The sequence below is a fragment of the Oncorhynchus gorbuscha genome, unplaced genomic scaffold, assembly GCF_021184085.1.
Source record: "Oncorhynchus gorbuscha isolate QuinsamMale2020 ecotype Even-year unplaced genomic scaffold, OgorEven_v1.0 Un_scaffold_1356, whole genome shotgun sequence".
NCBI lineage: Eukaryota > Metazoa > Chordata > Actinopteri > Salmoniformes > Salmonidae > Oncorhynchus > Oncorhynchus gorbuscha.
In genome coordinates, this window is record NW_025746154.1 from 105,001 (window position 1) to 157,904 (window position 52,904).

The 52,904-nt window shown below is 48.1% G+C and overlaps 2 protein-coding genes and 1 long non-coding RNA gene across 3 annotated transcripts in view; 1 reads left to right on the forward strand and 2 right to left on the reverse strand.

Moving 5' to 3' along the window:
• The window catches only part of LOC124022356 (gremlin-2-like), a 32,432-nt gene extending 25,691 nt beyond the window's left edge, over positions 1-6,741 (forward strand). The window contains exon 2 of the mRNA XM_046337281.1: positions 5,935-6,741. Within this exon, the coding sequence (XP_046193237.1) occupies positions 5,936-6,439 (504 nt within the window). The 5' untranslated portion in view covers position 5,935 and the 3' untranslated portion in view covers positions 6,440-6,741. The remainder of the gene's footprint in view (positions 1-5,934) is intronic.
• An 8,011-nt stretch (positions 6,742-14,752) lies between these two features.
• Positions 14,753-24,753, reverse strand: LOC124022355. The gene is made up of 3 exons (XR_006836368.1): positions 24,665-24,753; positions 15,101-15,182; positions 14,753-14,974 (listed from the first exon to the last, which is right to left on the reverse strand). It is a non-coding gene; the product is annotated as an uncharacterized LOC124022355 (long non-coding RNA).
• Positions 24,754-25,249: 496 nt separating this feature from the next.
• LOC124022352 (formin-2-like) lies at positions 25,250-50,861 on the reverse strand (the record flags this gene model as incomplete). Its single annotated transcript, XM_046337278.1, has 5 exons — positions 25,250-25,305; positions 31,469-31,561; positions 45,273-45,393; positions 49,492-49,551; positions 50,686-50,861. Coding segments are annotated over 5 exons (506 nt in total), but the record flags the coding sequence as incomplete, so codon positions are not given.
• Between the last annotated feature and the right edge of the window lie 2,043 nt (positions 50,862-52,904).

Consider the following 52,904-nt stretch of genomic DNA (forward strand, 5'->3'; position numbering starts at 1 on the left):
TACAGAAAAGTTCCCCCACCGCCCCATGGTGCATCAGGGTTCTTCTCAGCTCCTAACCTTCATCACGTAGCTATGCTCTGACTCGGCACCAACTCCTACAAGGCTACAGTTAACCTTCAGAGCTCATCACGTAGCTTTGCTCTGACTCGGCACCAACTCCTACAAGGCTACAGTTAACCTTCAGAGCTCATCACGTAGCTTTGCTCTGACTCGGCACCAACTCCTGCAAGGCTACAGTTAACCTTCAGAGCTCATCACGTAGCTTTGCTCTGACTCGGCACCAACTCCAACAAGGCTACAGTTGACGAGTGGCAAGAGGCAGAACAAACATGCCTTCTCAATCAGAAGTTTGTGTATTCGTCAAATAGACTGATATCTAAATATAAATAGTTATATACAGCATCCACCTTCACATCCAAAGTGTTTGCTTTTGTAGACAGGATCATTACAACTCTAACTCATATCTCAAGGATCAGACATACAAACGGACTGACGAGGCAAATCAGTTAAGAACCAATTCTTATTTACAATGACCGTCTACTGGGGTCTACTGGGGAACAGTGGGTTAATAACTGCCTTGGGGCAGAACGACAGATTTACCTCGTCAGCTCAGGGATTCAATCCAGCAACCTTTCGGTTACTGGCCCAACGCTCTAACCGCTAGGCTACCTGCCGCCCCTCCACTCTAACCACTAGGCTACCTGCCGCCCTCCACTCTAACCACTAGGCTACCTGCCGCCCCTCCACTCTAACCACTAGGATACCTGCCTCCCCTCCACTCTAACCACTAGACTACCTGCCGCCCCTCCACTCTAACCACTAGACTACCTGCCTCCCCTCCACTCTAACCGCTAGACTACCTGCCGCCCCTCCACTCTAACCACTAGACTACCTGCCTCCCCTCCACTCTAACCACTAGACTACCTGCCGCCCTCCACTCTAACCACTAGACTACCTGCCGCCCTCCACTCTAACCGCTAGGCTACCTGCCGCCCTCCACTCTAACCGCTAGGCTACCCTGCCGCCCTCCACTCTAACCGCTAGGCTACCCTGCCGCCCCTCCACTCTAACCGCTAGGCTACCCTGCCGCCCTCCACTCTAACCGCTAGGCTACCTACCGCCCCTCCACTCTAACCGCTAGGCTACCTGCCGCCCCTCCACTCTAACCGCTAGGCTACCTGCCGCCCTCCACTCTAACCGCTAGGCTACCTGCCGCCCCTCCACTCTAACCGCTAGGCTACCCTGCCGCCCTCCACTCTAACCGCTAGGCTACCTGCCGCCCCTCCACTCTAACCACTAGGATACCTGCCTCCCCTCCACTCTAACCGCTAGGCTACCTGCCGCCCCTCCACTCTAACCGCTAGGCTACCCTGCCGCCCCTCCACTCTAACCGCTAGGCTACCCTGCCTCCCCTCCACTCTAACCACTAGGCTACCTGCCGTCCCTCCACTCTAACCACTAGGCTACCTGCCGTCCCTCCACTCTAACCACTAGGCTACCTGCCGCCCCTCCATTCTAACCACTAGACTACCTGCCGCCCCTCCATTCTAACCACTAGGCTACCTGCCGCCCCTCCACTCTAACCGCTAGGCTACCTGCCGCCCCTCCACTCTAACCACTAGGCTACCTGCCCCCCTCCACTCTAACCACTAGACTACCTGCCGCCCCTCCATTCTAACCACTAGGCTACCTGCCGCCCCTCCACTCTAACCACTTCATATCTGCTGGTTCAGTTGTTGATAATGGTGGGAACCAGGCCTCTAATGTCAGCTCTGTTACAGTAAACTATGATATAGACCCGGATAAGAGCGTCTGCTAAATGACTTAAATGTAAATGTAAATGCATGTGAACCATTTTAACTTTGAGCCCGTTTCTTATACTGAGGTCTATAAAGAACTAAAGGCAATAGACACTAAAAAGTCTACAGGTCCAGACAACCTGGACAACCCTACCTCTTAAAGACAGCAGCTGGTATTATTACTGAACCTGTAGCTCACATTTTCAACTTGAGTCTTGACCAATTCCATACCCTGCATTTTGGAAATCAGCTTATGTCCTCCCACTGCTAAAGGGTGGAGATCCCTCAGACGCCAGGACAGCGGAGTCAATCACCACCTTCCGGAGACACCTGAAACCCCACCTCTTTAAGGAATACCTAGGATAGGATAAGTAATCCTTCTCACCCCCCCCCCTCCCCCTTTAAGATTTAGATGCACTATTGTAAAGTGACTGTTCCACTGGATGTCATAAGGTGAATGCACCAATTTGTAAGTCGCTCTGGATAAGAGCATCTGCTAAATGACTTAAATGTAAATGTAAATGTAATGCCAATAACTATTGTCCTCTCTCTAAACTCCCTATCCTGGCCGAAGTCTATGAACCCCTAGTGAACTCCCTATCCTGGCCGAAGTCTATGAATCCCTAGTGAACTCCCTGTCCTGGTCAAAGTCTATGAACCCCTAGTGAACTCACAGTTAAAAAACATCTTAATTGAATAGCACATACTGAGTGGGGTTCAGTCTGGCTTTAGATCGGGACAAAGCACCACAACTGCAGCTACGACTTGTAATAATGGATAAAAAGCAACATTGTGTGGATTTATCAAAAGGTCTTTGATTCAGTTGACCATGAATTATTGCTAGCTAGACTCAGAAACATTGGTCTCAGCGGCAGTAGATTGTGTTCTGTCATTAATGCTCCTAAACCAATGTGTATAAACTGACAATCACACGTTTGTTCTAACCTCTCCTCTCTCTGTCAGGATGTACAGGTAGTTTGTTCTAACCTCTCCTCTCTGTCAGGATGTACAGGTAGTTTGTTCTAACCTCTCTGTCAGGATGTACAGGTAGTTTGTTCTAACCTCTCCTCTCTCTGTCAGGATGTACAGGTAGTTTGTTCTAACCTCTCCTCTCTCTGTCAGGATGTACAGGTAGTTTGTTCTAACCTCTCCTCTCTGTCAGGATGTACAGGTAGTTTGTTCTAACCTCTCCTCTCTGTCAGGATGTACAGGTAGTTTGTTCTAACCTCTCCTCTGTCAGGATGTACAGGTAGTTTGTTCTAACCTCTCCTCTCCTCTCTCTGTCAGGATGTACAGGTAGTTTGTTCTAACCTCTCCTCTCCTCTCTCTGTCAGGATGTACAGGTAGTTTGTTCTAACCTCTCCTCTCTGTCAGGATGTACATGTAGTTTGTTCTAACCTCTCCTCTCTGTCAGGATGTACAGGTAGTTTGTTCTAACCTCTCCTCTCTGTCAGGATGTACAGGTAGTTTGTTCTAACCTCTCCTCTCTGTCAGGATGTACAGGTAGTTTGTTCTAACCTCTCCTCTCTCTGTCAGGATGTACAGGTAGTTTGTTCTAACCTCTCCTCTCTGTCAGGATGTACAGGTAGTTTGTTCTAACCTCTCCTCTCTCTGTCAGGATGTACAGGTAGTTTGTTCTAACCTCTCCTCTCCTCTCTCTGTCAGGATGTACAGGTAGTTTGTTCTAACCTCTCCTCTCTCTGTCAGGATGTACAGGTAGTTTGTTCTAACCTCTCCTCTCCTCTCTGTCAGGATGTACATGTAGTTTGTTCTAACCTCTCCTCTCTGTCAGGATGTACAGGTAGTTTGTTCTAACCTCTCCTCTCTGTCAGGATGTACAGGTAGTTTGTTCTAACCTCTCCTCTCTCTGTCAGGATGTTCAGGTAGTTTGTTCTAACCTCTCTGTCAGGATGTACAGGTAGTTTGTTCTAATCTCTCTGTCAGGATGTACAGGTAGTTTGTTCTAACCTCTCCTCTCTCTGTCAGGATGTACAGGTAGTTTGTTCTAACCTCTGTCAGGATGTACAGGTAGTTTGTTCTAACCTCTCCTCTCTGTCAGGATGTACAGGTAGTTTGTTCTAACCTCTCCTCTCTGTCAGGATGTACAGGTAGTTTGTTCTAACCTCTCCTCTCTGTCAGGATGTACAGGTAGTTTGTTCTAACCTCTCCTCTCTGTCAGGATGTACAGGTAGTTTGTTCTAACCTCTCCTCTCTCTGTCAGGATGTACAGGTAGTTTGTTCTAACCTCTCCTCTCCTCTCTCTGTCAGGATGTACAGGTAGTTTGTTCTAACCTCTCCTCTCCTCTGTCAGGATGTACAGGTAGTTTGTTCTAACCTCTCTGTCAGGATGTACAGGTAGTTTGTTCTAACCTCTCCTCTCTCTGTCAGGATGTACAGGTAGTTTGTTCTAACCTCTCTGTCAGGATGTACAGGTAGTTTGTTCTAATCTCTCTGTCAGGATGTACAGGTAGTTTGTTCTAACCTCTCCTCTCTCTGTCAGGATGTACAGGTAGTTTGTTCTAACCTCTGTCAGGATGTACAGGTAGTTTGTTCTAACCTCTCCTCTCTGTCAGGATGTACAGGTAGTTTGTTCTAACCTCTCCTCTGTCAGGATGTACAGGTAGTTTGTTCTAACCTCTCCTCTCTGTCAGGATGTACAGGTAGTTTGTTCTAACCTCTCCTCTCTGTCAGGATGTACAGGTAGTTTGTTCTAACCTCTCCTCTCTGTCAGGATGTACAGGTAGTTTGTTCTAACCTCTCCTCTCTCTGTCAGGATGTACAGGTAGTTTGTTCTAACCTCTCCTCTCTCTGTCAGGATGTACAGGTAGTTTGTTCTAACCTCTCTGTCAGGATGTACAGGTAGTTTGTTCTAACCTCTCCTCTCTCTGTCAGGATGTACAGGTAGTTTGTTCTAACCTCTCCTCTCTCTGTCAGGATGTACAGGTAGTTTGTTCTAACCTCTCTGTCAGGATGTACAGGCAGTTTGTTCTAACCTCTCCTCTCCTCTGTCAGGATGTACAGGTAGTTTGTTCTAACCTCTCCTCTCCTCTGTCAGGATGTACAGGTAGTTTGTTCTAACCTCTCCTCTCCTCTGTCAGGATGTACAGGTAGTTTGTTCTAACCTCTCTGTCAGGATGTTCAGGTAGTTTGTTCTAACCTCTGCCAGGATGTACAGGTAGTTTGTTCTAACCTCTGTCAGGATGTACAGGTAGTTTGTTCTAACCTCTCCTCTCTCTGTCAGGATGTACAGGTAGTTTGTTCTAACCTCTCCTCTCCTCTGTCAGGATGTACAGGTAGTTTGTTCTAACCTCTCCGCTCTCTGTCAGGATGTACAGGTAGTTTGTTCTAACCTCTCCTCTCCTCTCTCTGTCAGGATGTACAGGTAGTTTGTTCTAACCTCTCCTCTCTCTGTCAGGATGTACAGGTAGTTTGTTCTAACCTCTCCTCTCTCTGTCAGGATGTACAGGTAGTTTGTTCTAACCTCTCTGTCAGGATGTACAGGTAGTTTGTTCTAACCTCTCCTCTCTCTGTCAGGATGTACAGGTAGTTTGTTCTAACCTCTCGTCTCTCTGTCAGGATGTACAGGTAGTTTGTTCTAACCTCTCTGCCAGGATGTACAGGTAGTTTGTTCTAACCTCTCCTCTCTCTGCCAGGATGTACAGGTAGTTTGTTCTAACCTCTCTGCCAGGATGTACAGGTAGTTTGTTCTAACCTCTCCTCTCTCTGTCAGGATGTACAGGTAGTTTGTTCTAACCTCTCCTCTCCTCTGTCAGGATGTACAGGTAGTTTGTTCTAACCTCTCCGCTCTCTGTCAGGATGTACAGGTAGTTTGTTCTAACCTCTCCTCTCTCTGTCAGGATGTACAGGTAGTTTGTTCTAACCTCTCCTCTCCTCTCTCTGTGAGGATGTACAGGTAGTTTGTTCTAACCTCTCCTCTCCTCTCTCTGTCAGGATGTACAGGTAGTTTGTTCTAACCTCTCCTCTCCTCTCTCTGTCAGGATGTACAGGCAGTTTGTTCTAACCTCTCCTCTCCTCTGTCAGGATGTCCAGGTAGTTTGTTCTAACCTCTCCTCTCCTCTCTCTGTCAGGATGTCCAGGTAGTTTGTTCTAACCTCTCCTCTCCTCTCTCTGTCAGGATGTACAGACAGTTTGTTCTGTCAATCCTGCTTGCAGGCGTCCTGTGCCTGGTGGGCGGTGACACCCGCAAGACCCGCCTCCAAGGCTCCATCCCCAACCCTTTCAAAGGGAACGGCAACACCTCTGACAAACGCACCCGTAAACAGGAAATACTTGCCTCCAGCCAGGAAGCGCTGGTCGTCACAGAGAGGAAGTACCTGAAGAGTGACTGGTGCAAGACCCAGCCGCTGCGTCAGACGGTGAGCGAGGAGGGCTGTCTGAGTCGTACCGTCATCAACAGGTTCTGCTACGGACAGTGTAACTCCTTCTATATCCCACGACACGTTAAGACGGAGCAGGAGTCTTTCCGGTCCTGTGCTTTCTGCCGGCCGCAGCGTTTCACCACGCTGACCGTAGAGCTGGACTGTCCCGACCTCCAGCCGCCCTTCCGGCACCGCAAGATCCAGAGAGTCAAACAGTGTCGCTGTATATCGGTCTCCGTCGGTGACCCTGGGAAGCGGTGATACTCGTCTCTCTCTCTCTCTCTCTCTCTCTCTTATCATCTTGGACAATCCCTAGATACTGTCCAGATTGTCCGCTCACCTCACAGGAGACAGTTTGTACAAGACTCGAGTACATGGAGGCTCAGGACATGTATTTCTACTGAAGGCACACAGAATGAATACATAAAAGCTGAAGGGGCCCCACTTTCTCCAGAGTGAGACATCTCACTTCCTCTACCGTCTCTGCAGAAAACAGACTCTCTCTCTAGAAGTACTGAGCGTGACAGATGTTTCTATGGAGCAGCTCTGTGTTGATCATACCAAGCACTCTATATATATACACGAGACAAAACGGACATTTTCTACAATCCAGACCGATTAAACCCATACACTCTGTAGTTCAAAGATGGTGGATAAATGAAGATGTCTTACTCAGGCGGGTTTACCGTTAAAAACAAAAAATGGTCACAATTCCAGACTGCTTAAGGAAGTGCCTTTCCAATAGACAACAATGTGATAGCAGCTGGGTCTGGTCTACTTAGTTCATTAACTGTATATGAACCTGGGGGGGAAAAAGCAGAGTGAGACATCTCACTTCCTCTACCGTCTCTGCAGAAACAGACTTACCTGGACCACAGGTCTCCTCAGCCTGTCGGAGAGGGGGGGGGGGGGGTCATATTCAAATGGGAGAAAACTGACTGAAAAAAAGGGACTTGTCCAATACAAAATGCTAAATTTCAACTACAAAATGTGTTCAATGTGTTTCTAATGTGTGTCCTAATGGATATGACCATATTCCAGAGGGACTCTGGTAGAGAGGTTGTTGGAGAGACTGACTGGGTTAGTAGTAGACCTACTGCAGTAACAGCCTACCTGGGGTTTCACAGAGGGTAGGAGGGTGTTGGAGAGACTGACTGGGTTAGTAGTAGACCTACTGCAGTAACAGCTGACCGGGGGTTTCAGAGGGTAGGAGGGTGTTGAATAGAGACTGACTGGGTTAGTAGTAGACCTACTGCAGTAACAGCTGACCGGGGGTTTCAGAGGGTAGGAGGGTGTTGAATAGAGACTGACTGGGTTAGTAGTAGACCTACTGCAGTAACAGCTGACCTGGGGTTTCACAGAGGGTAGGAGGGTGTTGAATAGAGATGACTGGGTTAGTAGTAGACCTACTGCAGTAACAGCTGACCTGGGGTTTCACAGAGGGTAGGAGGGTGTTGATTAGAGACTACTGGGTTAGTAGTAGACCTACTGCAGTAACAGCTGACCTGGGGTTTCACAGAGGGTAGGAGGGTGTTGATTAGAGACTACTGGGTTAGTAGTAGACCTACTGCAGTAACAGCTGACCTGGGGTTTCACAGAGGGTAGGAGGGTGTTGAATAGAGACTACTGGGTTAGTAGTAGACCTACTGCAGTAACAGCTGACCTGGGGTTTCACAGAGGGTAGGAGGGTGTTGGAGAGACTGACTGGGTTAGTAGTAGACCTACTGCAGTAACAGCTGACCTGGGGTTTCACAGAGGGTAGGAGGGTGTTGATTAGAGACTACTGGGTTAGTAGTAGACCTACTGCAGTAACAGCTGACCTGGGGTTTCACAGAGGGTAGGAGGTTGTTGGAGAGACTGACTGGGTTAGTAGTAGACCTACTGCAGCAACAGCCGACCTGGGGTTTCACAGAGGGTAGGAGGGTGTTGATTAGAGACTACTGGGTTAGTAGTAGACCTACTGCAGTAACAGCTGACCGGGGGTTTCAGAGCGTAGGAGGGTGTTGAATAGAGACTGACTGGGTTAGTAGTAGACCTACTGCAGTAACAGCTGACCTGGGGTTTCACAGAGGGTAGGAGGGTGTTGAATAGAGATGACTGGGTTAGTAGTAGACCTACTGCAGTAACAGCTGACCTGGGGTTTCACAGAGGGTAGGAGGGTGTTGATTAGAGACTACTGGGTTAGTAGTAGACCTACTGCAGTAACAGCTGACCTGGGGTTTCACAGAGGGTAGGAGGTTGTTGGAGAGACTGACTGGGTTAGTAGTAGACCTACTGCAGCAACAGCCGACCGGGGGTTTCACAGAGGGTAGGAGGGTGTTGGAGAGACTACTGGGTTAGTAGTAGACCTACTGCAGTAACAGCCTACCTGGGGTTTCACAGAGGGTAGGAGGGTGTTGAATAGAGACTACTGGGTTAGTAGTAGACCTACTGCAGCAACAGCCTACCTGGGGTTTCACAGGCATTATATCATTCTGTACAAATAAATATCACATTATTATTAGATTTAGAGAATTTATATCAATACAATGTTACATTACAATAGCATTTATATTTACAAAAATGAATAAATGATATACTAAATCTGTACCAAAGTTAAACTTGTTTCATCTTGGTGTTTTCAGTGTTTTGTTTAAACTTCGTCAGTATTGTAAAAAGTTCAGATGAAAGTTGCTGCAAACAACAACAACAACTCAGTCTGAAGATTCATATTCTCACACATCTTCTTTCACGTTTCTGAGTAGAACGTTGGCCTTCAAAAGAGAATCAAAATCGACCAACCACAGAAAGGCTGGTCCTTCTGTAGCTCAGTTGGTAGAGCATGGCGCTTGTAACGCCAGGGTAGTGGGTTCGATCCCCGGGACCACCCACACGTAGAATGTATGCACACATGACTGTAAGTTGCTTTGGATAAAAGCGTCTGCTAAATGGCATATATTATTATATATTATTAGAAGAGAATCAAAATCGACCAACCACAGAAAGGCTGTTCTCAACAGAAGAGAATCAAAATCGACCAACCACAGAAAGGCTGTTCTCAACAGAAGAGAATCAAAATCGACCAACCACAGAAAGGCTGTTCTCAGAAGAGAATCAAAATCGACCAACCACAGAAAGGCTGTTCTCAACAGAAGAGAATCAAAATCGACCAACCACAGAAAGGCTGTTCTCAACAGAAGAGAATCAAAATCGACCAACCACAGAAAGGCTGTTCTCAACAGAAGAGAATCAAAATCGACCAACCACAGAAAGGCTGTTCTCAACAGAAGAGAATCAAAATCGACCAACCACAGAAAGGCTGTTCTCAACAGAAGAGAATCAAAATCGACCAACCACAGAAAGGCTGTTCTCAACAAAAGAGAATCAAAAATCGACCAACCACAGAAAGGCTGAATTTATTCCTTTTTATTGTAGATAAATGACATTGCTGCTCCCAGAAACAAGCAGAGATCCAGTAACATACTAACAACATTTGACAATAATAAACCGTTATCCAACAACTCCAGGATGATGATTTAACATGCTGCTGCGGGGGACAGAAAATAAAAATCTTTACAATATGTTACACAAAGAATACAATACTACCTTACATTGATAAAAGCATTTTAAATATATTATTTTTTAATAATCAAGTCAATAATTTCAATGCACTTTTCAATGTAAATGAACAATTCCTTTAGGACTGTTCACTATATTACATTAACAAAATGTTTGTCAAACCAACAGACTACATTTCCCATGACCCTCTCTGTCCTCACATACATTAGAAATGTCTTCCTACAGAGTCACATGGACGTCACTTCAGATAAAGGAAACAGGAATAAGTTATACATTTACAGGTTTTTTACACAAAAAAAAAAATCGGCATTTATATTTTTCCTCGATAAAGAGTAGAAATATGTCTTTGAAGTGATGTTTTCATTGTTAAGTGAGTAAAACATGCCAGAAGTCTATTCTACAGCTGGTCGTCTAGACTGAGTGAACAGTGATCAGATAAGAGCTGCTGTGGGTAAACCGCTCTACTGGTCAGGAAGGACACAGAGAGCTCTTCTCTGTCGGACACAATCTAGTTGAGCTCAACGTTGGACATCATGTCTGTATGCCAAACGGCTCCCTATTCCCTATATAGACCACTACTATGGGCCCTAATCCAAAGTAAGGTACTAAATAGAGAATAGGGAGCAGTTTGGGACACAGACCAAGGTTATTATGTTGCTGTAAGAACACCCAGCTAAGCTGATCCATTATTGACTTGGACTAAAGAACATGGGTAACGCTCTTTCGGTTTTGAACCCCCCTCCCTCCCCCTAATACCACGTTTCATTTCAAATGCATGTTGAGAACATTCAGGCGACTGGTTGCTGCCATCCATTTGGGATTAAGAAGGGTGAATTACTCTCTAAGGGATCAACGGCTTAAAACCAACAACACCGAACATCACCATGTTGACGGTGACCTGCCAGAGTCTGCATCCCAAATGGAACACTATATAGTGCAGAGGTCCTGGTCAACAGTAGTGTACTATATAGGTAATAGGGTGCATGGGCCCTGTTCAACAGTAGTGCACTATATAGGAAATAGGGTGCATGGGCCCTGGTAAAAAGTAGTGTACTATATAGGGAATAGGGCCCTGGTCAACAGTAGTGTTCTATATAGGGAATAGGGCTCTGGTCAACAGTAGTGTTCTATATAGGGAATAGGGCTCTGGTCAACAGTAGTGTTCTCTATAGGGAATAGGGCTCTGGTCAACAGTAGTGTTCTATATAGGGAATAGGGTGCATGGGCCCTGTTCAACAGTAGTGCACTATATAGGAAATAGGGTGCATGGGCCCTGGTAAAAAGTAGTGTACTATATAGGGAATAGGGCCCTGGTCAACAGTAGTGTTCTATATAGGGAATAGGGCTCTGGTCAACAGTAGTGTTCTATATAGGGAATAGGGCTCTGGTCAACAGTAGTGTTCTATATAGGGAATAGGGTTCATGGGCCCTGGTCAACAGTAGTGTTCTATATAGGGAATAGGGTGCCTGGGCCCTGGTCAACAGTAGTGTTCTATATAGGGAATAGGGCTCTGGTCAACAGTAGTGTACTATATAGGGAATAGGGCTCTGTTCAACAGTAGTGTACTATATAGGGAATAGGGCTCTGGTCAACTGTAGTGTTCTATATAGGGAATAGGGCTCTGGTCAACAGTAGTGTTCTATATAGGGAATAGGGTGCCTGGGTCCTGGTCAACAGTAGTGTACTATATAGGGAATAGGGTGCCTGGGCCCTGGTCAACAGTAGTGTACTATATAGGGAATAGGGTGCCTGGGCCCTGGTCAACAGTAGTGTTCTATATAGGGAATAGGGTGCTATTTGGGATGTATCCTGGACAACGGCTGTGTTCGTTTTCCTTCTTCACATTCTGCTGTGTTTCTCTTCACACGTCTCCTCTCTCACGTCCAATGAGGTTGTGTTTTAATATGTCCACTATCACCGTTCCAGTGAGCCTAATACACGTTTATATTGGAAAACACATCTCGTCATGGTATACAGTAAGCTGGAATAGGTAACATGTTTGGCATTTCAGATCAGTACTGTAGGGGGTAAGACTGGAGAAGATGGCTCCAGGTATCCCAACAGTAGGGGGTATGACTGGAGAAGATGGCTCCAGGTATCCCAACAGTAGGGGGTATGACTGGAGAAGATGGCTCCAGGTATCCCAACAGTAGGGGGTAAGACTGGAGAAGATGGCTCCAGGTATCCCAACAGTAGGGGGTAAGACTGGAGAAGATGGCTCCAGGTATCCCAACAGTAGGGGTATGACTGGAGAAGATGGCTCCAGGTATCCCTACAGTAGGGGTAGGACTGGAGAAGATGGCTCCAGGTACCTCTACAGTAGGGGGTAGGACTGGAGAAGATGGCTCCAGGTACCTCTACAGTAGGGGGTAGGACTGGAGAAGATGGCTCCAGGTACCTCTACAGTAGGGGGTAGGACTGGAGAAGATGGCTCCAGGTACCTCAACAGTAGGGGGTAGGACTGGAGAAGATGGCTCCAGGTACCTCTACAGTAGGGGTAGGACTGGAGAAGATGGCTCCAGGTATCCCAACAGTAGGGGGTAAGACTGGAGAAGATGGCTCCAGGTATCCCAACAGTAGGGGGTAAGACTGGAGAAGATGGCTCCAGGTATCCCAACAGTAGGGGGTATGACTGGAGAAGATGGCTCCAGGTACCTCTACAGTAGGGGGTAGGACTGGAGAAGATGGCTCCAGGTACCTCTACAGTAGGGGGTAGGACTGGAGAAGATGGCTCCAGGTACCTCTACAGTAGGGGGTAGGACTGGAGAAGATGGCTCGAGGGACATCTACAGTAGGGGGTATGACTGGAGAAGATGGCTCCAGGTATCCCAACAGTAGGGGATAGGACTGGAGAAGATGGCTCCAGGGACCTCTACAGTAGGGGGTAGGACTGGAGAAGATGGCTCGAGGGACCTCTACAGTAGGGGGTATGACTGGAGAAGATGGCCCAGGTATCCCAAAAGTATAGTTAGGACTGGAGAAGATGGCTCCAGGTACCTCTACAGTAGGGGGTATGACTGGAGAAGATGGCTCCAGGTACCTCTACAGTAGGGGGTAGGACTGAGAAGATGGCTCCAGGTACCTCTACAGTAGGGGTAGGACTGGAGAAGATGGCTCAGGTACCTCTACAGTAGGGGGTAGGACTGGAGAAGATGGCTCCAGGTACCTGACAGTAGGGGTAGGACTAAAAAGATGGCTCCAGGTACCTCTACAGTAGGGGGTAGGACTGGAGAAGATGGCTCCAGGTATCCCAACAGTAGGGGGTAAGACTGGAGAAGATGGCTCCAGGTATCCCAACAGTAGGGGGTAAGACTGGAGAAGATGGCTCCAGGTATCCCAACAGTAGGGGGTATGACTGGAGAAGATGGCTCCAGGTACCTCTACAGTATGGGGGTAGGACTGGAGAAGATGGCTCCAGGTACCTCTACAGTAGGGGTAGGACTGGAGAAGATGGCTCCAGGTACCTCTACAGTAGGGGGTAGGACTGGAGAAGATGGCTCGAGGGACATCTACAGTAGGGGGTATGACTGGAGAAGATGGCTCCAGGTATCCCAACAGTAGGGGATAGGACTGGAGAAGATGGCTCCAGGGACCTCTACAGTAGGGGGTAGGACTGGAGAAGATGGCTCGAGGGACCTCTACAGTAGGGGGTATGACTGGAGAAGATGGCTCCAGGTATCCCAACAGTAGGGGGTAGGACTGGAGAAGATGGCTCCAGGTACCTCTACAGTAGGGGGTATGACTGGAGAAGATGGCTCCAGGTACCTCTACAGTAGGGGGTAGGACTGGAGAAGATGGCTCCAGGTACCTCTACAGTAGGGGGTAGGACTGGAGAAGATGGCTCCAGGTACCTCTTCAGTCTGGGGGTAGGACTGGAGAAGATGGCACAGCAGGTACCTCTACAGTAGGGGGTAGGACTGGAGAAGATGGCTCCAGGTACCTCTACAGTAGGGGGTAGGACTGGAGAAGATGGCTCGAGGGACATCTACAGTAGGGGGTATGACTGGAGAAGATGGCTCCAGGTATCCCAACAGTAGGGGGTAGGACTGGAGAAGATGGCTCCAGGGACCTCTACAGTAGGGGGTAGGACTGGAGAAGATGGCTCCAGGGACATCTACAGTAGGGGGTAGGACTGGAGAAGATGGCTCCAGGGACATCTACAGTAGGGGGTAGGACTGGAGAAGATGGCTCCAGGTACCTCTACAGTAGGGGGTAGGACTGTGGAGAAGATGGCTCCAGGGACCTCTACAGTAGGAAGTAGGACTGTGGAGAAGATGGCTCCAGGGACCTCTACAATAGGAAGTAGGACTGTGGAGAAGATGGCTCCAGGGACCTCTACAGTAGGGAGTAGGACTGTGGAGAAGATGGCTCCAGGTACCTCTACAGTAGGGAGTAGGACTGTGGAGAAGATGGCTCCAGGTACCTCTACAGTAGGGAGTAGGACTGTGGAGAAGATGGCTCCTGGTACCTCTACAGTAGGGAGTAGGACTGTGGAGAAGATGGCTCCAGGTACCTCTACAGTAGGGGGTAGGACTGTGGAGAAGATGGCTCCAGGTACCTCTACAGTAGAGGGTAGGACTGTGGAGAAGATGGCTCCAGGTACCTCTACAGTAGGTATGCTTTAGTATGTCCCTGTGGAAGTCGTCCTATAAATATAGTTCTGGTATAATGACATCCTGTGACCTCTGATCCCATGGTGCTTCCCTCTTCTTTCTGATTGGATGTTGAAGTTTGTGTGTCTGATGAACTAATAACAGAAGCCTGCATAGTCGGTCCCATAGAGCAGGCAGGAGGACCGGGAGACGGACAGACTGACAGCTGCTTGGAGTCAAAAAAAAGAAGTTGTATCTTATGTCCCAAACAGCACCCTAATCCCTATGTAGTGCCCTACTTTAGACTAGAGCCCTATGGGACCCTATTCCCTATGTAGTGCCCTACTTTAGACTAGAGCCCTATGGGACCCTAATCCCTATGTAGTGCCCTACTTTAGACTAGAGCCCTATGGGACCCTATTCCCTATGTAGTGCCCTACTTTAGACTAGAGCCCTATGGGACCCTATTCCCTATGTAGTGCACTACTTTAGACTAGAGCCCTATGGGACCCTGGTCTAAAGTAGTGCCCTACATAGGGAATTGTGTGTAGTAGTACATGCAGTCCAATGTGGTTGTTCCTCGTGTCTCTCTACAGTAAACGTAGCCGTCCACCGGTCTTAAATCTTCATGCCCAGCTTGGCTTTCTGTGGAAAAACGATACGTTAAATGTTCAGACGTTCTTCAGGCTTTAAAACGGTGATAAAGACTCAATCAAGTAAAAGTCCATGTGTATATAGTGGCCGATTATAATTGTGATGTTGATCACTTACGATTCCCGAAGCATGCTTGGGTTTGACACTGTAGGTAGCCTTCTCCTTGGCTTGTCTGAAGCACTCCTCTGCCTTCTTCAGTCTGTATCGCAGAAACACAACATTACACAGCAGTCAGCTACCATATACATCTGGGTCATAGTGAAAACCCACTGTCCTGATACCAGCTCCATCATCTAGCCAACCTTCCACCACCTTCATACAACGTTTGGGGCACCATGGACAGAACATCCAAATAAACAGTATAATCCCACTTAAAAAGATCCTGCAGGCCTTCAGCCATGGCGGGCCGACACACAGGCCCTCTACATTTGCCTTCCAGCCATGGCGAGCCGACACACGGGCCTTCCAGCCATGGCGGGCCGACACACGGGCCTTCCAGCCATGGCGAGCCGACACACGGGCCTCCCAGCCATGGCGAGCCGACACACGGGCCTTCCAGCCATGGCGAGCCGACACAGATCCTTCTACACAGGCCTATGTATTCAAGGTCATTAGCCACTGGCCCTGTGTGCTCCTTGATAATGATTGGTTTAACAGGATCAGGAAAGGAACTCCATTCCCATCAGGAACAGGGGCTCCCCATTACGGAGGTGGAGCGGTCGGGACAAACCATTCCCATCAGGAACAGGGGCTCCCCATTACGGAGGTGGAGCGGTCGGGACAAACTGTCAAACTGTTCCCATCAGGAACAGGGGCTCCCCATTACAGAGGTGGAGCGGTAGGGACAAACTGTTCCCATCAGGAACAGGGGCTCCCCATTACAGAGGTGGAGCGGTCGGGACAAACTGTCCCATCAGGAACAGGGGCTCCCCATTACAGAGGTGGAGCGGTCGGGACAAACTGTCCCATCAGGAACAGGGGCTCCCCATTACAGAGGTGGAGCGGTCGGGACAAACCATTCCCATCAGGAACAGGGGCTCCCCATTACAGAGGTGGAGCAGTAGGGACAAACCAGTCCCATCAGGAACAGGGGCTCCCCATTACAGAGGTGGAGCGGTCGGGACAAACTGTCCCATCAGGAACAGGGGCTCCCCATTACAGAGGTGGAGCAGTAGGGACAAACTGTCCCATCAGGAACAGGGGCTCCCCATTACAGAGGTGGAGCGGTCGGGACAAACTGTCCCATCAGGAACAGGGGCTCCCCATTACAGAGGTGGAGCAGTAGGGACAAACTGTCCCATCAGGAACAGGGGCTCCCCATTACAGAGGTGGAGCAGTAGGGACAAACTGTCCCATCAGGAACAGGGGCTCCCCATTACAGAGGTGGAGCAGTAGGGACAAACTGTTCCCATCAGGAACAGGGGCTCCCCATTACAGAGGTGGAGCGGTCGGGACAAACTGTCCCATCAGGAAGTCAGGAGTCAACCCCACAGAGTCAACCCCACAGAGTCAACCCCACAGAGTCAACCCCACAGAGTCAACCCCACAGAGTCAACCCCACAGAGTCAACCCCACAGAGTCAACCCCACAGAGTCAACCCCACAGAGTCAACCCCACAGAGTCAACCCCACAGAGTCAACCCCACAGAGTCAACCCCACAGAGTCAACCCCACAGAGTCAACCCCACAGAGTCAACCCCACAGTCATATTCTCAGTCTTCAGTCAAACTGACAACAGGATATCATGAAACTGAACTACTCCTCCAGTGAGTGAGAGAGAGAGTGAGAGAGAGGGCCAGTGAGAGAGAGAGGGCCAGTGAGAGAGAGAGGGCCAGTGAGAGAGAGAGGGCCAGTGAGAGAGAGAGGGCCAGTGAGAGAGAGAGGGCCAGTGAGAGAGAGAGGGCCAGTGAGAGAGAGAGGGCCAGTGAGAGAGAGAGGGCCAGTGAGAGAGAGAGGGCCAGTGAGAGAGAGAGGGCCAGTGAGAGAGAGAGGGCCAGTGAGAGAGAGAGGGCCAGTGAGAGAGAGAGGGCCAGTGAGAAAGAGAGGGCCAGTGAGAGAGAGAGGGCCAGTGAGAGAGAGAGGGGCAGTGAGAGAGAGAGGGGCAGTGAGATTCTGGGCAGTGAGAGAGAGGGGCAGTGAGAGAGAGAGGGGCAGTGAGAGAGAGAGGGGCAGTGAGAGAGAGAGAGGGGCAGTAAGAGAGAGAGAGAGGGGCAGTGAGAGAGAGAGAGTAAGAGAGAGGCAGTAAGAGAGAGAGAGAGGAGAGAGAGCGTGAGCAGCAGCAGCAGTAAGGAGAGAGTGAGAGAAAGAGTATCCTCTTCATGACAGATTTTAATTGTAGCCAGATGTTAAATCTCTGTGGTCGGAAGTTCTTAACTGACAGCCTGACACCCTCTCTACCCAGCACCTGTCCACAAGCCCCACGCTTCCCTACACTAACTACTGGAGGAGGATGACTATCCTGCCACCAAAACAGAGGAGAGGAAGGGGTGAGGAGGGAAGGAGAGAGGAGGGAAGGAAAGAGGCGAGGGGAAGGGGAGAGGAGGATGACTATCCTGCCACCAAAACAGAGGAGAGGAAGGGGTGAGGAGGGAAGGAGAGAGGAGGATCACTATCCTGCCTTCAAAACAGAGGGAAGGAGAGAGGAGGGAAGGAGAGAGGAAGGAAAGAGGAGGGAAGGAAAGAGGAGGGAAGGAAAGAGGAGGCGAGGGGAAGGGGAGAGGAGGATGACTATCCTGCCTTCAAAAAAGAGGAGGGAAGGAGAGAGGAGGGGAAGGGGTGAGGAGAGGAGGATCACTATCCTGCCACCAAAACAGACATATTTACCAGCCAACACTCCACTCTGACACTTTCTCCCACTAGAGGAGAGGAAGGGGAGAGGGAAGGAGAGAGGAGGGGTAGGAGAAGGAGAGAGGAGAGGAAGGGGAGAGGGAAGGAGGGGGGCAGAGGGGGAGAGGGAAGGAGAGAGGAAGATCACTATCCTGGCACCAAAACAGACATATTTATATACCTTCCTAACCTAGACATGTCATTCTGTCCCCTGGGAGAAACCTTCCTAACCTAGACATGTCATTCTGTCCCCTGGGAGAAACCTTCCTAACCTAGACATGTCATTCTGTCCCCTGGGAGAAACCTTCCTAACCTAGACATGTCATTCTGTCCCCTGGGAGAAACCTTCCTAACCTAGACATGTCATTCTGTCCCCTGGGAGAAACCTTCCTAACCTAGACATGTCATTCTGTCCCCTGGGAGAAACCTTCCTAACCTAGACATGTCATTCTGTCCCCTGGGAGAAACCTTCCTAACCTAGACATGTCATTCTGTCCCCTGGGAGAAACCTTCCTAACCTAGACATGTCATTCTGTCCCCTGGGAGAAACCTTCCTAACCTAGACATGTCATTCTGTCCCCTGGGAGAAACCTTCCTAACCTAGACATGTCATTCTGTCCCCTGGGAGAAACCTTCCTAACCTAGACATGTCATTCTGTCCCCTGGGAGAAACCTTCCTAACCTAGACATGTCATTCTGTCCCCTGGGAGAAACCTTCCTAACCTAGACATGTCATTCTGTCCCCTGGGAGAAACCTCCCTAACCTAGACATGTCATTCTGTCCCCTGGGAGAAACCTCCCTAACCTAGACATGTCATTCTGTCCCCTGGGAGAAACCTCCCTAACCTAGACATGTCATTCTGTCCCCTGGGAGAAACCTCCCTAACCTAGACATGTCATTCTGTCCCCTGGGAGAAACCTTCCTAACCTAGACATGTCATTCTGTCCCCTGGGAGAAACCTTCCTAACCTAGACATGTCATTCTGTCCCCTGGGAGAAACCTTCCTAACCTAGACATGTCATTCTGTCCCCTGGGAGAAACCTCCCTAACCTAGACATGTCATTCTGTCCCCTGGGAGAAACCTCCTAACCTAGACATGTCATTCTGTCCCCTGGGAGAAACCTTCCTAACCTAGACATGTCATTCTGTCCCCTGGGAGAAACCTTCCTAACCTAGACATGTCATTCTGTCCCCTGGGAGAAACCTTCCTAACCTAGACATGTCATTCTGTCCCCTGGGAGAAACCTTCCTAACCTAGACATGTCATTCTGTCCCCTGGGAGAAACCTTCCTAACCTAGACATGTCATTCTGTCCCCTGGGAGAAATCTTCCTAACCTAGACATGTCATTCTGTCCCCTGGGAGAAACCTTCCTAACCTAGACATGTCATTCTGTCCCCTGGGAGAAACCTTCCTAACCTAGACATGTCATTCTGTCCCCTGGGAGAAACCTTCCTAACCTAGACATGTCATTCTGTCCCCTGGGAGAAACCTTCCTAACCTAGACATGTCATTCTGTCCCCTGGGAGAAACCTTCCTAACCTAGACATGTCATTCTGTCCCCTGGGAGAAACCTTCCTAACCTAGACATGTCATTCTGTCCCCTGGGAGAAACCTTCCTAACCTAGACATGTCATTCTGTCCCCTGGGAGAAACCTTCCTAACCTAGACATGTCATTCTGTCCCCTGGGAGAAACCTTCCTAACCTAGACATGTCATTCTGTCCCCTGGGAGAAACCTTCCTAACCTAGACATGTCATTCTGTCCCCTGGGAGAAACCTCCTAACCTAGACATGTCATTCTGTCCCCTGGGAGAAACCTCCTAACCTAGACATGTCATTCTGTCCCCTGGGAGAAACCTTCCTAACCTAGACATGTCATTCTGTCCCCTGGGAGAAACCTTCCTAACCTAGACATGTCATTCTGTCCCCTGGGAGAAACCTTCCTAACCTAGACATGTCATTCTGTCCCCTGGGAGAAACCTTCCTAACCTAGACATGTCATTCTGTCCCCTGGGAGAAACCTTCCTAACCTAGACATGTCATTCTGTCCCCTGGGAGAAACCTTCCTAACCTAGACATGTCATTCTGGATCCGGTCTAGTTAGACGTCGGCAAAGATCTGTCTGGATCCGGTCTAGTTCGACGTCGGCAAAGATCTCTGTCTGGATCCGGTCTAGTTAGACGTCGTGTTACCTATTAGAATGCAGAACAGGGGTCAGAAGTGTTACCTATTAGAATGCAGAACAGGGGTCAGAAGTGTTACCTATTAGAGTGCAGTACAGGGGTCAGAAGTGTTACCTATTAGAGTGCAGTACAGGGGTCAGAAGTGTTACCTATTAGAATGCAGAACAGGGGTCAGAAGTGTTACCTATTAGAGTGCAGTACAGGGGTCAGAAGTGTTACCTATTAGAGTGCAGTACAGGGGTCAGAAGTGTTACCTATTAGAGTGCAGTACAGGGGTCAGAAGCGTTACCTATTAGAGTGCAGTACAGGGGTCAGAAGTGTTACCTATTAGAATGCAGTACAGGGGTCAGAAGTGTTACCTATTAGAGTGCAGTACAGGGGTCAGAAGCGTTACCTATTAGAGTGCAGTACAGGGGTCAGAAGCGTTACCTATTAGACTGCAGTACAGGGGTCAGAAGTGTTACCTATCAGACTGCAGAATAGGGGTCGAAAGTGCCCTCTGTAATTGTGGGAAAACAAACTGTTAATTTGCCTGAACAAACCTTGCAACCCAACGGGAACAAGATGATGATGTGACTCCTGATGTTTTCTTTACAAACCACTTCCCTCCTCTCCTCCAGGTTAAGGCCCTGAAACCATGACCGACATCTGTACGTCTCTCACAGGGCACTGCGGTGTCTCACACACACACACCCTCTTGTACTGCAGAGCAGTGCAGGGACATTCTCTATGCATTCAGAGGAACCTGAAACTAGACATTATCGTACCAGATCCAGACAGAGACTAGACATTATCGTACCAGATCCAGAGAGAGAAACTAGACATTATCATACCAGATCCAGAGAGAGAAACTAGACATTATCATACCAGATCCAGACAGAGAGAAACTAGACATTATCGTACCAGATCCAGACATTATCGTACCAGATCCAGACATTATCGTACCAGATCCAGACATTATCGTACCAGATCCAGACATTATCGTACCAGATCCAGACATTATCGTACCAGATCCAGACATTATCGTACCAGATCCAGACATTATCGTACCAGATCCAGACATTATCGTACCAGATCCAGACATTATCGTACCAGATCCAGACATTATCGTACCAGATCCAGACATTATCGTACCCGATCCAGACATTATCGTACCAGATCCAGACATTATCGTACCAGATCCAGACATTATCGTACCAGATCCAGACAGAGAGAAATGCATTATCGTACCAGATCCAGACAGAGAAACTAGACATTATCGTACCAGATCTCGACATTATCGTACCAGATTATGACATTATCATACCAGATCCAGACAGAGAAACTAGACATTATCGTACCAGATCCAGACAGAGAGAAACTAGACATTATCGAACCAGATCCAGATAGAGAGAAACTAGACATTATCGTACCAGATCCAGACAGAGACTAGACATTATCGTACCAGATCCAGACATTATCGTACCAGATCCAGAAAGATAAACGAGACATTATCGTACCAGATCCAGAAAGATAAACGAGACATTATCGTACCAGATCCAGACAGAGAAATGCATTATCGTACCAGATCCAGACAGGGAGAAATGCATTATCGTACCAGATCCAGACAAACTAGACATTATCGTACCAGATCCTGACAGAGAGAAATGCATTATCGTACCAGATCCAGACAGAGAGGAATGCATTATCGTACCAGATCCAGACAAACTAGACATTATCGTACCAGATCCCAACATTATTGTACCAGATTATGACATTATCATACCAGATCCAGACAGAGAAACTAGACATTATTGTACCAGATCCAGGCAGAGAGACTAGACATTATCGTACCAGATCCAGAAAGAGAAACGAGACATTATCATACCAGATCCAGACATTATCGTACCAGATCCAGACAGAGAGAAACTAGACATTATCGTACCAGATCCAGACAGAGAAATCAGACATTATTGTACCAGATCCAGAAAGAGAGACTAGACATTATCGAACCAGATCCAGACAGAGAGAAACTAGACATTATCGTACCAGATCCAGACATTATCGTACCAGATCCAGAAAGATAAACGAGACATTATCGTACCAGATCCAGAAAGATAAACAAGACATTATCGTACCAGATCCAGAAAGAGAAACGAGACATTATCGTACCAGATCCAGACAGAGAACCTAGACATTATCGTACCAGATCCAGAAAGAGAAACAAGACATTATCGTACCAGATCGAGACAGAGAAACTAGACCAGATCAAGACAGAAACTAGACATTATCATACCAGATCCAGACCGAGAGAACCTAGCCATTATCGTACCAGATCCAGACAGAGAGAAACTAGACATTATCGTATCAGCTCCAGAGAGAGAAACTAGACATTATCGTACCAGCTCCAGACAGAGAACCCTAGACATTATCGTACCAGCTCCAGACAGAGAACCCTAGACATTATCGTACCAGCTCCAGACAGAGAACCCTAGACATTATCGTACCAGATCCAGACAGAGAAACCTAGACATTATCGTACCAGCTCCAGACAGAGAGAGAAACTAGACATTATCGTACCAGATCCAGACAGAGAGAGGCAAGATGTGTGTTGATGTGTGTGATCCCTGGTCCTTTAGTGGTTTGGGGTTTGTAATGTATAACAAACAGTAACCCTCACCTCTTCCCCAGGTTCAGGGGCTCATTTCTACCCTGTTGACTCTGTATTATCAGGAAACCTCATCGACCAACGGGAAGCTAACCGGACCAGCCTAGGCTGTGGTCCCAAACGGCACCCTACTCCCTAAGGACACTTGGTCAAAAGTAGTGCACAATATAGGGAATAGGGTGCCATTTGGGACAAATCCTTAGCAGTCTTTTTAATATTGGGGATGAATACATATTCACTGATGTGGTTCAGTGACAGGTTTGCCTGCGTTTTGAATGGGTTTTAATGGAGACAGATATGATCTGATATTAAACATATGGGGAACGTTATGAGAGATCACGATTCAACCATGGGGGTAACAGTGATGGAATACTAATGGAATAGGACACACACACACCAAGACCACCGCAAAAGTAGTACTGTCTCTGTTAGACCACTGACTAATATAAAACAATACCTCCTGTCTGTTAGACCACTGACTAATATAAAACAATTCCTCCTGTCTGTTAGACCACTGACTAATATAAAACAATTCCTCCTGTCTGTTAGACCACTGACTAATATAAAACAATTCCTCCTGTCTGTTAGACCACTGACTAATATAAAACAATTCCTCCTGTCTGTTAGACCACTGACTAATATAAAACAATACCTCCTGTCTGTTAGACCACTGACTAATATAAAACAATACCTCCTGTCTGTTAGACCACTGACTAATATAAAACAATACCTCCTGTCTGTTAGACCACTGACTAATATAAAACAATTCCTCCTGTCTGTTAGACCACTGACTAATATAAAACAATACCTCCTGTCTGTTAGACCACTGACTAATATAAAACAATACATTTAAGTCATTTAGCAGACGCTCTTATCCAGAGCGACTTACAAATTGGTGCATTCAATACCTCCTGTCTGTTAGACCACTGACTAATATAAAACAATTCCTCCTAATACTGTCTGTTAGACCACTGACTAATATAAAACAATTCCTCATAATACTGTCTGTTAGACTAATATACTAATATAAAACAATTCCTCATACCTGTCTGTCAGACCACTGACTAATATAAAACAATTCCTCCTAATAATGTCTGTTAGACCTCTGCCTAATATAATACAATTCCTCCTGTCTGTTAGACCACTGACTAATAAAACACAATTCCTCCTAATAATGTCTGTTAGACTACTGACTAATATAAAACAATTCCTCCTAATACTGTCTGTTAGACCACTGACTAATATAAAACAATTCCTCCTGTCTGTTAGACCACTGACTAATATAAAACAATTCCTCCTAATACTGTCTGTTAGACCACTGACTAATATAAAACAATTCCTCCTAATAATGTCTGTTAGACTAATATACTAATATAAAACAATTCCTCATAATACTGTCCCTAAGATCGCTGGAAAAGCATGTGTGGTAACCTAAAGCTGCAATGTGTTACTTTATGGGCGACCCAAACATATTCACAAAGATGTGTATGTTATAGATCTGTCGTTCTCATTGAAAACAAGTCTAAGAAGCGGGTAGATCTGCTCTATTTCTATGCTTCATTATGATTTATTTTTGCGTCCCGACTTTCGGTTTTGTAACACCAGCTTCAAACAGCTGAAAATACATCATTTTTGTTATGAAAAATATATTTCATTCACAGTGGTTTAGATGGTACAATGATTCTGAAGACCTGAAGACCTAGCAGAGTCAAGCTGGTAGAAAGGTCAGCAGTGATGACAGAGTAGATGACTCCTATCACGCCCCACAACGCCCCACAACGCCCCACAACGCCCCACAACGCCCCACAACGCCCCACAACGCCCCACAACGCCCTGAAGAGCATCATGTATCCAACAAGTCAATCCTGATGCATTTCTGATTCCTGGAAAGTAACCAACCGGTCTCAATTAGTTTCAGTGAGACAAAGCACAGTCTTCAATTCTAACATAGTAACCTGTACATAATAAAACTCATGATCTAATTTAAAACATCTGGTTGTTAAAAACACAGGACTGGTTGGTACCTTTCCTGTAGGATCATCTTGTTCTCCTTCTTCCACAGGTCTTTAAAGTCGGAGGAGAAGTCGTGCCACACGGAGAAGAAGGTGTGGGGAAACCTCCTTCTCTCCCATCTTAGCCTTCACCTGGTAGAACACCGTCAACTCCAGGAACCTACAACAACAACAACAACACACTGTTATGGAACAACCAATGGAGACGGAGGAAACGAAACATAAAGATAGAATGTGTTTTACAACTGTAGGAATGTAGGAATAAATACTTTACACCGTTTCATGTTTCATATGAGGTATTCATTAAATAGGGTTTCCCAAAATATAGAGCTTTACTAGCTAAACACTACTTTATTCCAAACTGTCAAAATATGCTGCTATATTGGATGACAACACTGTTTGCTTAAACTCAGAAGAAAACACACACAACTTCATTTCTACCCACTGGGCATAGACATCAACTCAACGTCTATTCCACGTTGGTTCCACGTCATTTCAATGATTCAACAACGTTGATTCAACCATTGCCCAGTGGGTATAGAACTGGTAAATGTATCTGAAAGTGGTAGGTACAGATGACTGCATTGAAACGGTTCCTTACAACTTGTGAGTCTCACTGAGCTGCGTCTCCTGGACCTCCAGGTCAGATTTAGCTGCAAGACAGAAAACATGAAAGACAACAGTGGTTATTGTAAGTAGGATCGCTCGTTACTCAGTAGTTGACAGGTCTCAGAACAGCCTAGTCTCTCAGTCAGGATAGTAGTTGACAGGTCTCAGAACAGCCTAGTCTCTCAGTCAGGATAGTAGTTGACAGGTCTCAGAACAGCCTAGTCTCTCAGTCAGGGTAGTAGTTGACAGGTCTCAGAACAGCCTAGTCTCTCAGTCAGGATAGTAGTTGACAGGTCTCAGAACAGCCTAGTCTCTCAGTCAGGGTAGTAGTTGACAGGTCTCAGAACAGCCAAGTCTCTCAGTCAGGATAGTAGTTGACAGGTCTCAGAACAGCCTAGTCTCTCAGTCAGGGTAGTAGTTGACAGGTCTCAGAACAGCCTAGTCTCTCAGTCAGGATAGTAGTTGACAGGTCTCAGAACAGCCTAGTCTCTCAGTCAGGATAGTAGTTGACAGGTCTCAGAACAGCCTAGTCTCTCAGTCAGGATAGTAGTTGACAGGTCTCAGAACAGCCTAGTCTCTCAGTCAGGATAGTAGTTGACAGGTCTCAGAACAGCCTAGTCTCTCAGTCAGGATAGTAGTTGACAGGTCTCAGAACAGCCTAGTCTCTCAGTCAGGATAGTAGTTGACAGGTCTCAGAACAGCCTAGTCTCTCAGTCAGGATAGTAGTTGACAGGTCTCAGAACAGCCTAGTCTCTCAGTCAGGGTAGTAGTTGACAGGTCTCAGAACAGCCTAGTCTCTCAGTCAGGGTAGTAGTTGACAGGTCTCAGAACAGCCTAGTCTCTCAGTCAGGGTAGTAGTTGACAGGTCTCAGAACAGCCTAGTCTCTCAGTCAGGGTAGTAGTTGACAGGTCTCAGAACAGCCTAGTCTCTCAGTCAGGGTAGTAGTTGACAGTTCTCAGAACAGCCTCGTCTCTCAGTCATGATAGTAGTTGGTTAGTAGTTGACAGGTCTCAGAACAGCCTAGTCTCTCAATGAGGGTAGTAGTTGGTTAGTAGTTGACAGGTCTCAGAACAGCCTCGTCTCTCAGTCAGGGTAGTAGTTGGTTAGTAGTTGACAGGTCTCAGAACAGCCTCGTCTCTCAATGAGGGTAGTAGTTGACAGAATGCCAAGAGTGTGCAAAGTTGTCAAGGCACAGGGTGGCTACTTTAAAGAGTTTAACATATATTTAGATTTGTTTAACACTTTTTTTGGTTACTACATGATTCCATATGTGTTATTTCATAGTTATTCAGTATTATTCTACAATTAAGAAAATCATAAAAATAAACTAAAATCTTTGAATGACTTGGTCAGTCCAAACTTTTGACTGGTACTGTACAGTGAACAATAAGATCTGTGGTCCCTCACTACACAATCCTATTGGTCTACAGGTGGAACCTATTGACATAGTGAACAATAAGATCCCTGTGGTCCCTCACTAAACCATCCTATCGGCCTCCCGGTCAGGCAGACCACCTCGGCCTCCCGGTCAGGCAGACCTGCCCCAAGACAACCTTCTCCCAGTCAGGGAGACCTGCCCCAAGACAACCTTCTCCCAGTCAGGGAGACCTGCCCCAAGACAACCTTCTCCTCCCAGTCAGGGAGACCTACCCCAAGACAACCTTCTCCTCCCAGTCAGGAGACCTACCCCAAGACAACCTTCTCCTCCCAGTCAGGAGACCTGCCCCAAGACAACCTTCTCCTCCCAGTCAGGAGACCTGCCCCAAGACAACCTTCTCCTCCCAGTCAGGAGACCTGCCCCAAGACAACCTTCTCCTCCCAGTCAGGAGACCTACCCCAAGACAACCTTCTCCTCCCAGTCAGGGAGACCTACCCCAAGACAACCTTCTCCTCCCAGTCAGGGAGACCTGCCCCAAGACAACCTTCTCCTCCCAGTCAGGGAGACCTGCCCCAAGACAACCTTCTCCCAGTCAGGGAGACCTACCCCAAGACAACCTTCTCCTCCCAGTCAGGGAGACCTGCCCCAAGACAACCTTCTCCTCCCAGTCAGGGAGACCTACCCCAAGACAACCTTCTCCTCCCAGTCAGGGAGACCTACCCCAAGACAACCTTCTCCTCCCAGTCAGGGAGACCTACCCCAAGACAACCTTCTCCTCCCAGTCAGGGAGACCTACCCCAAGACAACCTTCTCCTCCCAGTCAGGGAGACCTACCCCAAGACAACCTTCTCCTCCCAGTCAGGGAGACCTGCCCCAAGACAACCTTCTCCTCCCAGTCAGGAGACCTACCCCAAGACAACCTTCTCCTCCCAGTCAGGGAGACCTACCCCAAGACAACCTTCTCCTCCCAGTCAGGGAGACCTACCCCAAGACAACCTTCTCCTCCCAGTCAGGGAGACCTGCCCCAAGACAACCTTCTCCTCCCAGTCAGGGAGATCTGCCCCAAGACAAAGCAACCATTTAGATTCCCATTTCAATGTAAAGTGTGTGGGTGCTGTCATACATCAGCCTACGACCCACTTGGAGGTTCCTGAATAACTGTTCGTTAGAGTGCAGTTAGCCATGGTACCGGTGGCTCTGGTAGTGGGAGATCTGGGGAAGTAGGGTCTCCGTTAGGGGTTGCAGTGGGGTCTTCCTGGGGTATCAGGGGTCAGTGCCAGGGGTGCTCTCTGACAAATTGATCCCAGTTGTGGGTAAAAAGAGATTCCACCGTGAAGCTGAATGGAGAGTGACACAGCAGCCTGCAGCAGTGAGGTTCTCGGCGTGAGAGGTGGAAGGGGGGGGAGTGGGGGTGGCAGACAAGCTCAGGGGTTAATGCCCGACACCCCAGACTCTGAGGTCCTCACGGGTCACAGGCAAAGATGAATGGCCATGGAAGGTTACCGAAACCTCTCATGGTGGACGGAACATCAATGGTCGAGGCGTTTATCCACCATGATAAAGGAAAACGCCATCCAAAAACTCTTTGGGAATTTGTTTCATACGTCCATTGTTGACATCGTCCCAAAATGTTTTGCTTGTCTACACTCATGTGAAGGAATGTAATTTCCAGAATACAGAAACCATGGATTCATATGATTCAAAACGCAGCATCAAATTATGCAACAAAATGCATCATATGGGGATGATTTCTGTATTTCGAAAGTTAAATATTTTGAAAACTTGGGTGCTGACAAGCAAAACATTTTGAGACGATATCAACAATGGACTAATGAATCAAATACCAAAATATTGTTTTCGGGGTGGAGCTTTCCCTTTAATAAGTGGCGCTGGGTTCTTACTGGTCCGGGCTAATCACATCCAGATAACCCAAACCACGACAGCTCTGAGCCCGGAATAGTCTGCCACGACAATCAAGCAGGATACCAGAGTCACTTTGATTTATAATGCCTCTCTCAATAGGTGAAATGGCTGCTCAGTGAAATGGCTGCTCAGTGAAATGGCTGCTCAGTGAAATGGCTGCTCAGTGAAATGGCTGCTCAGTGAAATGGCTGCTCAGTGAAATGGCTGCTCAGTGAAATGGCTGCTCAGTGAAATGGCTGCTCAGTGAAATGGCTGCTCAGTGAAATGGCTGCCCAGTGAAATGGCTGCCCAGTGAAATGGCTGCCCAGTGAAATGGCTGCCCAGTGAAATGGCTGCTCAGTGAAATGGCTGCTCAGTGAAATGGCTGCTCAGTGAAATGGCTGCCCAGTGAAATGGCTGCCCAGTGAAATGGCTGCTCAGTGAAATGGCTGCTCAGTGAAATGGCTGCTCAGTGAAATGGCTGCTCAGTGAAATGGCTGCTCAGTGAAATGGCTGCTCAGTGAAATGGCTGCTCAGTGAAATGGCTGCTCAGTGAAATGGCTGCCCAGTGAAATGGCTGCTCAATGAAATGGCTGCTCAGTGATTTGCTTTCCCTGCATATCATTTCCTTTAGAAAACAGGGGCGAGGTAATGAATGTGAGGAATTTGGAATTAGTTTCAGGGGAAGATCATCAAGAAGTCAATAATGTGAAGTCCACTGGGTGAGATTAAACAACCAGTTCAGATCAATCTCTCCACTGAACCAAAAAAACAACAATAGAAATCCAATGTTTCTCCAACATAATCTGCAGTTTGTCCAAGTGACCTCACAGCAGCAGACCACTTGCAGCTCGCCAGCCCCGGTACCTCCACATCCGACTTCCTCATCAGCGGGACCGTCTGAGGGGGGGAGGGGGGGGGGGGGTGCTGAGGACTATTTATGTCTGTAGCAAGCCCTTTTGTGGGGGAAACCAATTTCTGATTGGGTGGGCCTAGCTCCCCTGTGGGTGGGCCTGGCTCCCCTGTGGGTGGGCCTGGCTCCCCTGTGGGTGGGCCTGGCTCCCCTGTGGGTGGGCCTGGCTCCCCTGTGGGTGGGCCTGGCTCCCCTGTGGGTGGGCCTGGCTCCCCTGTGGGTGGGCCTGGCTCCCCTGTGGGTGGGCCTGGCTCCCCTGTGGGTGGGCCTGGCTCCCCTGTGGGTGGGCCTGGCTGCCAAGTAGGTGGGCCTGGCTGCCAAGTAGGTGGGCCTGGCTGCCAAGTAGGTGGGCCTGGCTGCCAAGTGGGTGGGCCTGGCTGCCAAGTGGGTGGGCCTAGCTCCCCTGTGCCCTCCCAGGCCCACCCCATGGCTGCACCCCTGCCCAGTCATGTGAATTCCATAAATTAATTTACAGTTCATATAATCAGTAAATGTAACTCAGTAAAATCATTACACAATGAAACTCTCCCTCAGTGGACCAATAACTTGGCATCATTGAAACATCAGTGTTGTCAACAATAACAATATATTAGTCAGACAATTTTAACGAGATGCCATGAAAACAATGGAAATTAAATTGGGGACGTGACACCTCTAATGGACATTCAAGTTGGCATGAAGCTCCTCGTCGTCGGGTTTGTCCAGTCACAAGGATGCATGCTTCTGAAGAATATTTAATACGATCCTATCATTGGCAGAACACACTGCGTGGCATCAGGTTGAGGTGTCACTGCTTGGCATCAGGTTGAGGTGTCACTGCTTGGCATCAGGTTGAGGTGTCACTGCTTGGCATCAGGTTGAGGTGTCACTGCTTGGCATCAGGTTGAGGTGTCACTGCTTGGCATCAGGTTGAGGTGTCACTGCTTGGCATCAGGTTGAGGTGTCACTGCTTGGCATCAGGTTGAGGTGTCACTGCTTGGCATCAGGTTGAGGTGTCACTGCTTGGCATCAGGTTGAGGTGTCACTGCTTGGCATCAGGTTGAGGTGTCACTGCTTGGCATCAGGTTGAGGTGTCACTGCTTGGCATCAGGTTGAGGTGTCACTGCTTGGCATCAGGTTGAGGTGTCACTGCTTGGCATCAGGTTGAGGTGTCACTGCTTGGCATCAGGTTGAGGTGTCACTGCTTGGCATCAGGTTGAGGTGTCGTCCACACTGCTTGGCATCAGGTTGAGGTGTCGTCCACACTGCTTGGCATCAGGTTGAGGTGTCGTCCACACTGCTTGGCATCAGGTTGAGGTGTCGTCCACACTGCTTGGCATCAGGTTGAGGTGTCGTCCACACTGCTTGGCATCAGGTTGAGGTGTCGTCCACACTGCTTGGCATCAGGTTGAGGTGTCGTCCACACTGCTTGGCATCAGGTTGAGGTGTCGTCCACACTGCTTGGCATCAGGTTGAGGTGTCGTCCACACTGCTTGGCATCAGGTTGAGGTGTCGTCCACACTGCTTGGCATCAGGTTGAGGTGTCGTCCACACTGCTTGGCATCAGGTTGAGGTGTCGTCCACACTGCTTGGCATCAGGTTGAGGTGTCGTCCACACTGCTTGGCATCAGGTTGAGGTGTCGTCCACACTGCTTGGCATCAGGTTGAGGTGTCGTCCACACTGCTTGGCATCAGGTTGAGGTGTCGTCCACACTGCTTGGCATCAGGTTGAGGTGTCGTCCACACTGCTTGGCATCAGGTTGAGGTGTGTGTGTGTTATGTGTGTATGTGTATGTGTATACACATGTTTCCTATATTACCAGAATGTTCTGACAAGGTTAGATAACAAAACTCGAGGGCTTTTTTTGTTTCCTGAATATGTTAAAATGATATTTTAGGCTTTAGGGTTCCGGTTACGTTTAGGGTACGGGTTACGTTTAGGGTTCGGGTTACGTTTAGGGTTCGGGTTACGTTTAGGGTTCGGGGGAAAATAGGACTGTGTGTGTGTGTCCATAGTAGTGTTTTCTCTCCTACCTTGGCTGAGGAATTCCTCCATCTTGTCCTTGAAGGGCTGTAGGTGATCTTCAGACGACACTTTACACACCTTCTCCACCTCTGTGTTGCACGCTGGAATGAAGAGGACAAACTGGTCACAAAACGGCCACAGAAAGGCAATACAAAGGCTGATTTCAACAGAAAAATCACCATTTAAGATATGTAAATATTTAACCTTTAACTAGGCAAGTCAGTTAAGAACAAATTCTTATTTACAATGACGGCCTACCGGGGAACAGTGGGTTAACTGCCTTGTTCAGGAGCAGAACGACAGATTTGTACCTTCAAACCAGCAACCATTCGGTTACGTGCCCAACGCTCTAACCACTAGGCTACATACAATGTCGACCATAACAGATTAGTGCCCGACCAGTGGTCATCTTCAGTGTAGCTAAACCATGTTACTATGACCTAGCTATAGTTTCACATGAACCCAGCCCTCTTCTCTAACATCCCTGAAATGGGCCCTGTACTTAGAGAAAACTAACCTATACTGATCAACTATTACTCGTTGATAAATATGACTCAGTCGAGAGCTGCCCTGTGACACGAGTCTACCAGAGGAGCTAAATAACTTCTATGCTAACTTCGAGGCAAGTAACACTGAAACATGCATGAGAGCACTAGCTGTTCCAGAAGACTGTGATCACGGTCTCCGCAGCCGATGAGAGGAAGAGCTTTAAACAAGTCAACACTCACAAGGCCGCAGGGCCAGACGGTTTACCAGGACGGGTAATGTGAGCGTTCGCTGACCAACTGGCAACTGTCTTCACTGCCATTTTCAACCTCTCCCTGACCGAGTCCATAATACTAACATGTTTCAAGCAGACCACCACAGTCCCTGTGCCCAAGAACAGTAAGGTAACCTGCCTAAATGACTACCAACCCGTAGCACTCACGTCTGTTGCCATGAAATTCTTTGAAAGGCTGGTCATGGCTCACATCAACACCATCATCCCAGAAACCTTAGACCCACTCCAATTCACATACCGCCCCAACAGATCCACAGATGATACAATCTCTATTGCACTCCACGCTACCCTTTCCTACCTGGACAAAGGGAACAGCTATGTGAGAATGCTATTCATTGACTACAGCACAGCGTTCAACACCAAAGTGCCCTCAAAGCTCATCGCTAAGGACCATGGGACTAAACACCTCCCTCTGCAACTGGAACCTGCACTTCCTGATTGGCCGACCCAAGGGTAGGTAACAACACATCCTCAACATCCTTGGGGCGGCAGGGTAGCCTAGTGGTTATAGCATTGGACTAGTAACCGAAAGGTTGCAAGTTCAAACCCCCGAGCTGACAAGGTACAAAATCTGTCGTTCTGCCCCTGAACAGGCAGTTAACCTAGTTCCTAGGCAGTCATTGAAAATAAGAATTTGTTCTTAACTGACTTGCCTAGTAAAATAAAGGTAAAATAAAATAAAAACCGCTGATCCTCATGGGTCCTCAGATCCTCAAAAGGTTTTACATCTGCACCATCGAGAGCATCCTGACGGGTTGAATCACTGCCTGGTATGGCAACTGCTCAGCCTCCGACCACAAGGCACTACAGAGGGTAGTGCTTACGACCCAGTACATCACCGAGGCAAAGCTTCCTGCCATCCAGGACCTCTATACCAGGCGGTGTCAGAGCCCTATAAATTGTCAAAGACTCCAACCACCCAAGTCATAGACTGTTCTCTCTGTTACCACACGGCAAGTGGTACCGGAGCGCCAAATCTAGGTCCAAGAGGCTTCTAAACAGCTTCTACCCCCAAGCCATAAGACTCATGTACAGCTAATCAAATGACTACCTAGACTATTTGCATGGGCAGGTCACTTCTATGCTGCTGCTGCTCCTTATTACCCTCTGTTATTATCTATGCATAGTCACTTTAATAACTACCTACATGTACATATTATCTCAATTACTTCGACACCAGTAACCCCTGTATATAGCCTCCACATTGACTCTGTACCGGTACCCCCTGTATATAGCCTCCACATTGACTCTGTACTGGTACCCCCTGTATATAGTCTCCACATTGACTCTGTACCGGTACCCCCTGTATATAGCCTCCACATTGACTCTGTACCGTAATACCCTGTATATAGTCTCAACATTGACTCTGTACCGTAATACCCTGTATATAACCTCAACACACCCTGCATATAGCACAGATGTTTTTTTCTTCTTAAAACTGCATTGTTGGTTAAGGGCTCATGAGCAAGCTTTTCACTGTAAGGTATAGAATAGGTGGTAGAAAACTATGTTTATTGTCCATTTGTAAGAATGGTAGTGTTTGTACCTGTGTACAATGTACCTGTTGTTTTCAGCACAGGTGACAAATACAATTTGACTTTGTGAAGATCTGTCAAGGCACTGCATGTGGCTGCGAAGGCAAATCATTCAACTGCATTCTGACCCCATCACCTGTCGCCCCTGGTAACCCCTGCTCCCCTCCCCCGGAACGAAGACTGATGCCTGCTGTGGAATTCTGGAATCTATTCTAGAACTTCCGTGAAGCTCTGAGAGTCACGCACCAATCAGTGGCCATAATGAATTAGAGTCAGAGTGTCAGCGTCCAATCTAAATCCCAGCTGGACAATTACCGCCCTCGACCTGACCTTTAGCCTGTGTCAGGGAGGGCCATGTTGTTCTTCCTGGAGCACACTGGTTGAGCACCTTTCACTAAGCTAGACAACATCTGTCTAATACAGACCCAGCCTACAGTCACCTCTGAAGACCACCAATATAACAGACATCTCAGTAGGCTAGACACCATCTGTAATACAGACCCAGCCTACAGTCACCTCTGAAGACGAATAACCGGGATGGAGTGTCCCGGTACTGTAAATATCCTCCTCCGCTGTAGCACAACCCCACAGTTAAACCCCAACAGAACATGGCTCTGTCTGAATGCGAGCAGCACCGCATAGTCGCCCGACCAGCGACACGCGGGAGAGAGAGGGGGAAAGTGCAGAAAGATTTAGAGACGCCAGGCCCTTAACTAGCATTTATCTAAGCCTCTTATATATTTTACCTTTATTTAACCAGGCAAGTCAGTTAAGAACAAATTCTTATTTTCAATGACGGCCTGGGAACAGTGGGTTAACTGCCTGTTCAGGGGCAGAACGACAGAATTGTACCTTGTCAGCTCGGGGGTTTAAACTTGCAACCTTCCGGTTACTAGTCCAACGCTCTAACCACTAGGCTACCATGCCGCCCCTCTTGACTTACTATAAAGAGAGAGGACCATCTAGCTACAGAACAGAGAGGGCTTACTGTAAAGAGAGAGGACCATCTAGCTACAGAACAGAGAGGGCTTACTGTAAAGAGAGAGGACCATCTAGCTACAGAACAGAGACGGCTTACTGTAAAGAGAGAGGACCATCTAGCTACAGAGGGGGCTTACTGTAAAGAGAGAGGACCATATAGCTACAGAACAGAGAGGGCTTACTGTAAAGAGAGAGGACCATATAGTTACAGAACAGAGACGGCTTACTGTAAAGAGAGAGGACCATATAGCTACAGAACAGAGAGGGCTTACTGTAAAGAGAGAGGACCATCTAGCTACAGAACAGAGACGGCTTACTGTAAAGAGAGAGGACCATCTAGCTACAGAGGGGGCTTACTGTAAAGAGAGAGGACCATATAGCTACAGAACAGAGAGGGCTTACTGTAAAGAGAGAGGACCATATAGTTACAGAACAGAGACGGCTTACTGTAAAGAGAGAGGACCATCTAGCTACAGAGGGGGCTTACTGTAAAGAGAGAGGACCATATAGCTACAGAACAGAGAGGGCTTACTGTAAAAGAGAGGACCATATAGTTACAGAACAGAGACGGCTTACTGTAAAGAGAGAGGACCATCTAGCTACAGGGGGCTTACTGTAAAGAGAGAGGACCATATAGCTACAGAACAGAGAGGGCTTACTGTAAAAGAGAGGACCATATAGTTACAGAACAGAGACGGCTTACTGTAAAGAGAGAGGACCATCTAGCTACAGAGGGGGCTTACTGTAAAGAGAGAGGACCATACAGCTACAGAACAGAGAGGGCTTACTGTAAAGAGAGAGGACCATATAGTTACAGAACAGAGACGGCTTACTGTAAAGAGAGAGGACCATCTAGCTACAGAGGGGGCTTACTGTAAAGAGAGAGGACCATATAGCTACAGAACAGAGAGGGCTTACTGTAAGAGAGAGGACCATATAGTTACAGAACAGAGACGGCTTACTGTAAAGAGAGAGGACCATATAGCTACAGAACAGAGAGGGCTTACTGTAAAGAGAGAGGACCATCTAGCTACAGAACAGAGATGGCTTACTGTAAAGAGAGAGGACCATCTAGCTACAGAACAGAGGGCTTACTGTAAAGAGAGAGGACCATCTAGCTACAGAACAGAGGGGGCTTACTGTAAAGAGAGAGGACCATCTAGCTACAGAACAGAGGGCTTACTGTAAAGAGAGAGGACCATCTAGCTACAGAACAGAGGGCTTACTGTAAAGAGAGAGGACCATCTAGCTACAGAACATAGGGGGCTTACTGTAAAGAGAGAGGACCACATAGCTATAGAGGGGGCTTACTGTAAAGAGAGAGGACCACATAGCTATAGAGGGGGCTTACTGTAAAGAGAGGACCATATAGTTACAGAACAGAGAGGGCTTACTGTAAAGAGAGAGGACCATCTAGCTACAGAGGGGGCTTACTGTAAAGAGAGAGGACCATATAGCTACAGAACAGAGAGGGCTTACTGTAAAGAGAGAGGACCATCTAGCTACAGAGGGGGCTTACTGTAAAGAGAGAGGACCATATAGCTACAGAACAGAGGGCTTACTGAGGCTGAAAACTGTGTGGTGTGTGTGGACCATGGTAAATCATTGGTGATGTGGACGACAAGGAACTTAAAGCTCTCGACCCGCTACACAACATCATCGATGTGGACGTGCTCTCCCCTCTTTCTCCTGTAGTCCTCGAAGAGCTCCGTGGCCTTACTGACGTTGAGGGAGAGGTTGTTGTCCTGGCAACACGCTGCTAAGTCTCAGACCTCCCTCCCTATAGGCTGACTCGTCGCCACCGGTGATCAGGCCTGCCACCGTTGTGTTGTCAGTAAAACTTCATGGTTTCCCTTTGGGAGTTGTGTCCATGGTTCCATGGCTTCATGGTTTCCCTTTGTAATTCGTTACCGTCTGACAGACCCAGTCACATATACGACAAGCTTCATAGTCGGTGTAATAGGAAGCCTTTTTCCTCCTATACTGCCTTCCGACAGGTTTGAAGACTCGGAGGTCGGAGACTTCTTGTATGTGTCACGTTCATTGTAAGCGGGTCGGCTTTGTCGGACCACTTCTGTATTGGAGTGCGTCACTGGTACGTCCTGTTGAAGCTTTTGTTTGTAAACAGGAAGCAGGAGAATGGAGTCACGGTAAGACTGGCCGAAGGGAGGACGAGGGAGTGCCTTGAATGAGTTTCTGTTGGTAGGATACAGGTGGTCTGGAGTTTTAACAGGAGATGTGTTGGTAGACGTGAGGGGGTCTGGGGTTTTAACATGAGATGTGTTGGTAGGATACAGGTGGTCTGGGGTTTTAACACCCCATAGGGGCACAGGAGATGTGTTGGTAGGATACAGGTGGTCTGGGGTTTTAACACCCCATAGGGGCACAGGAGATGTGTTGGTAGGATACAGGTGTTCTGGAGTTTTAACAGGAGATGTGTTGGTAGACGTGAGGGGGTCTGGGGTTTTAACAGGAGATGTGTTGGTAGACGTGAGGGGGTCTGGGGTTTTAACAGGAGATGTGTTGGTAGGATACAGGTGGTCTGGAGTTAAGGCCCCATAGGGTCACAGGAGATGTGTTGGTAGGATACAGGTGGTCTGGGGTTTTAACAGGAGATGTGTTGGTAGACGTGAGGGGGTCTGGGGTTTTAACAGGAGATGTGTTGGTAGGATACAGGTGGTCTGGAGTTAAGGCCCCATAGGGTCACAGGAGATGTGTTGGTAGGATACAGGTGGTCTGGGGTTTTAACAGGAGATGTGTTGGTAGGATACAGGTGGTCTGGGGTTTTAACAGGAGATGTGTTGGTAGGATACAGGTGGTCTGGGGTTTTAACAGGAGATGTGTTGGTAGGATACAGGGGTCTGGGGTTTTAACAGGAGATGTGTTGGTAGGATACAGGGGGTCTGGAGTTAAGGCCCCATAGGGGCACAGGAGATGTGTTGGTAGGATACAGGGGGTCTGGGGTTTTAACAGGAGATGTGTTGGTAGGATACAGGTGGTCTGGAGTTTAGGCCCCATAGGGGTACAGGAGATGTGTTGGTAGGATACAGGTGGTCTGGAGTTTAGGCCCCATAGGGGTACAGGAGATGTGTTGGTAGACATGAGGTGGGACGGTTTGAAATCACCCAGCATTTAAAACCAGGTGATCAAAAGCAAAATGTTTCCTTCAAACTTGAAGCAGCAAACCAGTTATTTATGGAAAAAAAGAAGAAGTCGTCGTCCGATCCAGCCACTCATGGAGAATCCACAGAGTACAACGTGCAGAGAGTCATCATCCATCCACTCATGGAGAATCCACAGAGTACAACGTGCAGAGAGTCATCATCCTGCCACTCATGGAGAATCCACAGAGTACAACGTGCAGAGAGTCATCATCCTGCCACTCATGGAGAATCCACAGAGTACAACGTGCAGAGAGTCATCGTCCTGCCACTCATGGAGAATCCACAGGGTACAACGTGCAGAGCGTCATCATCCATCCACTCATGGAGAATCCACAGAGTACAACGTGCAGAGAGTCATCATCCAGCCACTCATGGAGAATCCACAGAGTACAACGTGCAGAGAGTCATCATCCATCCACTCATGGAGAATCCACAGGGTACAACGTGCAGAGCGTCATCATCCATCCACTCATGGAGAATCCACAGGGTACAACGTGCAGAGCGTCATCATCCATCCACTCATGGAGAATCCACAGGGTACAACGTGCAGAGAGTCATCATCCATCCACTCATGGAGAATCCACAGAGTACAACGTGCAGAGCGTCATCATCCATCCACTCATGGAGAATCCACAGGGTACAACGTGCAGAGCGTCATCATCCATCCACTCATGGAGAATCCACAGAGTACAACGTGCAGAGAGTCATCATCCAGCCACTCATGGAGAATCCACAGAGTACAACGTGCAGAGCGTCATCATCCATCCACTCATGGAGAATCCACAGGGTACAACGTGCAGAGCGTCATCATCCATCCACTCATGGAGAATCCACAGGGTACAACGTGCAGAGCGTCATCATCCATCCACTCATGGAGAATCCACAGAGTACAACGTGCAGAGAGTCATCATCCTGCCACTCATGGAGAATCCACAGAGTACAACGTGCAGAGAGTCATCATCCATCCACTCATGGAGAATCCACAGGGTACAACGTGCAGAGAGTCATCATCCAGCCACTCATGGAGAATCCACAGGGTACAACGTGCAGAGTCATCATCCAGCCACTCATGGAGAATCCACAGGGTACAACGTGCAGAGTCATCATCCATCCACTCATGGAGAATCCACAGAGTACAACGTGCAGAGAGTCATCATCCATCCACTCATGGAGAATCCACAGAATACGTGCAGAGAGTCATCATCCATCCACTCATGGAGAATCCACAGGGTACAACGTGCAGAGAGTCATCATCCATCCACTCATGGAGAATCCACAGAGTACAACGTGCAGAGAGTCATCATCCATCCACTCATGGAGAATTCACAGAGTACAACGTGCAGAGAGTCATCATCCATCCACTCATGGAGAATCCACAGAGTACAACGTGCAGAGAGTCATCATCCATCCACTCATGGAGAATCCACAGAGTACAACGTGCAGAGAGTCATCATCCATCCACTCATGGAGAATCCACAGAGTACAACGTGCAGAGAGTCATCATCCATCCACTCATGGAGAATCCACAGAGTACAACGTGCAGAGAGTCATCATCCATCCACTCATGGAGAATCCACAGGGTACAACGTGCAGAGAGTCATCATCCATCCACTCATGGAGAATCCACCCAGTACAACATGCAGAGAGTCATCATCCATCCACTCATGGAGAATCCACCCAGTACAATGTGCAGAGAGTCATCATCCATCCACTCATGGAGAATCCACAGGGTACAACGTGCAGAGTCATCATCCATCCACTCATGGAGAATCCACTCATGGAGAATACAACGTGCAGAGAGTCATCATCCATCCACTCATGGAGAATCCACAGGGTACAACGTGCAGAGAGTCATCATCCATCCACTCATGGAGAATCCACAGAGTACAACGTGCAGAGAGTCATCATCCATCCACTCATGGAGAATCCACAGGGTACAACGTGCAGAGAGTCATCATCCATCCACTCATGGAGAATCCACCCAGTACAACGTGCAGAGAGTCATCATCCATCCACTCATGGAGAATCCACAGGGTACAATGTGCAGAGCGTCATCATCCATCCACTCATGGAGAATCCACAGAGTACAACGTGCAGAGAGTCATCATCCTGCCACTCATGGAGAATCCACAGGGTACAACGTGCAGAGCGTCATCATCCATCCACTCATGGAGAATCCACAGGGTACAACGTGCAGAGCGTCATCATCCATCCACTCATGGAGAATCCACAGAGTACAACGTGCAGAGAGTCATCATCCATCCACTCATGGAGAATCCACAGGGTACAATGTGCAGAGCGTCATCATCCATCCACTCATGGAGAATCCACAGGGTACAACGTGCAGAGAGTCATCATCCTGCCACTCATGGAGAATCCACAGGGTACAACGTGCAGAGCGTCATCATCCATCCACTCATGGAGAATCCACAGAGTACAACGTGCAGAGAGTCATCATCCATCCACTCATGGAGAATCCACAGAGTACAACGTGCAGAGCGTCATCATCCATCCACTCATGGAGAATCCACAGGGTACAACGTGCAGAGCGTCATCATCCATCCACTCATGGAGAATCCACAGAGTACAACGTGCAGAGAGTCATCATCCATCCACTCATGGAGAATCCACAGAGTACAACGTGCAGAGCGTCATCATCCATCCACTCATGGAGAATCCACAGGGTACAACGTGCAGAGCGTCATCATCCAGCCACGTATCACTAAGATATTATATTGTTCAAGTCTTTCTGATAGAAGACTCTCGGACGACGCTCATCCATCTAATTTCTGAGTGACTGGACATTGGCCAATCGAACGGAGGGGGAGCGCCATTCGGTTCTCTCTTCGCCTCCAATTTCACCCCACCTCATCATCCCACGTCTACAGTGTTTTGGTAGCCCATGGAGCAAAGGATTATGGTCCGATATGAACAGTGGAATAGCTGAGTCAGAGATGAAGTCTATATCGAGGTTAGTGATAACAGAGAACGCGTTTCCACTGTTCCAGAGTCCAATGGCGGCGAGCTTTACACCCCTCCAGCCGGCGCTTGGCATTGTAAATGGTGATCTTAGACTTGTGTGTGGCTGCTGCCTCTCCGAGCCCCCCCCACCTCTCCTAGCCCCCCACCTCTCCTAGCCCCCCCACCTCTCCTAGCCCCCCCACCTCTCCTAGCCCCCCCCACCTCTCCTAGCCCCCCCCACCTCTCCTAGGCCCTCTACCCCCTACCTCCCTGGTGTTCCAGAACACTGCTTCTAATGCCAGCCAGGCCAGGGAGAGAGTTGCACCAGGCTTGTTGTGTTCAGCTCTCTGAAAAGCCCACTCCTAGGCCCTCTGCTTGTTTGTGTAGTGTACAGCTCTCTGAAAAGCCCACTCCTAGGCCCTCTGCTTGTTTGTGTAGTGTACAGCTCTCTGAAAAGCCCACTCCTAGGCCCTCTGCTTGTTTGTGTAGTGTACAGCTCTCTGAAAAGCCCACTCCTAGGCCCTCTGCTTGTTTGTGTAGTGTACAGCTCTCTGAAAAGCCCACTCCTACACCATGCCTGTATGTTTCTCCTAGGCCCTCTGCTTGTTTGTGTAGTGTACAGCTCTCTGAAAAGCCCACTCCTACACCACGCCTGTATGTTTCTCCTAGGCCCTCTGCTTGTTTGTGTAGTGTAAAGCTCTCTGAAAAGCCCACTCCTACACCATGCCTGTATGTGTCTCCTAGGCCCTCTGCTTGTTTGACCGTTACCTTGTCCTCATGATTGCTCATCATACAGGGGTGGCTTGAATTATTATGCTAATTATCCAGGGAGCTTCAGACATAAGGACTCCACTTCCTTGTGTAAATATTGATGTAAATGTAGTGTACAGCGCTGGCAGAGAACAGGGCTTTGAACACAGTGTGTAAACTACAAGTTATTTCCTGAAGGTCAAGCATTTAGAAGCCTGGAAGTTGTTAACACATTGGAAATGGTAAACAGATCTCTCTCTTTTTCAAAGTCACTCTGTCACCCCTCGCCTCTCTCTCTCTCTCTTTCAAAGTCTCTCTCTCTCTCTCTTTCAAAGTCTCTCTCTCTCTCTCTTTCAAAGTCTCTCCCCTCTCTCTCTCTTTCAAAGTCTCTCCCTCTCTCTCTCTTTCAAAGTCTCTCCCTCTCTCTCTTTCAAAGTCTCTCCCTCTCTCTCTTTCAAAGTCTCTCCCTCTCTCTCTTTCAAAGTCTCTCCTCTCTCTCTCTTTCAAAGTCTCTCCCTCTCTCTCTTTCAAAGTCTCTCCCTCTCTCTCTCTTTCAAAGTCTCTCCCTCTCTTTCAAAGTCTCTCCCTCTCTCTCTCTTTCAAAGTCTCTCCCTCTCTCTCTCTTTCAAAGTCTCTCCCCTCTCTCTTTCAAAGTCTCTCCCTCTCTCTCTTTCAAAGTCTCTCCTCTCTCTCTCTTTCAAAGTCTCTCCCTCTCTCTCTTTCAAAGTCTCTCTCTCTCTCTTTCAAAGTCTCTCCCTCTCTCTCTCTTTCAAAGTCTCTCCTCTCTCTCTTTCAAAGTCTCTCCTCTCTCTCTCTTTCAAAGTCTCTCCCTCTCTCTCTCTTTCAAAGTCTCCCTCTCTCTCTCTTTCAAAGTCTCTCCCTCTCTCTCTCTTTCAAAGTCTCTCCCCCTCTCTCTTTCAAAGTCTCTCCCTCTCTCTTTCAAAGTCTCTCCCCTCTCTCTCTTTCAAAGTCTCTCCTCTCTCTCTTTCAAAGTCTCTCCCTCTCTCTCTCTTTCAAAGTCTCCCCTCTCTCTCTTTCAAAGTCTCTCCCTCTCTCTCTCTTTCAAAGTCTCTCCTCTCTCTCTCTTTCAAAGTCTCCCTCTCTCTCTCTTTCAAAGTCTCTCCCTCTCTCTCTTTCAAAGTCTCTCCTCTCTCTCTCTTTCAAAGTCTCTCCCTCTCTCTCTCTTTCAAAGTCTCTCCCTCTCTCTCTTTCAAAGTCTCTCCCTCTCTCTCTCTTTCAAAGTCTCTCCCTCTCTCTCTCTTTCAAAGTCTCTCCCCCTCTCTCTTTCAAAGTCTCTCCTCTCTCTCTCTTTCAAAGTCTCTCCCTCTCTCTCTCTTTCAAAGTCTCTCCCCTCTCTCTCTTTCAAAGTCTCTCCCTCTCTCTCTTTCAAAGTCTCTCCCTCTCTCTCTCTTTCAAAGTCTCTCCCTCTCTCTCTCTTTCAAAGTCTCCCCCTCTCTCTCTCTTTCAAAGTCTCCCCCTCTCTCTCTCTTTCAAAGTCTCCCCCTCTCCCCCTCTCCCTCTCTCCCTCCCTTTTTCAAAGTCACTCAGTCACCCACTCTCCCTCTCTCCCTCCCTTTTTCAAAGTCACTCAGTCACCCACTCTCTCTCTCTCGCGCTCTTTCTCTCTGTAACTCGCTCCCTTTCTCTCTTTCTCTCAAAACAATTTTTTAAAGAAAAGACTTCTCACCCTGTTCCCGCTATAATTTTTTAAATTCCTGGACTGTTCTCGTCCCAACGTCTGTCTTATCAACCAACCAGATGAAACCTGACCCGTCTACACTGAGGTCACTGCTGTCACAGCCCCTCGCGCAGGCCAGGGAGAGGTCAGGGCAGCAGGCTATTTCAGGACAGAACCAGATCAGGGTCATTTGGGCCATTTTCTCTCTGATTCTTCGTTGTTTTTTATGTGGTTCCAAGCAGCTCATTAAATGATGAGATGAGGAAGCAGGAGAGTTGTGTAAACACATCCTAGTCTCTACCCTGAACTCTGACAGCTTGACTGCATCCCAAATGCCACTCTATTCCCTATATAAACCTAGTGCACTATACATGGAATAGGGCTGTAATGTAATATATACGTAGAATGTATGCACACATGACTGTAAGTCGCTTTGGATAAAAGCGTCTGCTAAATGGCATATATATATATATATATATATATATATATATAGGGAATAGGGCTGTAGTATAAAATAGTGCACTATATAGGGCTGTAGTATAGAGTAGTGCTGAATCACACTTCACCATCTGGCAGTCCGACAGCCAAATCTGGTTTGGCGGATGCTAGAGAACGTTACCTTCCCCAATGCATGGTACCAACTGTAAGTTTGCCGGATGCCAGGAGAACGTTACCTTCCCCAATGCATTGTACCAACTGTAAAGTTTGGTGGATGCCAGGAGAACGTTACCTTCCCCAATGCATGGTACCAACTGTAAAGTTTGGTGGATGCCAGGAGAACGTTACCTTCCCCAATGCATGGTACCCACTGTAAAGTTTGGTGGAGGAGGAATAATGGTCCGGGGCTGTTAGTTCCAGTAAAGGGAAATCTTAACGCTACAGAATACAATGACATCCAACACCTTTGGGATGAATTGGAACGCCGACTGCTTGAGCCAGGCCTCATCGCCCAACATCAGTACCTGACCTCACTAATGCTTGAGGCTGAGTAGAAGCAAGTCCCTGCAGCAATGTTTCAACATCTAGTGGAAAGCCTTCCCAGAAGAGTGGAGGCTGTTATAGCAACAATGTTCCAACATCTAGTGGAAAGCCTTCCCAGAAGAGTGGAGGCTGTTATAGCAGCAATGTTCCAACATATAGTGGAAAGCCTTCCCAGAAGAGTGGAGGCTGTTATAGCAGCAATGTTCCAACATCTAGTGGAAAGCCTTCCCAGGAGAGTGGAGGCTGTTATAGCAGCAATGTTCCAACATCTAGTGGAAAGCCTTCCCAGGAGAGTCTGTTATAGCAGCAATGTTTCAACATTTGTGGAAAGCCTTCACAGAAGAGTGGAGGCTGTTATAGCAGCAATGTTCCAACATCTAGTGGAAAGCCTTCCCAGAAGAGTGGAGGCTGTTATAGCAGCAATGTTCCAACATCTAGTGGAAAGCCTTCCCAGAAGAGTGGAGGCTGTTATAGCAGCAATGTTCCAACATCTAGTGGAAAGCCTTCCCAGAAGAGTGGAGGCTGTCATAGCAGCAAAGGAGGGGGGCATATTAATTAATGCAGATGATTTTGGAATGGGATATTCGACGAGCAGGTGTTCACATACTTTTGGTCATGAATTGTATCTGTGACCAACAGACTGTATTCCCAGTCATGTAGTGTATATCTGTGACCAACAGACTGTATTCCCAGTCATGTAGTGTATATCTGTGACCAAGACTGTATTCCCAGTCATGTAGTGTATATCTGTGACCAACAGACTGTATTCCCAGTCATGTAGTGTATATCTGTGACCAACAGACTGTATTCCCAGTCATGTAGTGTATATCTGTGACCAACAGACTGTATTCCCAGTCATGTGAAACCCATAGATATGGGCCTAATTTATTTATTTCAATTGACTGATTTCCTTATATGAACTGTGAACTCAAGTCAAATCTTTGAAATGGATGTGTTTATATTTTGGTTCAGTACAGTTACCTCGAAGGTCCTTCTTCAGCCTGGTCAGGTCCTTCTGAAAGTCCTCAAACTTCATCTGTGAAGCCTGGAACAGATCCTGGGGCTCAGGGAGAGGGTAGAGGCACGTCTCCCTGCCGGCGTCCTGACAATACATGACATGACCTTAGTCCTTAGAGCACAGAGCATTAGATTAAGCAGCGGGGGTTAGTGGAGTTAGATCACTTGGAGTGTGTTAGGGTAGTAGGGAGTAGAGTGTGTTAGGGTAGTAGAGTGTGTTAGGGTAGTAGAGTGTGTTAGGGTAGTAGAGTGTGTTAGGGTAGTAGAGTGTGTTAGGGTAGTAGAGTGTGTTAGGGTAGTAGAGTGTGTTAGGGTAGTAGAGTGTGTTAGGGTAGTAGAGTGTGTTAGGGTAGTAGAGTGTGTTAGGGTAGTAGAGTGTGTTAGGGTAGTAGAGTGTGTTAGGGTAGTAGAGTGTGTTAGGGTAGTAGAGTGTGTTAGGGTAGTAGAGTGTGTTAGGGTAGTAGAGTGTGTTAGGGTAGTAGAGTGTGTTAGGGTAGTAGAGTGGGTTAGGGTAGTAGAGTGGGTTAGGGTAGTAGAGTGGGTTAGGGTAGTAGAGTGGGTTAGGGTAGTAGAGTGGGTTAGGGTAGTAGAGTGGGTTAGGGTAGTAGAGTTAGATCAGGGTAGTAGAGTTAGATCAGGGTAGTAGAGTTAGATCAGGGTAGTAGAGTTAGATCAGGGCAGTAGAGTTAGATCAGGGTAGTAGAGTTAGATCAGGGTAGTAGAGTTAGATCAGGGTAGTAGAGTTAGATCACGGTAGTAGAGTTAGATCAGGGTAGTAGAGTTAGATCACGGTAGTAGAGTTAGATCACGGTAGTAGAGTTAGATCACGGTAGTAGAGTTAGATCACGGTAGTAGAGTTAGATCACGGTAGAGTGGGTTAGGGTAGTAGAGTGGGTTAGGGTAGTAGAGTGTGTTAGGGTAGTAGAGTGTGTTAGGGTAGTAGAGTGTGTTAGGGTAGTAGAGTGTGTTAGGGTAGTAGAGTGGGTTAGGGTAGTAGAGTGGGTTAGGGTAGTAGAGTGGGTTAGGGTAGTAGAGTGGGTTAGGGTAGTAGAGTGGGTTAGGGTAGTAGAGTTAGATCACGGTAGTAGAGTGGGTTAGGGTAGTAGAGTTAGATCACGTAGAGTGGGTTAGGGTAGTAGAGTTAGATCACGTAGAGTGGGTTAGGGTAGTAGAGTTAGATCACGTAGAGTGGGTTAGGGTAGTAGAGTGGGTTAGGGTAGTAGAGTGGGTTAGGGTAGTAGAGTGGGTTAGGGTAGTAGAGTGGGTTAGGGTAGTAATTTACTATTTTCTACAGTAAAATAATACTGAAGACATCAAAACTATGAAACACATATGGAATCATGTAGTAATCAAAAAAGTGTTGAATCAAAATATATTTTAGATTCTTCAAAGTAGCCACCCTTTGCCTCGATGACAGCTCTGGAAAATCTTGGCATTCTCTCAACCAGCTTCATGAGGAATGCTTTTCCAACAGTCTTGAAAGAGTTCCCACATGTGCGGAGCACTTGTTGGCTGATTTTTCTTCACTCTGCGGTCCAACTCATCTCAATTGGGTTGAGGTCAGGTGATTGTGGAGGCCAAGTCATCAGATGCAGTAGTCCATTACTCTCCTTCTTGGTCAAATAGCCCTTACACAGCCTGGAGGTGTGTTGCATCATTGTCCTGTTGAAGAACAAATGATAGTCCCACTAAGCGCAAACCAGATGTGATGATGTATTGCTGCAGAATGCTGTGGTAGCCATACTGGTTAAGTATGCCTTGAAATCTAAATAAATCACAGTGTCACCAGCAAAGCACCCAACACCACCTCCTCCATGCTTCACGGTGGGAACCACACATGCAGAGATCATCCGTTCACCTACTCTGAGTCTCACTCAGACGGTGGTTGGAACCAAAAATCTCAAATTTGGACTCATCAGACCAAAATAACAGATTTCCACCGGTCTAATGTCTGTTGCTCTTGTTTCTTGGCTCAAGGAAGTCTGTTCGCATTATTGGTGTCCTTTAGTAGTGGTTTCTTTGCAGCAATTCGGCCATGAAGGCCTGATTCACACAGTCTCCTCTGAACAGTTGATGTTGGGATGCGTCTTACTTGAACTCTGCGAAGCATTTATTTGGGCTGTAATCTGAGGTGCCGTTAATCTCTAATGAACTTATCCTCTGCAACAGAGGTAACTCTGGGTCATCCTTTCCTGTGGCGGTCCTCATGAGAGCCAGATTCATCAAGGGCGCGTGATGGTTTTTGCGACTGCAGTTGAAGAACGTTTCAAAGTTCTTAATTTTCCAGATTGACTGACCTTCATGTCTTAAAGTAATGGTGGACCTTTGCTTCTCTTTGCTTATTTGAGTTGTTCTTGGCATAATATGGGCTTCTATATGGTCTTTTACCAAATAGGGCGATCTTCTGTATACCACCCCTACCTTGTCACAACGCAACTGATCGGCTCAAAAACATTAAAGAAAGAAATACCACAACTTTTAACAAGGCACACCTGTTAATTGAAATGCATTCCAGGTGACGACCTCATGAAGCTGGTTGAGAGAATGCCAAGAGTAAGCAAAGCTGTCATCAAGGCAAAAGGCTGGCAACTTTGAAGGATCTCAAATGTATTTTGATTAGTTTAACACTTTCTTGGTTACTACGTGATTCCATAAGTGTTGTTTCATAGTTTGATGTCTTCACTATTATTCTACAATGTCGATTTTTAATATTTTTTTTTATTAAAAAAACTTGAATAAGTAGGTGTCCAAACTTTTGACTGGTACTGTGTGGATATATATTTTTCATTTTTACTTTTTTGTTTGTTGACAAAATCAAAATCAATACCTAAACTGGGCTTCATCCAGCTAAACACCTTACCGGGCTTCATCCAGCTAAACACCCTACCGGGCTTCATCCAGCTAAACACCTTACCGGGCTTCATCTAGCTAAACACCTTACCGGGCTTCATCTAGCTAAACACCTTACCGGGCTTCATCCAGCTAAACACCCTACCGGGCTTCATCCAGCTAAACGCCTTACGGGGATTTCTCCAGCTAAACGCCTTCCTGGGATTTCTCCAGCTAAACACCTTACTGGGATTTCTCCAGCTAAACGCCTTACTGGGATTTCTCCAGCTAAACGCCTTACGGGGATTTCTCCAGCTAAACGCCTTACGGGGATTTCTCCAGCTAAACGCCTTACGGGGATTTCTCCAGCTAAACGCCTTACGGGGATTTCTCCAGCTAAACGCCTTACGGGGATTTCTCCAGCTAAACACCTTACGGGGATTTCTCCAGCTAAACACCTTACTGGGATTTCTCCAGCTAAACACCTTACTGGGCTTCATCCAGCTAAACACCTTACTGGGCTTCATCCAGCTAAACACCTTACTGGGCTTCATCTAGCTAAACACCTTACTGGGATTTCTCCAGCTAAACACCCTACTGGGATTTCTCCAGCTAAACACCCTACTGGGCTTCATCTAGCTAAACGCCCTACTGGGCTTCATCCAGCTAAACGCCCTACTGGGCTTCATCCAGCTAAACACCCTACTGGGCTTCATCCAGCTAAACACCCTACTGGGCTTCATCCAGCTAAACACCCTACTGGGCTTCATCCAGCTAAACACCCTACTGGGCTTCATCCAGCTAAACACCTTACTGGGCTTCATCCAGCTAAACACCTTACTGGGCTTCATCCAGCTAAACACCTTACTGGGCTTCATCCAGCTAAACACCTTACTGGGCTTCATCCAGCTAAACACCCTACTGGGCTTCATCCAGCTAAACACCTTACTGGGCTTCATCCAGCTAAACACCTTACTGGGCTTCATCCAGCTAAACACCTTACTGGGCTTCATCTAGCTAAACACCTTACTGGGCTTCATCCAGCTAAACACCTTACTGGGCTTCATCTAGCTAAACACCTTACTGGGCTTCATCTAGCTAAACACCTTACTGGGCTTCATCCGGCTAAACACCTTACTGGGCTTCATCCGGCTAAACACCTTACTGGGCTTCATCCGGCTAAACACCTTACTGGGCTTCATCCGGCTAAACACCTTACTGGGCTTCATCCAGCTAAACACCTTACTACACATTAGTTACCACTGAGGGAAAATAAATAATTTAAAAGTCCCGGTCTGCCCGGTGCCAAAACAAGTGATTAGAACAGTACTCAGAAAAACAGGATCCAACGTACCTCGTCAAAGTGCCTCAGATAGTACGCCACTATGTAGGACAACAGGCTCCGTGTGTTATCCTGCCAAAAGGAGGAAGACAAGGCATTCGCTTCAGTTCAGGGAATTCATGTTTAGTTTACTTTCTCACAAAGTGTTCTGCAAAGCTTTTACAAAATGAATATATATTTTAATCCACACCATCAAAAGACATGGTAGGAACAGTAACTACAGTCTTTATAATATAAACCCGGTCAAAATAGACAGTCATGTCGAACAGTGTAACTAGAGGTGTAACTAAGCCTGGTCCCAATGGCTCCCTCCTGCCTATACATCAGTCTACTGTTGACCAGATGGACTCTACATAGAGAACAGGGAGCCATTATGGTGCAGGTCCTAGAGCCCTAGTAGTGCAGGTCCTAGAGCCCTAGTAGTGCAGGTCCTAGTGCCCTAGTAGTGCCTCTGCCAACCATAGGGAATAGGGTGTAGGTCCTAGTGCCCTATTAGTGCCTCTGCCAACCATAGAGAATAGGGTGCAGGTCCTAGAGCCCTAGTAGTGCCTCTTCCAACCTTAGGGAATAGGGTGTAGGTCCTAGTGCCCTAGTAGTGCCTCTGCCAACCATAGGGAATAGGGTGCAGGTCCTAGTGCCCTAGTAGTGCCTCTACCAACCATAGAGAATAGGGTGTAGGTCCTAGTGCCCTAGTAGTGCCTCTACCAACCATAGAGAATAGGGTGCAGGTCCTAGTGCCCTAGTAGTACATCTTCCAACCATAGGGAATAGGGTGCAGGTCCTAGTGCCCTAGTAGTGCCTCTGCCAACCTTAGGGAATAGGGTGCAGGTCCTAGTGCCCTAGTAGTGCCTCTACCAACCATAGAGAATAGGGTGCAGGTCCTAGTGCCCTAGTAGTGCCTCTGCCAACCATAGGGAATAGGATGCAGGTCCTAGTGCCCTAGTAGTGCCTCTGCCAACCATAGGGAATAGGGTGTAGGTCCTAGTGCCCTAGTAGTGCCTCTACCAACCATAGGGAATAGGGTGCAGGTCCTAGTGCCCCAGTAGTGCCTCTACCAACCATAGGGAATAGGGTGCAGGTCCTAGTGCCCTAGTAGTGCCTCTACCAACCATAGGGAATAGGGTGTAGGTCCTAGTGCCCTAGTAGTGCCTCTACCAACCATAGAGAATAGGGTGCAGGTCCTAGTGCCCTAGTAGTGCCACTCACACTGCTCTTCACATCCTTCAGCTTGGGCAGGATATCCAGGTTAAAGCCGTCAGCCTGTCCTCTGGTTCGGTTGCCACCATTCATGAAGTTACCAAAGGCCAGGACCAGACCCAGCACCTGCATCACACACTGGCCACTCTGCAAGGTCTGGAGGAGGAGGAGATGAGCAGGCACACACACAGGGAGACAGACAGGGAGACAAAGGGACAGACATGAGAGAGAGAGACAGAGGCAGGGAGACAGATTGAGACACAGAGGAGAGATCGAGACAGAAGAGGGGGCCAGACAGGAGAGATCGAGGCAGAGAGAAGAGGGGGACAGACAGGAGAGATCGAGGCAGAGAGAAGAGGGGGACAGACAGGAGAGATCGAGGCAGAGAGAAGAGGGGGGCAGACAGGAGAGATCGAGGCAGAGAGAAGTGGGGGACAGACAGGAGACAGAGAGAGAGAGAGCGAGGGGGACAGACAGGAGAGATCGAGGCAGAGAGAAGAGGGGGCAGACAGAGAGATCGAGGCAGAGAGAAGAGGGGGACAGACAGGAGAGATCGAGGCAGAGAGAAGAGGGGGACAGACAGGAGAGATCGAGGCAGAGAGAAGAGGGGGACAGACAGGAGAGATCGAGGCAGAGAGAAGAGGGGGACAGACAGGAGAGATCGAGACAGAGGGGGCAGATAGGAGAGATCGAGACAGAGGGGGGGACAGACAGGAGAGATCGAGGCAGAGAGAAGAGGGGGACAGACAGAGAGATCGAGGCAGAGAGAAGAGGGGGCAGATAGGAGAGATCGAGACAGAGGGGGGCAGACAGGAGAGATCGAGGCAGAGAGAAGAGGGAGACAGACAGAGAGATCGAGGCAGAGAGAAGAGGGGGACAGACAGGAGAGATCGAGGCAGAGAGAAGAGGGAGACAGACAGGAGAGATCGAGGCAGAGAGAAGAGGGGGACAGACAGGAGAGATCGAGGCAGAGAGAAGAGGGGGCCAGACAGGAGAGATCGAGGCAGAGAGAAGAGGGGGCCAGACAGGAGAGATCGAGGCAGAGAGAAGGGGGCCAGACAGGAGAGATCGAGGCAGAGAGAAGAGGGGGACAGACAGAGAGATCGAGGCAGAGAGAAGAGGGGGACAGACAGGAGAGATCGAGGCAGAGAGAAGAGGGGGACAGACAGGAGAGATCGAGGCAGAGAGAAGAGGGGGACAGACAGGAGAGATCGAGGCAGAGAGAAGAGGGGGACAGACAGGAGAGATCGAGACAGAGGGGGCAGATAGGAGAGATCGAGACAGAGGGGGGACAGACAGGAGAGATCGAGGCAGAGAGAAGAGGGGGACAGACAGGAGAGATCGAGGCAGAGAGAAGAGGGGGCAGATAGGAGAGATCGAGACAGAGGGGGGGACAGACAGGGAGAGATCGAGGCAGAGAGAAGAGGGGGACAGACAGGAGAGATCGAGGCAGAGAGAAGAGGGCGACAGACAGGAGAGATCGAGGCAGAGAGAAGAGGGGGACCGACAGGAGAGATCGAGGCAGAGAGAAGAGGGGGACAGACAGGAGAGATCGAGGCAGAGAGAAGAGGGGGACAGACAGGAGAGATCGAGGCAGAGAGAAGAGGGGGACAGACAGGAGAGATCGAGGCAGAGAGAAGAGGGCGACAGACAGGAGAGATCGAGGCAGAGAGAAGAGGGGGACCGACAGGAGAGATCGAGGCAGAGAGAAGAGGGGGACAGACAGGAGACAGAGAAAGAGCGAGGGGGACAGACAGGAGAGATCGAGGCAGAGAGAAGAGGGGGGCAGACAGGAGAGATCGAGGCAGAGAGAAGAGGGGGACAGACAGGAGAGATCGAGGCAGAGAGAAGAGGGGGACCGACAGGAGAGATCGAGGCAGAGAGAAGTGGGGGACAGACAGGAGACAGAGAGAGAGAGAGCGAGGGGGGGGGACGGGGACAACAGTCAGTGTTATGAGGCTGAGCAGATTAATAGTATCAAGAATTCACAGTCACCTGGCTTCAATATGAAAACTGTTTTCTGAACACACTTCAACCAGAAGGGCTGTCAATATCAACCTACGATGATGTTCCTGTTTAAAACAACGTCCACAGTGGAAGGATTGAGACGGTATTTCCTCAGTAATATGAGTGTCTGGTAGAACTGTCCAGAGGACAAAACCTTAGCAGACCTCCTCTGATTTCTACGGAGGTGAGGAGGTGAGGTCTATAGGCACACGAAACAGGTC